This window comes from Microcebus murinus, chromosome 7 (genome assembly GCF_040939455.1).
Source record: "Microcebus murinus isolate Inina chromosome 7, M.murinus_Inina_mat1.0, whole genome shotgun sequence".
Taxonomy (NCBI): domain Eukaryota; kingdom Metazoa; phylum Chordata; class Mammalia; order Primates; family Cheirogaleidae; genus Microcebus; species Microcebus murinus.
The window spans coordinates 73,944,923-74,017,011 of NC_134110.1; the positions used below are offsets into that span (position 1 = coordinate 73,944,923).

Sequence of the window (72,089 nt, forward strand, 5' to 3'; positions counted from 1 at the left end):
CCATGATGAAAATTAATGGGCATATTAAGAGGAAAAAAGCAAATGAGAGATATAAAAAAGGAGAGGGATAGAAATGTTTCTAACAGCTGCAAATGGTATTTAAGGTTAGTTCCCAAGTCCGTGACATCACTGAACCTGGTGTCTGTGTACCAGGCACCAAGCCACAGACCCTTCATCCTACCAACAGCATAAAGGTACTCAGACAGGCTATTGTTAAGCTAGAGGAATATCTAATATTTTCTGCAATAATTGTTTTAGGGGTTTCACACTTATCACATACTCATGGTGTGCTCTCCTGAGTACTAGGTAGCATTTGGGCATCTGTTCAAAACAACTTACTTCAATGTGGAGCCCTTGGGGAGGTAGAGAAGGACATTGCATCATGGACTCCTTCAGACACAGGTTAAGGTTAAGAGGCAAACCACATGCAAACACGGAGCAAAAGCCACATCAATGCAGTTTCATGAAAACTCTGTCATTGTGCAATTCTCTTTCAAGGTGAAGAACGCCGAGAATGTGCTCACTGTGGACTAGCATCACACTTCCTCGGAGACACCCTCTCCTCCTAGGCACCTAAACAACAAATCTAATCCCATCAAATGATTCTTGAATGCATAAAAGAGCTTCAAGGAGACACTCCCTAACTAAACCAGTTTAATAGTCCTAATATATATAAATTTAGGAAGACCTGTGAAGTATGGGCCTAGATTAGGAAAAGTCAGAAAAGATGGAAATATCTTGGATATTTAGTTACTATCTAGTTACTATCTATCTACATGCTAGTTACTATCTGTTGCTCTTTTGACCATTTGCACTTAAATCCTTTCACCAGAAGCTATTTCACAGTCACGGAGAAATATTTTAAAACAGGGATACCACAAAGACTATTATTTGCTATTAATATGTAGGGATGAGTTTAAAATATCAAAGTGGTAAATAATTTCAAAAATGACCTGTGTTCTCCATAGTCATCCACTGGGATAAGGGGAAGGTGTCCAACCTCCATGGAAGTCCCCCCTCTTCATCTGTCATCTCTCTCTGTAGAAATCCTCTACAGCGGATTTCTGTACTTTGGCAGGCAGAGCCCAGCCGAGGAGGGTCTTGTAAATAAATGCTCTGAATCTTCTTGGGCATGAAACAGACAAAACCGATTCCAAGAAATTAACTGATCAGAGCAAAAAAGGAAACAAGTCTGAGAGACAAATTTACATCTGTGTGTTCTAATTTCCAGAAATTTCTGGCCATAGGCGAGTTACTGAACCTTTAGCATTCAGTTTCCCCATCTGTGAAAATGAGATAATTACACCCGCTTCTTGAAATTTCTGTAGGATTTAAATTACATAATGTGTTTAAATCCTTAGTACGAGCCTTGTGCAAAGCATGTTCTCAATGAATGTTCTATTCATCTCCCTCTTGGACAGACTTGCACCAGAATGACTTGCTCGTGTGACTGCCCCAGGCACTAGCGTGAACCACCTGGAGAGTGAACACCACCTTTTATCTCTGTGTGTCTGTTGGTTCCCAGCACACTGCTCACACATGCTACATCACACATGCTTTTTAAATAAATTCAAACATTTGCAATTGGATATGATATGCCTGTGTCTAGACTCTATATAGATATATGACTAAAATGACTTTATTCCCAAATTACAGCTGGCTGCAGATTCATTCTAATCAATGAGACTCCTCACCCTCCCTATCAACCTGTGCTACAGCGTGTGGTCTCTTCTGCACAGTGATCTCTCCCGTTACCCACCCAAGGCCTCCCTTCCCCACCCCCTAGAGCCGATCATGTGCTTGTCGTGCAATTCCAGTTACTCCTCCCAACCCTCCTTTTCCTTTCCTCCCTGAAGTGCTTCATGGAACTGTCTGCTGCGAGAAAACTAACACCTTAGTCACATCTGTTTTGTTTCCTAGGATCCATCACTTCTTCTCTGCTTCCAGTATCCGCCCCTTCCCTGTGCCTCAACTCAGTCCTCCAACAATTCTAATAAGAATTTAAATAAATATGCCCCTGCCTTTTTAAACAGAGGCCTCCACGCAGGATATACTAAACTCTTCTTAGCTGGATGCAGCAGCATTTGCCTGTAATCTCAGCTACTTGGAAGGCCGAGGCGTGAGCGTTGTTTGAGGCTAGGAGTTCGACACCAGCCTGGGCAACATAGTGAGACCCTATCTCTACAAAAAATAGAAACATTAGCCTGGTATGGTGGTTCATACCTGTAGTCCCAGCTTCTTGGAAGGCTGAGGCCTGAGGTTTTCTGGAGCCTAGAAATTTGAGGTTGCAGTGAACTATCATGATGCCACTGTACTCTAGCCCAGTTAACACAGCAAAACCCTGTCTCAAAAAATAAAAACAAAATAAAATAACATTACAGTGAATAGAGATCAGATAAGCCTTACCACCTGGATTTTGTTATGCCCCTTTTAATTCTCAGTAAGCTCTGTAACTTGATGGATTATTTTCTATTTCCTGAGAGCTGAGATTACTTTGTTAAACAACTGCTGGGCATGTGACAGGTTTTTATAATTTTATATTGTTATTGACAGGAAGTGATAGAGCTGAATCAGCAGGCTGATTTGCCCTCAAAATCAGCATTAAATAATATCTTGTGATAACATGTAGAGACCTTAGGCACTGGAGATGCCAGTTGTCAAACTGCAATACAAAACCAAGCCTTAAATTCCTTGTGATTATTAAGTATTCCATTGAGCGTGTGCATGATAACAAAACAGTAAAGGATATTTTCTTCCCAGTGTTCTGCCAGATCTCAGCTTGAATTAACACTTTGGCTGAGCACATTTCCCCTTTCTGTTTCATCTGGATAAATTTTGCTTTTTTGGCTTCCTGTCATACAAGGTCATGTTCACAACAAAGCCATGTCTTATGACCTCTCATCTTTGGGTGGAAGGAGTTTCACAGTGGACTGTCGGGCTAATTAGGAATCGAGGCTGCTTACTGCCAACTGCTATGGAAACATCAGGTACACACACTTCACACTGTGTCACTTTAATTGGCATTGAGGGGAAGTAGACCTAATATCTAGGAGCAATTTATGCCAAAACCTTTTACTAACTTAATGTGGCATTTCAAATTTGAAGTGAAAAACTGTTTCTTGAAGGGGAAAATATATTCTTTTATGAAAAACATGAAAAAAGGATACCTGAAAAGAAAAAAATTGTTTAAATTGTATTCGTGTGGTTTGTGGAAGACCTACCTTTGTTTTGCTCAATCTAATCTCTGAGACGGCTATAAAGTCTGTCTGCTCAAAGAGCTTCACCGTGTGGGTTTGTGAGAACCTAATCATTAACCCACAGGACAGAGAATCAGCCAATAGTGTGTGCAATCTGTTAGTGCTTTTATAATTGGTGCTTTGATGCAGATTCTTTTATTTCCAAGCAAAAGAAGCTGACGGTAGCTCATCCCAGTGAAATAGGGGAGCGTGTGCAAAAGGCTGTGTACAAAATCAAAGGAAGAGCTGGGTACATTGTTCTTAAACAGGACAGAAGTGGGAGCAGATCCAGGGAAGTCACCAGGGCTGGCTGCTCATGCACCTTCTCTGTAGGACACTCATATCCAATGACTCAGCTCTGAGAACCTTCCATTTTTACGTATCTCAATTCATTTTCAAATGCCTGGGGAAGGAGTATCCTATTGGCCCTGCCAGACTTAGCATTTCTTCCCTCGGATTAATAGTCAATGCCAATGCTATGGTATAAGCACAAAAAGGAAGGTAATACTAACAGGGACACTCATAGGATGGTGTGCTGGGTAGCGACCCAGTTTGGGTTTACTATTATTGCTGATAATCAGGCTCCAGATTCACGTAGCTATAAACAGAACTTTGGTTTTCCTATATTTTTACCTTTATAAGTGAATAATTTCAACACTTTATTAGATATCTACAGTGTGCTAGGAGGAAGATGACACTCCAGGTATAAAAGACAAGCTCTCACTCAAGTCGGAGATGCAGACGTATAACTAAAGCGATTAGCATCGTAGCAGAGATACTATAGGCTTAACATATTTAGGGAATTATTAGAAGCTTTGAAGAAAAGTATCAATCCACAGACTCCTCAATATGTTGGGGAAAACTTTCTAGAGGAAAGAACGTTTGGGTTGAGTTTCAAAGGAGAAGTGGGAGTTATGAAATGGAAAGAGAGGCATGTCCTATCGAAAACTGCATTTCAAAGCATAGCATATCTACCAAGAGCAGGGCTCATTTGGAATCTGCAAATGGTTCAGTATTGTTGGGGCATTGGAATCTGAAGAAATTACTGAGAATAAGTCTGGAGAGAGAGGCAATATCTGAAATTTCCATTATATAACAATAATGTGAATGGACATGATGCTTTAGACACTGGAAAGTCATTAAAGGATTTATGATTTGGGTAAGTAACATGATCAAGGTTGAGTATACAAAGACCATTTTGGGCCTGACACAGTGGCTCACACCTATAATCCTAGTACTTTGGGAGGCTGAGGAGGGAAGCTTTCTTGAGGCCAGGAGTTTGAGAATACTCTGAGCAAGAGCCAGACCTCCTCTATACAAAAAATATAAAAATTAGCCAGGCGCCGTGGTGTGTGCCTGTAGTCTCAGCTACTCAGAAGGCTGAGGCAGGAGGATTGCTTGAGCCCCGGGGTTTGAGGTTGCAGTGAACTATGATGATGCCACTGCACTATAGCCCAGGAGATAGAGCAAGACCTGCCTCAAAAATAAGTAAATAAATAAATAAATAAAAATAAAAAGACCATTTTGGCATCAATGTGGAGGAGAGTTTGAATAAGAGAAGAAGACCAACGATAAGACAGCTGCAGTAGAGCATTAAGAGAGATTCAGGAAAATTCAGTCTTCTTTTTCAGGCAGTAAGAAGAGAATGTTAAAAACCATTCAGAGGCCAAGTGCAAAGGTGAGTCCACAATCAGGAGAAGAGGGACAGATTTGAGAGTTGTATTTCTGAGTCAACAACACAACATAGCAGTTCAAAGTGTGGGTATTAATGAGGTCCTCACATGTAGAATAGTTAGAATAAGCACAGAATGCCAGATAGAACCCTGGAGACAACAATTTAGGGATGAAAAATCAAAGAAAAGAAGACTGAGTTGGAAAATCTAGAATAACAGGAGGAAGACCTGTAAAGAGCAGAGTAGCAGAAAGTAAACAGTAAAAGGAAAGGAGTTTCCAGGAAGAGCATCTATGAGTTAGGATTAGATTTAGCTGCAGGTTACAGTTCTTTCTCTTACCGACTAGATGTGGAGTTAGGCAGCTGGTAATAGTGTGCGAGCTCCACTCTCATCCAGTTCTTTCCACAATCTACTCTGCATTTTGATGGTCCAACATGGTTGCTCAAGAGTCATCCAAGGAAGGAGGACATGCCAAAGAAGGGAGCACCACTCCCTTTAAAGACACTTACTCTGCTTTTACACAACACTTCTACTTCCAATCTATTGGCAGAATTTAGCCACATGGCCACATCTGACTTCAAACGAGGCTGGGAAATATAGATCATAAGGGGCGCACAACCTAGATCCCTCAGATGCACAGTTTACGGTAGGGTTCTTGCTCCCATGAGAATCTAATGCTGCTGCTGATCTGACAGGAGGTGGAGTTCAGGCGGTGATGTGAGGGATGGGGAGTGGCTGTAAATACAGATGAATCTTTAGTCGCCTGCCACTCACCTCCTGTTGTGCAGTCCGGCTCCTAACAGGCTACAGACCAGTACTATTCCATCGCCTTGGGATTGGGGGACCTGAGTCTTAGAAGATAAAGACTGAAAAATTATTCATTGAGTTAATCAGTGATGAACATGGCAAAAGTAGTTTCCCGGAGTAGTGAGAATGTAAGTCAAATTACAGTAGATGATGAAGGACTGATCTTAAGATAAAGAAAATGAAGATGAGTGTAGATTCCACGTTCAACAAGCTGGGCTGTGAAAGGAAGGTGAGAGGTAAGACCATTGTTAGCTCAGCACCTTCATCAGAATGGAGCCCTGGAAGTCTAGTTGACAGTTCCTTTTGAAACACTGACCCTGTCATTTTAGGAGACATTGCTAATATGGAGGCTCACAGTACTACATCCTGGGATGAAGTTTGAGATCCTTCCAGATTTCATATTTTAGTTCAAACTACAATATACAGATGAGTTTCTACCTACAGAGAGAAGCAAATACAGGGTGGCCTTCATGAATGAACCTCTGTGGCTGGAAAAGACTACCACACAAACTGGGAATTGAATTTGATAACTAGGAAGACCTGGCTTAGTGGGTTGGACAGTGGCCCTTCTAAAGACATATCTCTCTGGAACATCAGAATGTGACCTTATTTGCAGATGTAATTTTAGTAGATGTAATTAAGATAAAAATCTTGAGATGAGAACATCCTGAATTGTGGGTGGGCCCTAAATCCAATGACTGGTGTTACTATAAGAGAAAGGAGAGGAAGATTGGAAACACAGAGACACAGAGAGAAAACCATGTGAAGACAGAAGCAGAGATCAGAGTTATGCAGCTACAAACCAAGGAACACCAAGGATTGCCAGCCACCACTACAAGTTAGGAGAGTGGCATGGAACATACTGTCTCTCAGAACCTCCATTAAGAACCAACACTGACAACTCTTGCTTTTGGACTTCTGATCTTCTCTGAGAGAATAAATATCTGTTATTTTAAGCCATCAAATTTATGAAAATTTGTTATGGCAGCTCTAGGAAACTGCTACAACCTCACAGAGCTACTGAAACCTGCTCTGGTTAGAGAGGAGGTAGAAGCTTCTCGGTGGTGTCTGCTTTGCTAATTTCATGATGCAAACAAGAGGCAATACCTCTGAGGCCCTGTGTATACAGCAAGAAGGTGATTACTTTTAAACTTGAAAGTATGGTAATACACAACTGATTATTCTTCACAATACACATATGTCAAATTGGCAAATGTCGCTAATCCCTGTTCACTTCAGAGAGTATGGCAAATAAGCCCTCGCCTGATGTCATTAGAGGAATTCCTGATAGATGGCTTCAAAACAAAATCCTCTTAAGGAAAACAGGAAAGTGAATTACTGGTGGACAGGAGTAGTACGAAAGGAATTGCAAAGTAGAAGATTTGCTATGCAAATATTTTAGACTTATTGCCCAAAATAATAAAAAATATAAAAACTATATGAAATTCACTTTGCAATTTCTCTTCAAGTCTTTAAATGCTACAATCCTTCTTTTGCTACCATTAGCCAATTTCTTCTTATCATGATGTAGAACAAAAGTTTCCCTGAGAAGTTGTATTGACCTATCAGACTTGCCTAGGTGGTATCTCACCCAGTTATACAAGAGGCATGTTTCAGCCATAATTTACAGGAAAGACTTAGGAGGTATAAGTTTATATTGGTGCAAAAACAGTGAAAAAAAACCTGTGATGTTTAAAATAAGCAGAATGATAGCTCTGCTGTACCCTATCATAGTCAGACCAAGTCTGGAAAAACTGAATCATTTACAGCATAAAAATTTAGAACATCTTTACATAAAAAGGGGCCTGGCAAGAGGTGGAGAGATCAAGATTTTCAAAAGTAACAACTCTTGAATACTGGGGAGTTCTAATCTGAAGAAGAGAAGACACAAAGTCATGAGATGCCTGTCACCAAATATCTGAAAAGATGTGATACGAAAGAGGATTAGACTTACCGAATAAGTAGAAATTACATTGCAGCTTCATATTATTAGGAAAAGCTTTTGGAAAGCCAGAGCTGCCCAAAGGTAGGACCAGTATCTTTAGCAAGTGGTGTTTCCCCCATGCCTGGAAGCATATGAACATAGGTGGGCAAGTTGCTTTGTAGGGGGGTACTTCTAATTCTGTATCAGTTAAGTCTGTGGTTATTCTCACTTGTAATTTAAATATCTTCCAGGTCTCTAGACTCTGAAGCTCTCATCCTGAATCTACAAAATGAGAATGACTTCTATGGAACTAAGCTCAGGAATTACTTTGCCACATACTGGGTGTTAAAATCTCCTAGGAAGAGGAAAGTTGGGTAATTGTCTAAATGTAGTGGAGGTTTATGGGAAAGGAATGTTCAGTCATGAGATCCACATAAGATAACTGTCATAGGAAATAAGTAATATAAGTAGATTATCTATCCTGATAACTTGAATATGTTATTGTTTCAGTTTTAATAGTCTAACCATATGCCCCAAAGGGCTGGGATGTAAATAATTGGGAGGGGTGGTCCTTAGCAAGCAAGAACAGGGCATCTAAGTTGGGTGAGAAAGCCAGGTGTATTCGGGTTCTCCAGAGAAACACATCAATGGATGTGTATATGGAGAGAGAGAGATTTACTTAAAGGAATTATCTCACATGCTTATGGAGGCTGGGAGTCCAAAATCTGCAGTGTGGGCAGTCAGGCTGGAGACCCATGAAGGAGCTGATGTTGCAGTTCAAGTCCATCTGCTGACAGAATTCTCTCTTGCTTGTGGGAGGTCAGTCTTTGTGTTTTTAGAGTCTTCAACTGATTGGATGAGGCCCGCCCACATTAGGTAGGACAATCTGCTTTACTTAAAGTCTAATACTTTAAACATTAATCTCATCCAAAAAACACCCTCACAGAAACAATGTTTGAGGGCTCAAAACTCTGGGCCCCGTGACCCAGCCAAGTTGACACATAAAATTGACCATCAACCCAGGGGATGGCTCCTCAAACATGACCCGTCCTTTGACATGTGGGGGTCCCACTTCTGAGGGGTAGAGTCGGCTAACAAAGGTTGCTAACACCTTCCCACATTGCCTGTCTGCTTTCTGAAAGGACATCTCCAAACCCAGATCCTTTAAAACTCTAAGCTAAGTAGATGAATTTAATTTTTTTTATTTTCTGAGAGTCTTACTTTGTTGCTCTGAGTAGAGTGCTGTGGCATCAGCCTAGCTCACAACAACCTCAAACTCTTGAGCTCAAGAGATCCTCCTGCCTAAGCCTCCCGAGTAGCTGGGATTACAGGCACACACCACAATACCCGGTTAATATTTCTATTTTTAGTAGAGATGGGGTCTCACTCTTGGTCAGGCTGGTCTCGAACTCCTGAGCTCAAGCTATCCTCATGCCTCACCCTCCCAGAGTGCTAGGATTACAGGCGTGAGCCACCGTGCCTGGCCCATGTAGATGAACTTTTAAAACTGAGTGATACTGGCTGAGTATGACTACTGGGATGCTATCCACTCAGCCATCTATTCCACACATTTTATACTCACAACCACATTGTTGCCAATAGTTCACATTTTAATTAAATGAAGATATGGTAATGTTGTTCTTCTAAGGCACTTCAGAATTTAAAGAAAAGCACTCAAAGGAAAATAACATAAAAACTCAAGCTTCTAAAACAGCTATTCACTTGAAAAAATTCTTTGTACTACAAGAGAAAAGCTAACCAGACAAATGGAATTGCTCTCTTTATCTTCAAATCAGTACTCAGGAAAGATGAAGTGAATACTTTTTTATTTTTAATCATTAACTTTTACTATAAGATCCCTACAAATTCTGTATAAAAGGGGTGAGATACAGAAAAACTGAAGAATGGGAGCGATATCATCAATATATCAAGTGATGCAAAGTGAGACTTCAGTTTTTCACCAAACAAAACAGAGCTTTAGTTATACATAACAATTTTTGTGATTTGGGAGGGACTGTCCTAGGCACTTTTATATACATTATTTCATTTGAAAAGAGAGTTACCATAGGAATTTCACCATGAATGTTTTCTCATGTGTTTAATTTTTATCAGAAATTTGATATGTTTATTTGAAGGCTATTTTTTCTTAACAGTTTGTACTTCTGACATCTGTTCATGAGACACATCAGGGATGCAAACATTAAATAGCAAGACATCTTCTCAAACCAAACCACCTCAATTTAAAATGTATCAAAGGTATGTAAAACAATAGTCCACTGAAAACAAAGAGAAGCACATAGACATAACGCAAACTTGGAGACTTCACCAGTGGGATCAAAACCAGGCACAGGCTGATGGCCATTGCTATCAATGGAAATGGCAAAGAGACCTGAAAAGAGCGAAATTAAAAAAAAAAGATATTAAAATTCACATATGGTACCTGCATATTGATATAATAAAAATTAAAAGATACAAGCTAATGATAGAAAACAAGCTAAGCTAGCTATGAAGTTAGATAAACCTGGCTTAGAACTCAGGTAAATGCCTGAGTGAAAGGAGACGTTGAAGACTGTCATTGTCAGTTTGGACACAATGAGTGACTAGCATTTGACTGTTCGTGAGTGGAAACAACAGTCACCACTTGCTGATAAGACAACAACCTGGCAGTAATAAGTCCATGACAAGAACACAAAGACTATCCTAAGACCCTCTGTTACTCAGGTAAATATTGACAGGAAATTTTATGACTCTCTAGGCTTAATGTGTCAAAACCCAAAACAAATCAAGACAAAAACTTTAGCCAAAATATTCTTCCTATTTTTGGTTTTGATTTTGTTTTCGTTTTGCCAAAACCTTAAAGACTCATCCTTGGTACTTGCTTGGTGTTAGGATTGTAAGGATCCTACACAACATTACCCAATCTAGGGAGAACATTCAGTAGGTAGTCACTTTTGAGATGTGAATCCATGCCCCAAACATATAACACAGATAGGCACAATTTATGAAACCCTTTAATTAGAGGGTCATTTGCTTGGTACTTAAATTATTAAGAATCTCCTCTTAGTTTGTAAAGCACCCCTGAGAAACATAACTTGGCTCAGTATCAATTAGCAAATAATTGAGAGACGAGAAAAAAGCTCTTGGAAACACAAGCCACTTATATTCAACACTGCCCTTGCCTTTCTTTTTGATGCAAATATATGTTGAATAATATAATAAACACCAATAGTCATCAATGTCAGACCCTGGATTCTTTGCATGCCTTAGCTTATTTAATATCTTCAACATTAATAGGAGGTAGGTATTACTCATTACCCTTTTACATATGAAGAAATTGAGGATCAGAGGTTAAATAACAAGACCAAGTTCAAGTATTAAGCCAAGCAATTGGACTTGAGCTCAAGCTCTTAATGATTATCTTGTACTATGTTTTAGTGTTCTAACAAAGCCATCATCGTTCATAAGTTCTTTATAATTGTGTCTAATTAGGGTCAGTGATCTAACAAAAGTGGGGGACAGAAAACAGCAAAGAAGGAATGCATTAAATTCAGCGTGTAAAACGACAAAGACAGCAGATGTTGGGGGAGGTACCTCCAGGGGGTGCCACGGCTGTCACCTCTGCTCTAGATCGGATCCCCTCCCCCACGTGTTCTCTGAGCATCCTCTGGAGCTCACTATGTAGCGATCATCATACCCTGGTGTTTGGTTCGCCTGACTGTCCAGATGGATTATAAACTGCCTAAGGGCAGGAGCTGAGTCTTAACTCTTTCTGTGCCCAGAGTACCTAGCAAGGTTGCTTCTCAATGACTAACACTCAAATACACAACAGTTAAGGAATGGCTGGATGAAAGAAGTAAAAGGGAAGAGTGAAAAGGAAGGATGGTCCTAAGTCAACCAAAGTCGGTGATGAGGACATTGCTTTCTTTCTCCCAGAGATTGTTCTTATATTTTGTACTTAGTGAGAGTCAAACACTCCACAGAGAGTGCCTGGATTTCAGCCTTGGCTCCACTCCCTGCTGTGTGAGCTTGGGCAAGTGACTTAACTGTTCTAAATCTGTTTCCTCATCTATAAGAGGGAATAACAGTAGAATTCACCTTTTTTATTTCTGAGAGGACTAAAGGTGATCATCCAAGCAAAGCTTTGAACGTGCTACCTAGCCAACCAAGACTATTCTTTTTTCTGATAATCAGAGCTTCAGGGCCTCTTTTCTCTAATAACATGCTTATGCTACCAAGTTTTTGTTTGTTTCTTTTTCTGTGATTAAGAGGCTGTCTCCTCTCCTGTGAAATTTTTTTCTCATTCAGACTGAAAGTAAGTTTAAAAGTAAATAAAGTTGAAAAGACAGGATTTGCCAATGATGAGCTGATGTTTCAGGACATTATAGGTTATCACTTGAGACCTCACCTTGCCTCTTCTGTTTCCCATCTGCTACATCTGACCCTGACTGAGGAAGACACTGTGTGCATAAGTAGCTACATACGTAGACAAAGTAACCTCTGGTCAAAAGACTCATAATGATCTGTCCAACCAGCCAGGGAACTCTCTTTCTCTCTAATAAACCATTAAATGGAACCTAAGAGATTTTATATTGAGCAAAAGCAATCCAATAAAAATGAAAATGAAAACCAAGACCAGATTATTTGTATGTGTTTTACAACTGTTGAGTAGTAAAAAAAATAAAAATAAAAAAAATCAACTTATACATGTTCTAATTCTGAATATACTCTTACATATGGGTACACTCAGTTTTTCTTTCATAAATTAGTTAGAAAGCCCACTTTTACTTTATAAGGTGAAGGTAGATCAGGTTCCTGGAATCTCCGTTTTAGTATTCCTATCGCTGAAAGTATATACCAGAAAGAAACCATAAAATAAAAATAGTTTATCAAGTTAGTGAGGTTTGTTAAGACAATTGCAAGGGATCCCATACTGACAAGTAGTAGCACAGACACAAATGGAGAGGAGTAGCTATTGAGTGTATGAAACAGCAGAGGCAGATGGCCCTGCTGGCCTGCGATGTACATCACTCTTGATGATTTAAACACATTAATCAGAAGGTTGCTAAATAGTGAGGCAGAAATAGCAAAAGGAATAACCCATGCTAATGAGGGGAAAACTTGATCAGTCTAAGCGATGGCCAGGGCATCTACAGAAAGACAAAAATACACAAAAGAAATTGTGTTAAAAGAGAGATACTAATGACATACCTGTTAATATTATTTAAAATGAAAGCAGAAAATTTAAAAAGTAATTAATCATTTATTAATAATTTTGGTTAATTTCATTTATGTTCTTATTTACACTTAAACAACACCTTATGCATGTGTCTATTTTAGCCCTATTACCCTGTATCATAAGTGGTTATTATTTCATATGTCTTCCCCAATTGACCAGGAACTTATTAAGGGCAAGGATCATTCATTTCTTTTCTGTAAAGCTAGTATTTCATTCAGTGACAGTCTTATAGTGAGTTTTTAATAAATACTTGTGAAGTGAATTGATTTTCTTTAATTTTTTGCTATCATACATAATGGTATGATGTTGTCTCTATATATACATTTTTTAAGTGAGATGTGCTGGGGTATTTTAAATTTTAATTTCTTTTTTAGAGAGAAGCTCTATCTATAATTCCTAGAGCTTTCCTATTTCCTGTTGCTCCTAAGATTAGTTGCTCAGATCTTCCTTGAAACACAGCATTATTCTTCCAGTAAGTTCTACTTTTGTCAGTTAGACTAATGTGTGTTAGTTTATGTTACTTAAAACAAAATCCTCCTGACTAATAAATATCTTTCCTTTGACATATATCAAATTACTCTATTGCCCAGCCTAGAGTGCCGTGGCATCAACCTAGCTCACTGTGATCTCCAATGCCTGGGCTCAAGCAATCCTTCTGCCTCAGCCTCCTGAGTAGCTGGGACTACAGGCACGGGCCAACTCACCGGGCTAATTTTTCTATTTTTAGTAGAGATGGGTCTCGCGCTTGCTCAAGCTGGTCTCAAACTCCTGACCTCAAGCAGTACCCCCACCTAAGCCTCCCAGAGTGCTAGGATTATAGGAGTGAGCCACCGCGCCCAGCCTATCATATTCCTTCTATCTGCATCTGCCCAGAGGTTGAATGTAATGGACACACTAATATGAGCTGATTAAGTACTTGAAGAGTAAAGGATTACAAAGCTCTCATTTTAACCCTGTCTTCACCACTTATTAGTTGAGGGACTTCTGGACAGTGCATTGGCTGTGAAAGTTTTAATTTTCTTACCTGAAATAGAAACTATTGAGACAAAAAAATTCCAGTCTCAGGGCCTAGCATATAATAAATGTTTTAGAAATGTTTGTTGTTAATGAGTATAGTTATTAGTAAAAGCTTTGGAACAAAGAAAAGGCCAATTTTTTAGATTAACTATACTTTCCTCTGGGCCTTTTACTCATTCTCATTATGTATTTGATTAATAGAGAGGAGGTAGAGATTAGAATTTAATTTACAATAAAGGGTCATAATAGCCAAGGAGGTAGTGAATATCCTTGGGTTTTGAACATAAAAAATGGGTATTCCTACACCATGCAATGTCAGCTGCCTACAAATCACCATTTGACAGGTAAAAGTGTTAGTAGAACTGGTGTTACTTAAAATGTTTTTAGTAAATTAACAACTCCAGCATACAGAAATTCCTCCAGCTTTGGTTTACTGCCAGCTGCTTGTGAGGAATTTCATCATTGCTTGTAAGTTAGTAAATCCTGTAAATCTATGTGCAGCTGAGAATAATTATCTCACAATGGACCATCTCTGGCAATGGAACAAGTTGAAATTGGCCTAAATAAAAGCCAGAGAGATCTCTTCTATCCTTAAAGGAGAGAGATTATGGAAAAGAGAGAGAAAATTTTGCTCAGCTAGTCCCTCAAATTATAGCGACCCATTTAATCACAATCCATGTAAAAGACTAATTTCCTCACAGCTTTCTTTTCTTAATACCTTATTCTCCAACTCGGTGCACACTGACTTCCTCTCGTGCTCAGAGTTCACCAAGGACCTCTCACTTTATCAAAGAAAGTGTTCTGATCAGTCCTCACACTCCTCAACTTCTGAAGAATTTACCCAAGTTGATTACCCTTTCGTCTTGGAACCTCTGGGGATTTTCCTTCATGATTCTCTGAGCCTCCTCTGGCTTCTTCACTGGGTCTTCTTCCTCCATTACTGCCTAAAAGTTGGCATTGTCCAGTCCTGGTCTCCAATCCTATGCCATTTTGTTCTTCTTCTGTGTAATTGCCTTAGTAAATGTATCATTATCAAGACCCTCAGAAGGAATCATTTTGCAGTCACCCAAGACTGCATGCCGTGTCTTATGTCCGCCCTGCATACTTCTGGCCACAGCTTCACTCCTATTTTTCTACTGCTGGAATTTTGGGGATTCTATTCAAATTGCCACCTTTTCTACTCAGTAAGAGTAAAAATTGACCTTTCTTTCTACTGAATTTTTATAGTAGTTATATTATTCCTTATGGCTATTTATTAAACACCATATGCCATTATTTGTTTATAAAGAAGAATTACAGTGATTTTTAAGCCATTATGTACATTTTTCAGATAAAAAAAAATAGTGCAGAAAGGGGAAGATACTTTCCACAGTGGGTAAGTGGCAGAGGTCAAGATATCTACAAAATCTAGGACTTCTCTCTTCTACTACACTGTAAACCTCATTAGGGCAAAAACTACATCTTACTCATCCTGAGGCCCTTCCCTGGCTAGCAAAATTCCCATAGTATCTACTGAAAGGAATTAAGAGTCTGTCGTAACTTCTCTCTCCCTGTAGGCTCTTACCATTCCTTTCTGCAGAGGTAAGTGGCAGAGGTCAAGATATCTATAAAATCTAGGACTTCTCTCTTCTACTACACTATAAACCTCATTAGGGCAAAGACTACATCTTACTCATCCTGAGGCCCTTCTCTGGCTAGCAAAATTCCCGTAGCTAAGAATAGTCAGTGTTTAAAAAGATAGCTGGAACAACTGGGTCTGACTGACATCTACAGGTCATTCTACCCACAATCCACTGAATATACGTTCTTCTCATCAGCTCACGGGACATTCTCTAAGATTGACCATATCCTAGGACACAAAGTAAATCTCAAGAAATTTAAAAAAATAGAAATCATACCATGTACCTTCTCAGATCACAGTGGAATAAAAGTAGAAATCAACCCTAACAGAAACACACATTTCTACACAAAAACGTGGAAATCAAACAACCTCCTACTAAATGATTACTTCATAAATGAAGAAATCAAGATGGAAATAAAAAAATTCTATACTCCTACACTGCTTGTGGGACTGCAAATTAGTTCAACCTCTGCGGAAAGCAATATGGAGATACCTTAAAGCAATACAAGTGAATCTACCATTTGATCCAGCAATCCCATTGCTGGGCATCTACCCAAATGATCCAATGACACTCTACAAAAAAGACACCTGCACTCGAATGTTTATAGCAGCACAATTCATAATTGCAAGGCTGTGGAAACAGCCCAAGTGCCCATCAATCCAAGAATGGATTAATAAAATGTGGTATATGTATACCATGGAGTACTATTCAGCTCTAAGAAACAATGGTGATATAGCACATCTTATATTTTCCTGGTTAGAGCTGGAACCCGTAATATTAAGTGAAGTTTCCCAAGAATGGAAAAACAAGCACCACATATACTCACCAGCAAATTGGTATTAACTGAACAGCACGTAAGTGGTCACATAGGTACTACAGTAATAGGGTATTGGGCAGGGGGGAGGGGGGGTGGGTATATACATATATAATGAGTGAGATGTGCACCATCTGGGGGATGGTCATGCTGGAGACTCAGACTTGTGGGGGGAGGGGGGAAATGGGCATTTATTGAAACCTTAAAATCTGTACCCCCATAATATGCTGAAATAAAAAAAATAATAATAAAAAAATAAGAAGTAAATTGAAAAGTAAAAAAAAAAAATAAATAAAAAACAAAAAGATAGCTGCTGCTCAAATGATTTAATGAATGATAAACACATCAGTGGAGGGGCCTAAGATTAAAGAAAAATTTTGTTCCAGAGTCAATAGTTGGCTTCATGTTTACACTTGATCTTAGCCAAAAGGCCAAGAAGCAACAGCTTCATTTTTAAATGTTAAGAAAAAGAACTAGTAAAGAGGTTGAAGTTGTGAAAAAATGAAATAAAAGAATGTGAACAGTTCTAAAGGAGATGAAAGGGAAAGGATAAAGAGTTCAAGGGAAGAGACTGACTTTGGAAACAAAAAGAGAAACACTTTTGTCCTGACTTTTGAAGAGAAGGGTTTTAAATCCAGCCTCAGAGCAATCTAGAATATTTATGATTCTCTTCTCTTTAAAAATACTTAAGAGCCTAGTCCAAGTGCAAGGCAAAAATTAGCATTTGTTGCCCTGCCCTGAGGTTCTGAGTGAGCCAGTGCAGTGCTGTTCCACCTGGACAATCACGTCAGCCACCTGCTGCCCAGGGCTGCCATTGCGGACAAGGGGTCCTGCTGTTTCAGGAGTGCGGGGAATTCTCGACTGGAGGATGGGGACAGGCAGGGAGCCTCTTTCACAATTCTGCCATCATGGTTACATGTTGTGGGCCTAAGTATTTATCTTTGCATTTTGGCTAATTTACCATTTAAAGCATCCAAGATTGCTGTAGGGTGACTGCTCTTATAATGTATACATGAAAACTTTAGCTTTCTCATTAATTTATCATTTGGATCCAATTGGCCTTTTGATGTGCAAAAGGCCAATTGGATCCAAAATCAGTAATTGCTTTGGCAGGATATATATACAAAAACTGGAATGATACAGAGATTAGCATGGCCCCTGTGCAAAGGTGTCATGAAAATTCGTGAAGCACTCCATAAAAGTAAAAAGAAAAACAAAAAAACCTCCTCAAAAACAAACATCAATTTGTTTTATTACATGAACCTTTAACATTACATTCACAATGAAAGAAAAATAAGTTATAATAAAATATAAAATATAATCCTCAAAATAAATAAATAAGTGTGTCACACCCACCCACCACGCAAACACAGTCTGGCACTAGATCATTCCTGCATTTACAGCTTCCTGGGTAAGGAATAGTTTCCCAACCCCAGCATCCATCCATTAACAGAAAGGAACCTAGATTAACACAGAGGTCCCCTATCTGTTGTCCCAGAAAAGAAAGCTGGAAAAGAGAAGTTGTCCAATCAAATAAGTATTTTGGAATAAACAGGAAAAAAATTGAGAGTAGATGACAAGTGCAAGGCTGATATGACGTGATTTACAAAGTCATAAGGAAGAAAAAAACATTAAATCATTTAGTTAAGATAAAACTCAAAATACAATAAATGCTATGCATTTCATGTTGCATACAATGTCATGGCTTGAGATTTTTTTTCCTCAATGGGTTGTTCATTACCTGCTATCAATGTGAAGCATCCCCCGCCTGAATATGCAAAATATCCTTGGAAGACAGCTTCTATAAGCCGGGAGGCATCTGGAAATTCACCATCAAAAGCATTCTGAAACCGTGCTACATTCTGCTTTCTCCCTCTCACCAGCAACACCACTCCACTGAGGGAAATGAGGCCAAGAATGGACATTTTCAGCACTACGCTAGCTCTCTGAAGCCAAGTCACCCCTTTCACACCACGAGAAGTCAGAATTCCCACAATCCACAGCATGGCTAGAGCCAGGCATTTCTTTGACAGCTTTGGGGCAGAGCAGCTGGGATAAAAAGGCTGGATGCCATACTCAGCCAGGAGCAGGGCTTGGCTAGCGATTAGCCCTATCACCACAAACACAAATATCCAGAGATACAGGAAAGCGATCAAGGAGCCGAAGCATCTCTTGATAAAATAGTAATTAGAGCCGCTGCATGGGAAGTTTATACCTATCTCCGCGTAGCAGAGCGCTGTCATCATGGACAATACGGCACAGCCGGCCCAGACACACAGAGAGAGCCCCACGTTCATGCTACAGTACTGCAACACCCCTTTGGGGGCCACAAAAATTCCTGTGCCAATTATATTAGTGATTAAAAAACTTGTGCCCTAATAATATCGAAACACTCTCCTGAGCTGTATTTTCTTCTCTTTATCCATTGTAATTGAAGAGTTTTAAAGTTCTATATAAATTACAATTTCTGAATTTTCCTGCCTATATTACTCAAAAAAGATGTTCATGGATTCTCTGGAAAAAAACGGTTCTCTCCTTTCTGTTCCACCTTCCTTAAATGTAGCCTGGTTTCAATAATTAACAGAATATATGTGACATATTCAATAGACTAAGATTATTTGGAAGGGTTTAGTTTGACTTGTCTTTTTTAATTATTACCAAAATAATGTATTCAGATGGAAAAAAGGAAATCCAAGAGGCCAGGTATTATAGTGCAAAGCTGGAACTTCCTGCTCTACTCCACTGCCTCCCAAATGCATCTCTGTTCTTATGTCTGGAAACAAACATTTTAAACTGCACATGGCTTTAACCTTTTTGGTGGTTGCCTGCATAACTCTAAATAATACGAAAAGACTTTTATTTCTAAGTATCTCAATTGAAGAAAGCAAATACTGACCTCCCATGAACACAGAGGAATTAGCTCACTGACTATCCTCTTATTACCTCATCTCCTTCTTCATATTTTTTGTCGCTAAGCTTTCAGGAAACAAAGTATTTACCTTTTATCAGGCTCTGGACACCAAGCAGCAAGGTGAGAGAGTTAAATGCCCTGCAACATGAGCCGTCTCTTAACCACCCACTCATCATTCTGGCAGCCGTAGTCACAGAAAGTTGTGAGCAGGGGTACGAGAGAAGGCCTGATATCACGGACAGAGGGAAGGAGGGTCCTAGCCATCTGAACAAGCTTTGAGCCTTAGTAGCTCTCACATTTGTTGCCTTTATAATGCAAAGCACCGTCCTGAGCATCTCCAAAGGCTCATAAGCCTGGAGCACACATAAACCTCAGAAATAAAGTATTTCTAAATTGTCCCCTAAGAGTAAGTGACAATGAAATTGGTTTTGCTTTGGTTGTAGAAATATTAGCTATATTTTGGCTGATTGCATCTGAGAAAGTCCTCTAATAATACTGCATAGATCTCAGGAAACACGACCGGGACCATGCCCCACATGGAACCGTGCTTCCGCTGTGGTCCCAGGGGCAAGGACCTTGGAGAGGGGAAAGCATTGGGAAGCTCATCGTAAGACTGAAACAGAGTAGAACTAAGGGGAAAAGCTGGCCTCGTCCTGCCAAAAAATCCCCCACCTGCCTGTCTACTTTAGGGGAGACGGTGAGGGAGTCCACGACCCACGCTCTGGATCTCACAGCAGGAAAGTAAGCCCAGGGTAAGAAGCTCGGCCACTAAAGACCGTGGTGGTTGGGTCGTTGTTACCTTGGCTAGGCTGAACCACATTTCCCAAATTTCTCAGCTGGACTGGACCGTAAGAAAGACTCTTGTGTGAAATCTGGAGCACAGAAGGGAAACAGCTGTTGTTTAGGTAGTTCACACTGACAAGGAATCCCTCCACGACCAAACTTTAGTCAGCTCCTTTGAGCTTCCTTCTTGCCTTGGCCTCATCTTTGGCCGGCTGAGCTCAGTTTAGCAATAATCTCCCCTCCATATCTATTCAAGTTCATTTTGGTAATTTTCCAGCCACTGACCCCCTCATTCTGCTCATTGACTAAAAATCCCCAGCTGTCTTTGCTGTATTCAGAGTTAAGCTCAATTCTACATGGAAGTTTCTCTTCTCCACTGTAGTAGCTCAACTGAAATATATCTGCCATTTTTAAGAAGTGTTCAGAGCAATTTTTCTTTTACAACATACATTGTTTTATATATGATGGCCCATATGGTTGCTGTCACTGTCACAAATCTACTGGTTTGCCTCATTAGCGTGCGGCAGTGACTGAGCCTGAAACTGCTCCACCTTCCCCAAGATCTTCCCTCAGCTTCTCTGAACCCTGGGTCAGGTATGTGTGTTGAGCTTGCTGATGATGGACCCCCCCTTCTTTAAGATACCCACACCATCGGGTCAAAGGTAGTAAGAACTGACTCGGATTTCATTCGTCTTTGTGGTCTTGAACTCTTGTCTGTGGGTTCCAGCTTGCTCTTGCTGTCTCTCACTTTTACATATATTGCCCTGCCTAGAGTGGACCTGAACTTCAAATGCCCAGCCTCAGACTTAGGACAACAGCCTTATGGAGACTGCTTACCTACCTCCCACAATTGCAGAAGTTCAAATCTCTGTAGCAAAGCAAATATTTTTAATTTTCATAAATATGTACATAGATGATAGACATAGAGATTCAGATATAGATATAGATGATATAGATATAGGTCTAGATATAGAGGTTCTGCTACTCTGGCCTAGCCCTGATTGATACAAGGAGCCAAAGGCAATGCCATCTTAAGCGTCCCTGGGGTACTGCAGCATTCAGGTAGGTCCATGACTCTGAAAATGCAGAATGTGAGACAAGAGGCTTGGGCTGGAATATTGTGCACGTTTCTCTTCACTTTCAGGACAAGCAGATTCTCCAGACTCAGGGGAGACACTCCTTGAAACAGCACCCTCCAGTTTGAGGGGGGATAATCTTAAAGATTCTACATGGGGCTGCTACACCAAAGGGGAAGAAGTGTAAGTGATTCAAGGTTAGGCTCAGCTGCGCAGCTCCTCCAGTGCCCAGAGGAGCATCTTTTACACAGCATGCAGGTATGCTGAGGTTTTGCACAGGAACTCTGGAAAGCTAAACGAAAAACTGTCCTGCCATGCCTGCTTATAAATGACTTTTGAAACAGGGGACTGAAAACAACAGGAAGGAGACATTTTGGAGGATATTAAATTTTGAAGGACATTAAATTTTGCCACCTGAAGGGTTTAAAATGTTATTCAGTTTTATCTTCACTTTTCTTTTTCTATAATTACTCTACTAAGAGAAGAATTGTCATGATGGCAGACCTGAAAGTGTGAATATTGCAGAGTACGTATTGCTAACTGAAGGTACAGATATGCAAAAATAGGTTTATAGATGTCGAGATAATTATTGTCCATTTATCTACCTTGGAAGCAGAAGAGCCAGGATATACATGTAGTTCTGTGTTATCCAAAGCCATGCTTTTAATATCTAGGCACAACTCAAAGGTATTGCAGGTTCGGTTCCAGACCACCACAATAAAGCAAATATCACAATAAGGAGAGTTACATGAATTTTTTTATGTCCCAGTGCATATAAAAGTTATATTTATAGTATACTATACTCTACTAAGTGTGCAATAGTATAATGTCTAAATATCAATGTATGTACCTGAGTTTAAAAATACTTTATTGTGAAAAAAATGCTAACAATCATCCTAGTCTTCAGTGAGTCCTAATCTTTTTGCTGGTGGAAGGTGTTGATGGCTGCTGACAGATCAGGGTGGTGGTTGCTGAAGGTCGGTGTGACTGTGACAATTTCTTAAAATAGGACAATGAAGTTTGCTATATCCATTGACTCCTTTTTTTTTTTTTTTTTTGAGACAGAGTCTCACTCTATTGCCCGGGCTAGAGTGCCATGGCATCAGCCTAGCTCACAGCAACCTCAAACTCCTGGGCTCAGGCAATCCTTCTGTCTGAGCCTCCGGAGTGGCTGGGACTACAGGCATGTGCCACCATGCCCGGCTAATTCTTTCTATATATTTTTAGTTGGCCAATTAATTTCTTTCTATTTTTTAGTAGAGACGGGGTCTCACTCTTGGTCAGACTGGTTTTGAACTCCTGACCTTGAGTGATCCACCCGCCTCGGCCTCCCATAGTGCTAGGATTATAGGCATGAGCCACCGCTCCCAGCCTCCATTGACTCTTCATTTCACGACAGACGTCTCTGTAGCATGCAATGCTGCCTGACAACATTTTACCCACGATAGAACTTCTTTCAAAATTGGACTCAGTCCCCTCAAAACTTGCCACTGCTTTATCAACTAAGTTTATGTAATATTCTAATATTTTTGTTGTCATTTCAGCAATGTTCACAGTAACTTCACCAGTAGATTCCATCTTAAGAAACTGCCCCTTTCCCCACAATATTCATTAAGGGAAGAAAAAATAAAGAAAGTACTTTCTTTGCTCATCCATAAGAAGGAACTCCTTAAGCATTTGGGTTTTATCATGAGCTTGCAGTAATTCAATCACATTTTCAGGCTTTACTTTTAATTCTAGTTCTCTTGCTATTTCTACCTTATCTGCAGCTGCTTCCTCCACTGAACTCTTGAATCCCTCAAAATTATCCATGATAATTGGAATCTTTTTCCAAACTCCAGTTAATGTTGATATTTTTACTTCCTTCCATAAATCGAGAATGTTCTTAAGGCATGTGGAAGGGTGGATCCTTACCAGAAAGCTTTCAATTTACTTTGCCGAGATCCAGCAGAGAAATCACTGTTTGGCAGCTATAGACTTATGAAATGTATTTCTTAAATAAGAAGGCTTGAAAATAAAAATTATTCCTTGGTCCATGGGCCTGGGAATGAATGTTGTGTTCATGGGCATGAAAACAACATTAATCTCTTGTATATCTCCATCAGAGTTCTTGCATGACCATGTGCATTGTCAATGAACAGTAGTATTTTGAAAGGAATTCAATGAGCAATCTACTACTGTCAATGAGCAGTAGTATTTGAAAGGAATCTTTTTTTTCTCAGCAGTATGTCTCAACAGTGAATTTAAAATATTCAGGAAGCCATTCTGTAAACAGATATTCTGTCACCCAGGCTTTGTATTCCATTGATAGAGCACAAGCAGAGCAGATGTAGCATTATTCTTAAGAGCCCTGGGATTGTGGGAGTGAGAAATGAGCATTGCTTCAGCTTAAGTCACCAGCTGCATTAGTTCCTAGCACAGGAGTCAGCCTGTCCTCTGAAGCATTGAAGCCAATGCTATGAAAGCCCTAGATGGCATATTCTTCCAACATAAGGCTGTTTTGCTTCCATTGAAAATCTGTTGTTTAGTGTGGCTGCCTTCATCAGTGATCTTGGCTAGATCTTCTGGATGACCGGCTGCACCTTCTCCATCAACACTTGCCTTTCCCCTTGCACCTTTATGTTATGGAGAGGGCGTCTCTCCTTAAACCTCATGAGCCATCCTCTGCCAGCTCCCAACCTTCCTTCTGCAGCTTCCTCACCTCTCTCAGCCTTCACAGAACTTGAAGAAAGTTAGGACATCTGGATTAGGCTTTGTCTTAAGGGAATGTTGTGGCTGGTTTCATCTTCTATCCAAACCACTAAAACTTTCTCCACATCACCAACAAAGCTGTTTTGCTCTCTTCTCATTCATGTATTTACTGGAGTAGCACTTTTCATTTCCTTCAAGAACTTTTCCTTTGCATTCACAACTTTGCTAACTGTTAGGCCTGGCTGTTGGCCTATCTCAGCTTTCAAAATGCCTTCCTCACTAAGCTTGATCACGTCTGGCTTTTGATTTAAAGAGGCCATTGTAGGGCTATTAATTGGCCTAATTTCAATATTATTGTGTCTCAGGGTACAAATGGGCCCAAAGAGAGGGAGAGAGATGGGCAAATAGCTGGTCAGTGGAGCAGTCAGAATACATACATTTATTGATTAAGTTCACTATCTTATATGGGCACTGATTGTGGCAATTATAATACAATAGTAACAATTATACAATTATAATACAATAGTAACATCAAAGATCACTGATCAGAAATCAGCATAACAGATATAATAATAATAATGAAAAAGTTTAAAATATTGCAAGAATTACCAAAATGTGGTGCAGAGACACGAAGAGAGCATTACTATTGGAAAAACAGTATTAATAGATTGTTCATGCAGGGTTGCTACAAACCTTGAATTTGCAAAATATACAATATTTGTGAAGTGCCATAAAGCAAAGTGTGTCTGTATAAACTCTACTTTTAATAGCCCTGATGTAGAAACAAGTATGATAGCCACCATGGCAGATTGAGGATCTCCATATATCTATTCCACCTAAAGGCAGAGACATACTAGAAAAAATGTTAAAATAAACTTTTCCTGTACTTAAGAGACAGAAAAACTTGTAACAATCTGAGGAAAATTTATACTGAAAAGAACATCTGAATCTCTACTAGAATTGTGGCATTTGTGGGTTTCTGTTTTTGTTTTTACTACCCTACTCTTATCCTCATTTCTTCAGCTCTGAAGTAGCCTTGAAAACCAGCAGCCCTGAAGTCACGATGGCTGTAAAAAAAAATAGCAGTCCCTCAGCCATTAGACAGGGGCAAAGCAGGTACTTCCCCCAAAATCCCATTTCTAGGTCATTTTTCTTGTTTGACATATCTCTCAGCTTTTTGAAAAAGTCCCATTTGCAGGGCATTGTGGTTATTCGCTATGACTCAGTGATGGCTCTGTGGGGAAATTCCTGTTTTCTGGGCATTTGTCTAAAACAATCAACTGCAATTATTTAGTACAACAATTGCCTAAAGCAACAAGAGCAGTTAGGAAAACAAAATCCCAGCCTGGACTATTTGACGAAAGACATGTGCATAGGGACTCAGAGACTTCAGCGTATTCCTGAAGATCTAGGTCATGTGCATGTTCTGAGCTGTGCAAATACTCAGGAAATATCTAAGAGGGCCCCAATGTCTCACCTCTGGCTGACCTTGAGGCCCTGTGCAAACAGAAAGTGAAGATTAAGGCAGACTGGTAAACTACCTGAGCATCAGAATCCCTCAACATGTGTACACAGAACTCCTTGGCAAGCAATGGAAGAGTTATTCATGCAAAGCAGTTAAGAAATCTCTAATCAGTCATTAGCTGAATACTAGCCCCTCTTAGTAGAGAATTCAGAGGCTGCACATCATGGAGAATTTAGACTGTATTACTTTCCTAGAATTTCGATAACCAAATGTCAAAAACTGGTAGCTTAAAACAACAGAAATATTTTATCTCACTATTCTGGAGACTATACGTCCAAAATCAAGATGTTGGCTTGGCCATTTTCTTGGTTTATAGATGTATCACTATAGTCACATACTCTTTTCTCTCTGTGGGTCTTCATATCATCTTCCCTCTGTACCTACTTCTGTGTGCAGATTTCCTTCTCATAAGGACACCAGTCATATGGATTAGGGCCACCCTAATGATCACAGTTTAACTGATTATCTTTGTAAAGACCTTATTTCAAATGAAGACACATTCTGAAGTACTGGGAGTAAGAACTCACATATATCTTTTTGAGGGGACATAATTCAACCCATAAGATAGACTTTATAGAATTAGTTCAGGAAAGTGATTAAACACACACAGACACACACACACACCACCAGCAGTAGCAATACAACAACAATAACAACAAACTCAGGGATATAGGGACCTCATTTTCAGAGCTGCCATATTACATTACCTAAAATGTCCAATTTTCAACAAAAATACATGTAACTCATAAAGATACAGAAAAGTATGGCACATACACAGGAGAAAATCAGTGAATAGAAACTCTCCCTAAGGAAGCCAAAATGTTGGACATACCAGACATATATTTAAAATCACCTATTACAAATATATTCCTAGAAGTAAAGAAAACATAGTGTAAAATCTTACAGTATGACAATGACATCTCACCAAATTGAGAATATTGATAAAGATTATAAACTATAAAAAAGAACCAAATAGAATATCTGCAGTTGTAAAGTATGATAATTGAAATTAAAAATTCAATAGCAGAGCTCAACAACAGATTAGACCTGGCAGAGAAAAAGAATCAGTGAACTTCGTGTTCTCACTCGTATGAGAGAGCTAAAAACATTGATCTCATGGATGTAGAGAGTAGAATGATGGTCACCAGAGGCTGAGAAGCATTGAGGGTGGGGAGTTTAATGGTTAATGGATACAAACAGAATTAAATAGAAGGAATAAGTACTAGTGTTCAATAGCACAATAAGGTGACTATAGTTAACATCAATATATTGTATATTTCAAAATAGCTAGAAGAGAAGATTTAAAATGTTTCCAACACAAAGAAATGATAAATGTTTGAGGTGATGGATATACTAAATACCCTGATCTTATCATTATACTTGTATACATGTATTAAAATATCACATGTACCCTGCCCCACCAAAAAAGAATCAGTGAACTTGAAAATAGATCAAGTAAAATCATCAACTCTGAGAAACAGAAAGAAGAAAGAATAAAGGAAAATGAAAAGACCCTCCTGAAAAGAGCTTCATGTGTGATACCATCAAACATAGCAACATATTCATGATGGGAGTGCCAAAAGAAATGGAAAGGAGGGATAAAGTATTTGAGAAAATAATGGCTGAAATTGTCTGAAAATTAATAGAAAAAACAAACAAACCTCAAGTAGGATAAACTCAAAGAAGTCCACACCCAAGCACATTATAGTCAGACTATGGAATGACATGGACAAAGAATCTTGAAAGCAGTATGAGAAAACCAACTCATCACGTAGTAGAAATTTTCAATAATATTAATGCTGACTCATCAGAAACTATGAAAATCAGAAAGCAGTGGGATGACATACTAACAGTGTGAGGGGAGAGGAGGCAACCATTGGCCAAGAATTCTATATCTAGCAAAACAATTTTTCAAATTGTGAGAAAAAAATGGTATTCCAAGTTGAACAAAAGTTGAGAGAATTCACAACCAGCAGATCTGACCTAGTGGGCCTCCTTTACCCTAAAATGAAACGACACTAGTATCAGTAAAGGTAACTACACAGTCCCAGGCATGCATGTCACTGCCTCCACTTCCCCACCCTTTTCCTATTTCCTTGGGGGTGTACTAGGCTTCTGGCTTTCAGAAACCCCAGGTAAAAATCAGAGCACAAGTTTCTTGTATTCTTGGTTTCTTGCATCAGTCCCTCAGGACTGATGCAAGAAACCCTTGCATCAGTCCCTTGCATCAGTCCCTCAGGACTAGGCTCAGAAGATATGGAGTAGGGTGATCAACTATTCCAATTTGCCTGAGAAGGAAAGGATTCCCAGGATGTAGGACTTTCAATTTCAAACACACAAAATTCTAGAGTTGGTGACCCTAGAGGAGGCATGCTCTCTAGTGTGCCTAACTCTCTTTTTCCACTCTAAAGTCTCCTACTTCTTGCACAGAAGATTCCTTATCTAGTGATGGCTCCTTCAGATTATTTTTTCTCCTTTAAAGTATTTTCTGTCTGGACATTGCCTTTACAGCTTAGAAGTGCAGAATTTCGCAGCTGTTTTCCTTTCTTTTCATCTTGAAAATCACTAAAGAAAATATTTACCCTCTTCTCCTGTGTAGTTAAATTTAGGAGGATACATAGGAAACCAGGAGGGATAAAAGAAAATACTAATTAGTACTTTATATGTCATGTTATCATACTTTTTGAAAATAAATAAAATTTTATTGAGATATATTTTACATATTATGAAATTTACCCATTTCTTTCAAGTGTATAAAGTCAATAATTTTTCATAATTTCAACAAATAGTTAACCATCCTCATAAAACAGCTTTAGAATATTTTCATCCTCCCCAATAAGGTCCCTCATGCCTATTTACAGTTAATTCTTGTTTCTGTCTCTAGCTCCAGGCAACCACTAATCTACTAGTCTACTCTCTATCTCTGTAAATTTGCCTTTTCAGAACATTTTATATAACTAAATCCTACAATATGTGATCCCTTTTTGTTTGCCATCTTTCACTTAGTGTAATGTTTTTAAGATTCATGTGTCAGTAGTTTGTTATTTTTATTGCTAAATAGTATTTCATTGTTTGTATGCATCACATTATTTTATTCATTCGTTAGTTGACAGACGTCTAAGTTGTTTCCAATTTTCAGATGTTATAAATAATCCTGCTATAAACATTTTTTTGCAAGTTTTTGTGTGAACATATGATTTTCTTTCTCTTGGGCTTAGGAATGGAATTTCTGGGTCATATGATAGTTTAATGTTTAATATTTTGAGAGACCATCAAACTGTTTTTCAAAATGGGTGTACCATTTTACATGATTGCCATCAATGTAGGAGGGTACTTATTTCTCCACATCATCACCAACACTTGTTATTATCTGTCTTATTTATTACAACCATTCTGGTGGGTGTGAAATGGTATCTCCCTGTGGCCCCCTCATGACCCTAATACCTTCCATTAGGCCCACCTCCCAACACTGTTGCACTAGGGATTAAGTTTCCAACACACACTTTTTGGAGAACTCATTTAGACCAAAGCATGGTTCTATACTTGGGATGAGCAGATAATACATATCTGACAGGTCCTGTGTGGGCCGTTCTCCAAAGAGAAGGAGAAAGAATTGGGCTCAGGGCATCACCAGTGTCACAAGACAGAGTAGATTCCAAAATATTGCCACATTCTATCCAGGTTCTCATTGGCTAAAGTATAATACTTAGCTTTCACCAAGAATCTGATAGGATAAATTAAATAGAAAGTAAGAATCCAGTTTAGGACCAAACAAATGAAGACCCGGATAAGATCAGGCCTTTCCCACAACATGACAGTGGCAGTGACATAACCAACTAAAATTTAGATGATATTGGGCGCGTTTAGGGTGGTATGGCCATAGACGTCCAGCTAAAATTTAAATCTCCAATCCAGGAAAAAGGAGGGCAAGGAAAGACTGAAAGGGAGAGGAGAAACATCCTGAATATGATTAAATTTCAAAATTAAATGGCTGAAAAGTAACTGAATTTATTTTTACTTAAAAATGGCCAAACTAAGTTTTCTGCCTCGGGCAAAATAAGAAGCTCGAGACAAAAAACCAAAGTGAATTATATAGAAAATAAAGGAAAAGACACTCATGAAGCATCTAGAGCAAGAACTCTACCCTCCACTGAGGTTCTCAAACTTTCACTCTAAGAGAATGTGGCAAGAATAGCTAACCTGAAATTTATCTGAGGATATGCTGGTAGTCATAGCACCCACATGTCCTTTGCCAATTTACAGAGAATGAGTCAGGTACATGAACAAACCATTGCATATGTAAGACCTAATGAGGAAACCTGATGACTCATTATTTATTTTGATAATTTACCAATTGGGCACAAAGGTTTACTTCTACAGTGATTTTAAAATTGGAGATCTTTCAACTGTCTTGCCCCTGAACTTTGGAATCTGGTTAAATAATGTCCATTTTGATTTTCAAACCAATATGGGCAAAGAAACATTGTTTCAATACATTCTTTTAAGCTTCCTTGACTTTAGTAAAAACTAGAGACATGATGTTCTGTTTTGTTTCTGTTATTTACATGTCATCTCAGTGGCCCTTTTGTGTAAGGAAATGATATAGGCTTGCTTTTAATATGTTTTAGTCAACATTAAGCATTTTATTTCTGGTCCTGTTCAGTTTGAATCAGTTATAACACACCAACCAGTGTTGTTTAGCCCTGCCTTATTTGTCAAACACATTATGACATTTAGCTGATAGGTATAACATTAAAATATGCAGTATTTTTATACATGTGAATAGAAAAATATTATAAATAATCAAATGTTAACTATAATTTGTAATCTTATACTTTCACTTGGATCAAAAATTCACAGTTGTGATATAATGGCATGTACTTCAGACAAGGATTATATTTCTACAAAAAAATGAGGGGAAATTATTTGAAATTGAAAATATGGAAAACTTTTCCATTACTAGTTCTGTTGGACAACAGGTTGTATAACATATAGGCAAACAAACAAACAAACAAAAAATCACAAAATCATAAGGAAAAGTGCCTCTCACATATTTCCTTATAACTTAGTATTTAGTTATAATATAAATACTAAGAAAAATCTCTAGATCCTTTATGAAAATATATGAAATTACACTGATTAAAAAAACCAACTATGAGAAAGACAAAAAAAATAGACAATGAGAAGACTAAAGAAAAATGTTCAGAAAAGAAAGAGTTGAGAGAAACAGAGATAAAGAAGAAAGAAAAAAAAGGTAACTAATTTATCCTGTTGCTATTAATTAAATTATAAATCTTAGGAGTTCTTCCAAAGCAAAAGGTTTTATATTGGCATATAAATGGCATAAAATTTATATTGGCATATAAATTTATATATTGGCGTATAAATTGGCATAATGTTTTAGGGGAAATGGCCAATTTATATAAACCTCTGCTTGTAAAATGATACAGTATGTTCAGTTCATATGAGGTGGTACTTACAGACTTATAAATAGAAAAAAATAGAATGGGGAAAAAGCAAATTAATAAATGCGCTTTTCAATTTTGAAATTGCTCTTGAAATTTTTTGTTGCATTGGAAAATGGAACAGCAGTTTGGCTTCGATATCATCAGTCCTCTAAGTATTTGATACAAGTATACTTTGGTGTAGACATATTTGATGTAACCATACTTCATTGTATCAGTTAGGACTTCATGCAAACCAAGTTATAGGAAATGTGAGGGATTTTTTTTTAAAAACGGGGTCATCTTTTTTTCTTGCATGAGAGAAAGCCTGAGGTAGACTTCAGATCAGTGGCTCACCTTTGTCAAAGTCCCTTATGGTCACAGAGGGCTGCTAGAGGCTCAGCCACAGCACCAGCGACCAGGGCAAGAGGCAGAGAGGAGGAGGGTTATGCTGTCTCACCTGTTTCTTTTACTGTAAAATCAAGTAAATTCACAGAAATTCTCCAGCTTGAGGGGTAGTAAGAACTGCTGGGTCTGCCAACCAACAGCTTCAGCAAGTTTTCAAGAGCTGTTTTCAGTTGTTTATCCTGAGATCCTTATTATGAAATAAATCAAGTTCAAGAGCGCCATAACAGACTATAGGGAACTTATTTCAAAAGAACTAAATATTCAAGAAACTAGAGTAACCTTTAGGTTATTCCCTTTTATTGTCCCCAATAGTAATATGCCAAAAGTGCTTGGCATTGCACACCTTTTCTATGAGAACTTGATAACCCTTAGCACCTGTGTCTACCAGGAGCAGGTGCATGACCCAAGGGCATACATTGTCCAGTGACTTGTGAATGCTCTGTGTCACTTGATCAAGGAGATAAGTTGGGCCAGCAGATTCCTTTCTATAGGAATTAAAATTTAAAAGCAGAAGCAGAAATGGTTATGGTCGTGAATGTGAAAGGGTTCCACACAGTTGAAACAAAATGTGGTAAATAATATTCCTATGCAAGAAAAGTTATGAAGAAGTAGAACCTTAGAGAGTAAATTATGAGTATCTAGAAAGCATCATTTAAAACTTTCCCTATAGGGTTCAAGAATCAGCAAGTTAAAAAAAACAACAACCCTAGGGAGTTTTTTACATTAAAAAAACGGTGGGAAAACTCTAGTGCAAAATGTCCTGAAATAGCTATTAATTTATTTAGACAGCTTTATTTTTTGATTATTTTTTTCTTTTGTTTTTCAGAATATGATGGGGTACAAACGCTTTGGTTACGTAAATTGCCTTTGCACTACATGAGTAGGAGCTACGAGCCTACCCATCCCCCAGACAGGGCACACCACACCCATTAAATGTGAAGTTACCCATCCCCTTCTCCCCTCTTCTAGTTGCCTGACACCCGATGAATGCTACTTCCACATGTGCACATAAGTTTTGATCAATTAGTATCAATTTAATGGTGAGTACACATCAGTTTGTTTTTCCATTCTTGTGATACTTCACTTCAAAGAATGGGCTCCAACTCCATCCAGGTTAACATAAGAGGTAGTTCACCACTTTTTTTTTTACGTCTGAGTAGTACTCCGTGGTATACATCTACCACATTTTATTAATCCACTCATATAGTGATGGGCATTTGGGTTGCTTCCACATCTTTGCAATTGTGAATTGTGCTGCTATAAACATTCCAGTGCAGGTGTCTTTTTTTCCTTTGGGTATTTGCGCAGTACTGGGATTGCTGGATCAAATGGTAGTTCCACTTGTAGCTCTTTGAGGTACTAGTTTGCAGTCCCACCAGCAGTGTAGTAGTGTTCCTATCTCTCTGCATCCATGCCAACATTTGTTGTTTTGGGACTTTTGATGAAAGCCAATCTCACTGGAGTTGAGTGATATCTCATTGTGGTTTTGATTTACATTTCCCTGATGATTAGAGATGCTGAGCATTTTTTTCATGTTTACTGGCCATTAATCTAACTTCTTTTGAAGAGTTTCTGTTCATGTCCTTTGCCCACATTTAATGGGGTTGTTTAATTTTTTTTCTTGCTGATTTTCCCGAGTTCTATATAGATTCTAGTATCAGCCCTTTATGGGATGTATAACATGCAAATATTTTCTCCCATTCTGTAGGTTGTGTATTCACTCTAACCATTGTTTCCTTGACTGTATATAAGCTTTTTAATTTGATTAGGTCCCATTTATTTATTTTTGTTGCTGTGATTGCTTCGGGGGTCTTCTTCATAAATTCCTTGCCTAACCTGATGTCTGTAAGAGTCTTAACATTTTTTTCTAGAATTCTTATGGTTTCATGCCTTAGTTTTAAGTCTGTTAGGTGCAGATCCTGTTTCAGTCTTTACATGTGGCTATCCATAAAAAAGATCCTTGCTACAAACTTCACATCACTCAACACAAGCATGGCTCCTAGAATAAATATGGATGTTCAATATCTGTACAGTAAGAATTGGAAAACAACAAATTTCCTAGACAAATTTTCTTTAAGTCCTTATCTTCAAATATAATAGACAATTTGTGTTATAAATTTATTTTACTTTCCTTAAAGACTAATTTTATATTTATCCTTTCTAACACTGCTATCTAATTTCTTTTTATGTTTTCTAGAAGAATATGTTCTCTGGAAAGCCTTATTTACTATCTTTGGTAAATGTAATTCTTAGCCTCTAGTTTTCATTAAAGATTTATAACATTTGGGATTCAAAACACGTAATATTTAGAATTATCTTGCTCTATACAACCTTTATAATGTTATTATCTAAAAGGATTGCATTCATTCTTGGGCATTACATATTTCAAAAATATATAGAGAAGATAAAATTGGTCAGGTTGCTAAATCAAATGATAACCAGATATTTTGCAGAGAAATTTGGAATGTTCAGCCTAGAGAAATGTGAACTAGAGGGCATAATGATGGTTGTCTTCAGATATTTGAATGAGAGTTATTACATCTCCCAATTTATCACCTATTAGGAAAAGCTAAATTTTATTTAAATCTCAAGGGGTGGGCCTATGTATGTAAACACACAGCAAATCACATAAAGACACTTAATAATCAAATTGCTCAATTGCTCAACCAATGATATATAATTATGGATATATATATATAGACTACATGACTTAGTCCTTTTTGTGCTGATAGAACAGCATATCTGAGACTGGGTAATTTATCTTCAAATTTCAATTTCTTGGCTTATGATTTTGGAGGCCGGGAAGTCCAAGATCAAGGTGCTTGCATCTGGGGAAGGTACTCTTGCTGTGTCATCACATGGCAGAAGATAGAAAGGCAAAGTGAGGGCCAGAGGGGCCTGAACTCACCATTTTATAATAGCATCAATCCCACCCATGAGGATAGAGCCCTCGGGGGCATAAGCACCTCTTAAAGGTCCCACCTCTTAATATTGTTACTAGGGCAAGTAAATTTGTAAAAATAAAAAAGAAAATCAACTCAATAGATGATAAAATTTAGCATTTATTCATAATAAAAGAGTTCTCAGCAAACTAAGAAAAGAAGGGAATTTCCTGAACCTGGTAAACAGCATATACAAAAGACCTATGGACAGCATCGTACTTAATGGTAAAACAATGAATGCTTTTCTTAAAAATCAGGAATAAGTTAAAGATATCCTTGACTTTTTGTCAACATACTGGATATTCTAGTCAGTGCAATAATGTAAGAAAAGCAAAGCAAAGCATGCAGAATAGAGAGAAAAAAATAAAAGTCTTTGTTTGCAGAAACATAATTGTATACATAGAAAATCCAAAGACAACTATAAAACATTATTAGAACTAATAAGTTTATTTAAAAAATCTCAGTGTACAGAACAAACATTTAAAAATCAATTATATTTAAATACACTAGCATATGAAATATTATAACATGAAATTAAAATATAATTTACAATATAAGAGAACTTCAAAAAGCTCATGAAAAAATGAAATCAAAAGATAAAAATAAAAATAAAATAAATTTTATTTCTCAATATAAGCTCCATCAAGGCCAAAAGACTTTAGTAAGCAATGATCCTAGCCATTTAGTCCATCTCTAAAGAACTGAGTCCTGGGAATTTAATCATGTCAACAGAGTCTTTTTTGTGTTATTAACTAAAGAAAAATGGGGTTTCTTACAGATTTTTTTAAGATTAGGAAACAACAAAAAGTCAGAAGTAGCCAAAGCAGGACTGTAAGGCGCCTAATGATTTCTCATCAAAATATTTGTAAAATTCCCCTTGTTTGATGGGAGGAATGAGCAAGGGCATCGTTGTGGTGGAGAAGCACTCTCTAATGAAGCTTTCCCAGGCATTTTTCTACTAAAATTTTGGCTAACTTTCTCAACACACTCTCATTATAAGCAGATATTATTGTTCTTTGGCCCTTCAGAAAGTCAACAAAGCAAAATGCCTTGATCAGCCTAAGAAACTGTTGCTATGATTTTTGCTCTTGAGCAGCCCTCTTTTACTTTGAATAGACCACTGGTACTTCTTGGTAGCCATAGCTTTGATTGTGCTTTGTCTTCAGGATCATACTGGTAAAGCCATGTTTCATCTCCTGTTACAATTCTTAGAAGAAATGCTTCAGGATCTTGATCCCACTTATTTAAAATGTTCATTGAAAGCTCTTCCCTTGTCTGTAGCTCATCTGGGTGCAATGGTTTCAGTATTCACAGAGTGGAAAGTTTACTCAACTATAATTTTCATTTTTTTTTTAAACTATAATTTTCAATCAGAATTGTGTAAGCTGAGCTAATTGAGATGTCTATGGTATTGGCTATCATTTCTGCTATTAATTCATCCTCTTCATTCAGGGTATGAAGAAGATGAATTTTTTTTTTTTTTTTTTTGAGACAGAGTCTCACTCTATTGCCCCAGCTAGAGTGCTGTGGTGTCAGTCTAGCTCACAGCAACCTCAAACTGCTGGACTCAAGTGATCCTTCTGCCTGAGCCTCCTGAGTAGCTGGGACTACAGGCATGCACCACCATGCCCAGCTAATTTTTTCTATACATTTTTAGTTGTCCAGTTAATTTCTTTCTATTTTTAGTAGAGACAATGTCTTGCTCTTGCTCAAGCTGGTCTCAAACTCCTGACCTCAAGCCATCCTCCTGCCTCAGCCTCCCAGAGTGCTAGAATTACAGGTGTGAGCCACCGCACCTGGCCAGGAAGATAAATTTTTTTCTTGCAAATTGATGTGGATGATCTGCCACTGAAGGCTTCATGTTCGACAAGGTTTTATCCCTTCTTAAAATATGTTATCCATTTGTAAACTGTTGATTTCTTTGGAGAATTGTCCCTATAAACTTTTTGTAAAGAATTAGTGATTTCACCATTTTTCATCCAAGCTTCCCCATAAATTTGATGTTTGTTCTTGCTTCAATTTTAGAAGACTTCATGTTGCTCTGATAGGGCTATTTTCAAATTGATGTCTTATTCTTCTTAGTGCCTCTAACTAGATCAGACATGTTATAGCAAGTTAGCATAAGTTTATTTTGATGCAAAGAAATTTTGATATCCATGCATAATTTTTTCATCATTTTCCATGAACTTGTTGAGGACTCCTTGTAGCATCAAATATCAGGAAATACTTAAGGATAAGTATGTGTAATACCAGTAATATAAAAAATATAAAATATTGCTAAGAAAAATTAGAGGAGACCTAAATAAACTGAGACCTATACTATATTCATGTATCATAAGACTAAATATTATTAAGATGTCAATTTCTCTTAAATTTACCTATATATTCACAATTCCAATCAAACTCCTGGTGGTTTATATTTTTAATAAAAGTTAACTAGGTAATTCTAAAATTCATGTAGAAATGTAAAGAACCTGTAAGATTCAAAATCATTTTGAAAAAGAACACATTTGGAAAATTTGAAAACTTCCCAATTTCAAAACTTTCTACAGTGATAGTAATCAAGACAGTGTAATATTTGTGTAAGGATAGACATATGATTCAATGGAATGAATAGAGTCCAAAAATAGACATTGAGTTTTCACCAAAGTTCCAAAGTGAATCAATGGGGAAAGGATTGGTATTGAATAACTGTATGTCCATTTAGACAAAAATCAACATTGATTCTTTTTTTTTACCATATACAAAAATTAATTTGAAATGGATTATAGAATCAAATGTAAAAGCTGAAACTAAACTTTAAGGAGAAAAAGTATAAACAATCTTCACTGTCTTGGAGTAGGTAAAATTTCTTAAATATGTCACAAAAACCATGAGTAACAAAACAAGGCCAGGTGTAGTGGCTCATACCTATAATCTTATCACTTTGGAAGGCTGAGGTATGAGGATTGCTTGGGGCCAGAAGTTTGAGACCAGCCTGAGCAAGAGTGAGACCCCATCTCAACAAAAAATAGAAAAATTAGCCAGAGATGGAGGCACGTGGCTGTAGTCCCAGCAATGTGGGAAGCTGAGGCAGGAGGATCACTTGAGCCCAGGAGTTTGGGGTTTCAGTGAGCTATGATGATGCCATTGCACTCTAGGCCTGGCAACAGAGAAAGACCACCTCAAAGAAAAAAAATTTGAAAAAGATGACTTGAACTTCATCAAAATAAAAATTTCTACTCTTCAAAACACATTGCTAAAAAAAATGGAAACATAAGTCAACCTGTTGCTGTGTAAGAAATTTATCCAACACCTAGCGGCCCAAAACAACAATAAACATTTATTACTTCTCACAGGTTTTGTGGATCAGGAATATATGAATTATATTCCTAGCCAGTCTGGCATAGAGTGTTGAATGAGACTGTAGTAACCTGAAGGCTGGACAGGGGCTGGATGGTCCACTTCCAAGGTGCCACACATGGCTGGTAAGTTATTGCTGCTGGCTATTTATCAATAGGCCTCAGTTCCTCTCCGCATGAGCCTTGCCAAAGGATTGGCTTTCTCTAGAGGAAGCAACCCAAGAGGACAAAGTAGAAGCTGAAATGTCTTTTATGATCTAGCCTCAGAAGCCAATAGTAACCCTTCTATAATTTCCTCTTTGTCACATAGGCCAGCTCCATAGGGGAAGGGATTGTACAAGAGTGTGTAGATAGCAGGGGGCCAGAATCAATGGGGTCCATCTGGGAGGCTGACTGACCACAGCAAGTCACGATCTGGGAGAAAATGTTCACAACATATATATGTGACAAAGGACAGGCATAAAAGATAGAATGTATACAGAATATCCACACCTCGGTAATAAGAGGACAAAACCAATTAGAAATAGACAAAAGCTTTGAACAGACACTTCACACACACAAAAATATACAAATGACCCATAAGTACAGGGAATGATACTCAACATGATTAGTCATCAGGGAAATGCAAATTAAAACACATTGAGTTGCCACTACACACCCACCAGAATGGCTAACATTAGAAAGGATTGACAACTACCAAGTGTTGGAGAGGAAATGGGACAAGTGGGACTCTCACACATTACTGGGGAGAATGGAAGTGGCCCAACCACTTTGGAACACAGTTTGGCAATTTCATATGAGGTTAAATATATGACTATATGACCCTGCTATTTCACTCCTACATATTATATACCCAAGAAAAATGAACACATGGGTCCACACAAGGACTTTTAACCAAATGTTCATAGAATCTTTAGTCATAGTAGCCCCAAACTGAAAACAAAGCAAATATCCATCAATAGGACAAAAATAAGCAAACTGTACCAAATCCACACAAGGGAATACTACTCAGCAATAAAAAAGAAGAAATGACCACTACACACAAGAATATGAATGAATCTCTAAAATATGCTGAGCTGAAATCACACACAAAAGAGTACATACTGCATGATTCCATTTTCTTGAGAAAGTACAATTATTCTATAATGGCAGAAAGCAGACCAGTGGTTGCCTAGGACTAGGAATAGCTGGGTTGAGGAAGGGCTTGAGGGTACTTTCTACAGTGTTGGAAACATTGTGGTGTCATGAGGTTGTGGTGGTAATTACACTGGTGTATTCATTTGTCAAAACTCATTGAACTGTACCATTTAAATGAGGTTATTTTAGTATATGTAGGCAATACTTCAATCAGGCAAACTTTTAAAAAGTATCACCAAAAATGATTTCCTTCATAAAATATTTATTTACTTATTTATTTATTTTGACACAGGGTTTCACTCTGTTTCCCTGGGTAAAGTGCAGTGGTGTCATCATAGCTCACTGCAACCTCAAACTCCTGGGCTCATGTGATCCTCCTGCCTCAGCCGTTCGAGTAGCTGGGGCTACACACACATGTTACCATGCCCATGCCACCACAACTGGCTAATTTTTCCTATTTTTGGTAGAGATGGGGGTTTCACCCTTGCTCAGGCTGGTCTTGAACTCTTGACCTCAAGTGATCCTCCCACTTTGGCCACTCAGAGTGCTAGGATTATAGGTGTGAACCACCACTCCCGGCCTTCTTTCATGAAATATAATTGCTTTAAGTTATGTTCAACCCTGAAGTTTGACATGCATGATTATTCTGTGAGGTACTTGCAGAAAGGTAAATAGGAGAGAGGCCCATGGAAAGAGGCCAGGATACTTCACTGCTGTCAAGGGAGTCCTCAAGGAAGTGGCAGACTGTCCAAGAGGCACGGCTGTCTATGCCATCCATCTGTGAGTTTCAGGAGGGGAGCATGAAGAGAATACTAAAGAGGGTTAAGAAACAAGTGAAACAGCATCCAAATGAGTAACGGAAATGAAACAAACCCCACCTCTTTGATAAGTACAAGTGAAAAAAGAAACTTTTAAGGTGCAAGAGTAAACAGGTTGGGGCAGGGTTTCTCATCTTTAGCACTAATGCCATTTGGACCTGATCATTCTGTGTTGCTTGAGTGGGGTGAGGGTACTATCTTGAGCACTGTGGGATGTTTAGTACCGATCCAAGATTATATGTACCGAGTACCGAGATTATATGATCTCAGAGTGGGAAAGATTTGTGAAGTAAAAAATACTGGAAGAAAACAAAAATGGAAAAGACCAATAGCTTTACATAGGATCAATATCTACATTGCATAAGGTGCTCTTTTGTAAATACTCCAGTAAGAAAATGGACAATGGACACACAATAAGCTACCATATTTACCCAGGTGAAAATATACCATGATGACTTGGGCACATTGAAGAAGCACAGCCACATACTCTCATATGGAGCTGTAGGAAAATTGATAACAATTACAACAGTAAGTTATTGATTATGTGCCATGCTTATGTGTTAAGTAGCTTTATGCATTTTACTTAGAGCCACTTATTTACTTTTTAGTACATCAAGTGGAAACACTGTACCAATTTTGTAGCTGAGGTACAATCAGATCAAGTTATTTGGCCATATCTCATGGGTTGTAAGTGGCAGCGGGGTTGGGTTGCCCATTAGGCACAGTGGGCACAGTGCCTCAGGGTAGCAACACTTTTAGGAACCCACAAAAATGTTTTGATTGCTTTATAAAATCAGAAGGCAAAAAAAAAATGAATGTTTAGGTTAAAGAAAATGCTTTGATGTATAAAGTTAATATATTTGTCTTTATACCAATACCATTATAAAATATCATTTGTAATATTATTTTATGGAGGAAGAAGCCCACAACGGTAAAAGTGCCTAGGGCCTGTGAAAGTCAGAATGTGGCCCTGGGTGGCAGAGCTGTGTTTTAATCCCAAGCAATGCGACACCTGAGACTATGTTCTTTCTGGAAGGCAACTTGCCAATGTGTTTTAAAAGGGCCAGAGTTGTTCATACCCTTTGATTCCTTTTAGGTATTTAACCTAAATAAGGACATGGACAATGATTCATGAAAAGGTATTTATTTGTAATAGTGTTCACTTGAACCCAAAGAAATAGTCAAAACAAAAGGCTGGCTCAATACTGGGTGTCAAGGGAGGGACTAGGTGAGTACTAGCAGCTTCTCTGCAGAGCTGAGCTGAGGGGGAAACTGAGCAATCTGGGAGCTGAAAGTGAGACACAAGAATAGATCAGGAAGGGGAAGGAGGCAGCATACAGGGTGGAGAAGGACAGGAGTGCTGGCCCCTGCTGAGGATATTGTGACATTACTGGGGGGGGGTGTTTGTAAGCACGTTGTTGCATTTATTTAAAGGGACCGAACAGCAAAAAGGTGAAGAAAAATTGAAACTGTGCATGTTGAAAGCACAGAGATGAGTGAGCACACACAGGAAGCTGTGAAGAGTTTTTCAAAACAGGAGAGACAGAGCGTGTGAGCATGAAAGGAACCTTGAACTTCATGTTAATCTTTGTCACAAAAGCTCTGAAGAGCCACTAAAGGATTTTAAGTAGTGGAGTGACATGCTCAGATGTATATTTTAGAATGATCTTTGTGCATATAATGTGCACCAAATTCAGGTGTGAAGTCAGAAGGGAAGAACCAATGTACCAGAGTGGAAGGGAAGGTGCATTTGTTCAGTTAAGACAGAATTACTGAATCCTACAAAATACTCATGGAGTGTCAGTGCTGTTTTGGTACACAATTCTCTCAGATAGCTTAGTTATGATGGAAAGAGAGTGAGAAGTAGGAAAGAACTTTAAAATCAAGGGAAAATTTAGGACAGAAAAATCTTAAAATGTGATTATGCTGAGGAGTTGTAGCCATTAGAGAGAGTGAAGTTGAAAATATGCCAAGGAGGGGTCTTAGGGAACTGACAGTGCAGAGGGTCGCTTTGGAGGGAGCAGGGACATCTAGCCACTGAAACAGCAGCAAAACTAGTAACTTTGGGTGTGCATGTAGGTATAATTTGTGGGGGTTGGTGAGGTGGTTGGGCAAAACTTGTAGAAATGCACGCCTTTATCTCTTTGAAGTAGAAGACTGGGTTGTCTGGCAGGTAACGTGGTCACCACTGACTCTATTTGAAGGGTGATCTTTCTTCTGAGAGCAAAACGCATAACCAGCAGCGCTTTTCCAGACCAGTTAATTCTTGTAACATGGAGATAATAGACACAATCCTATGGGGCTATTGTGTGTGGGTTAATTGCGCTGACGTGTACTTGCTCACTACGTATTAGCTTTAATATTGGGCTGATGTAGAGGCTGGGGGAGTGAATGTTTTGCAAATAACTATTAATAATAAAAATGACTAAAGTCTTTATGTATGACCATCAGCTAAATGCAATTATTTACTCTCGCAGTGGGTCCTAAGTCAAACACTCAGGTCAAGGAGTATGTATCAACAGCCTACTTTTGCTGCAAAGCTTTCTAGAGAATGCCAGTGCCCCGAGCACCCGAGGAGCGAGTGCAGGGGGTTTGGCCACCGACCGGAAAGTCAAGTCAGCAGCCCCCAGCGCGAGTTTAGAGTAGCCCCTCCCACATCTGCTCGGCGGCCCCGCCCCTTCCACGGGTTCGGGCCCCGCCCCCGTCTCCTATTGGCCGGCCCTCCCCCTCCACTCGAACGCCCCGAAGACCCGGCGGAGCGGAGTTTTCCGCACGCAGCACCGGAGTGCCCTCGCTGCGCATGCTCGCAGGGAGCCGGATTCGGGTCCGAGGTTGGGGACTTTGGGCGGCCGCGGCGCAGCGCGCGGGGCCGGGGCCGGAGGGGAGGCGCGCGCTGAGGGCGCGGCGCCGGGGAGACGAGCACGCGGCGCGCACCCGCGGAAGGGAGGCGTGGGGTCGGCTGGGGGAGGCGCGAGGCCGGGAGGGGCGGGGGGAGAGCCGGTGTCGGCGAGCGCGGCGTGCGGGCTCCGAGCGGCTGCGGGCGGCCTGGGCTTCCGGGGCCAGCGCCTGGGTGGCTGCGCTGCCGCGCCCGCTGCGAGATGGCGATCTTGGGCGCGGACGGGTGAGGGCGCCCGCCGCAGGAGGAGGTGCCGCTGCCGTGGCCGCCCGGCTGCCGGGAGCCGACCGGTCGCGCGGGTAAGGACGCCGCGGCGCGGGGCAGGGCGCGGGCGGGGCGCGGGCCGGAGCCTCCGCCGGGCGCGGGAGCCGGCGCCGTCCCGGGCGAGGTCCTCGCAGGGGCCGTCGGGGCCGGTCCGCGCAGCGCAGGCCGCCGCCTCCAGCCCGAAGGCCGGGAGTTTTCTGGGGTGGGGTCACGGGTCTTGCCCCGCGGGGCCCCGGCACAGGCCCGTGCAGACGACGCTGGAGGGGAGCGAAGTGTCTCCGTGACTCTGCAGACGCGGCTCTCAGCTCCCCGGTCCTCTGCGCCGCCTTTCTACCTCTCCGCCCTCCCAGCGCCTCCCTCGAACACGGAGACGGGTCTCCTCTGCCCTGACTCTCACCCCGTCGCCCGTCCCGGTCCGAGGACGCCAGCCTTCGGATGTCTTTTTCCGACGCGTTTTTGTCACTCCCGGTTCTTCACTGACTCTGCAGCTCCCCCAACACAACCCCCACCTCCACCTTTGTGACCTGGTAGGTCCCAGTGACCTTGCAGATTTTACCAGTCCTCGGATCTAACTTGTGACTCGCACCCTCTCCTGCCATCTTTTTTCTGTTTCTTTTGTATTTAGATTTTGTAGTTGTCCCTGCCTGTTACAGCCTTTACGTGATCAGTTTTGCTCACAGTCCGTTCTCTGGTCTATGGACCTGGAATACTTTTTGCTCTGGTAATTATATGAAACCTCCATTAACCAACGAAGAGGCGTGTCTGTTGTAATGTTGACATTTTCACTCTTCGACAATAACATATTTCCCAGAGGCTTGATTTAGTTTCCTTTTTCTATTTCATAACTTTTTATCATTTTGTGTAGGTAATGTGCAACAAGAGTTGAGTTTCTGCTTTAAAATGTTACTGGTAATGTCCGGTTTCAGTCTGAAACGTTGGTTCTTAGCGTGCTCTTGGCGGAAGAATGACCGGACACCTGAAAGTTAGGCAAACATGAAAATGAAGTTTATTGGGGAAAGTTAGGATTATCCGGCAAGAGCAAGATACAGGTTTACAGATAATAATACATATGCCACAGATGACAGCCAAACCCACTGTTGCAGCAAAGTGAGAGCCAACGGAAAGGTACAAAAAGAGAGCTTGCTTATGTTCTGTATCTTGTTTTATAGAGCCCAGATTGGGACCTCTCTCATAGTTCAAAGGTCACTGTAGCACCACTTTCATTGGACAGTTAGGAGTCACATGACCTCAGCCTTAAGTAGATATGCAGGTTGTTCTAGGTCAATTTCTGGACTCTGTGGTACCTCTCTTCCTTGGCCCCATGAGCTAGAGAGTCCTCTGCATTGTTTTGCAGCTGGTTGCCAAGTTCTGATTGGCAGAATGGTAGGGGGGTATTCCCTCCTCCCCCAAGTGTGGAGAATTAGGATGGGGCAGGACCAAGATGGGGGCAACAGCAGCTACTTTCATCCCTAGGAGATCTGGGATCCCTCACTATCTGCGTAAGAGTAGTGGAGAAAATAATGTTCGTGGTAATCTTTGTTTCCCCTGTTTGGTGATTTTTAACTGAAATACGTGGTTTACAGTTGTCTGCAGTTTTCTACAAGAGTGCATGCTTATGTATAAGCCCACTTTACCTGTCTCACCAAAACTGGGCTTTGGGAAAACTATTTTGGAAGGTAAAGCTTGGACAGCTTACTAGTTTCCCCAAATGTAGATTCTGAGTTTGAGCCTGCTAGAGGGAAAGCTGAGTCTAAAGTGCAAATGACAGCACATTTGGCTTATTACACAGATGGGAGTAGCCAGCACTATTCTTGGTTAGAAAAGAGAAAATTTGGGGTCTCTGCAGTTTGACTTAGTATGCTACCACATGGGGCAGAAATGACTTACTCTACTTGAGGGCAGTGGGGACTAAGAAAGTGCAGGACCCAAGAGCCACATTACTCGGAAGCAGTGATTTACCCAGTCTCATGAATTGGATCAGACAGCACCCCCTGCAGATAATGGGCCCCAGGTGAGTAGTGATCTACCTCCCCAGCACTAGGGGATTGGATATGAGACCTGGGGGGGTGGGAGGAGGGCAGAGCTTCTTGGCTAGTCACTCTGTCCTTGACCAGCCTTGAGCAGCCTGTGCCTCACAAATAATTTGTTTGCAGTGTCTTGGAAAAGGTTGGAATAAGCCACTTTTCCTTGCCAGTTACCATGAAATGAATAATTACCTTGTAAAGATGATAATTTCCCTATATATTTTATTCTGTCCTTATTTTCTTTTCTGCTTACCAGAGCAATCCATACTTTTTGAAAAATGTCACTTCAAAATTTTTTTTTTTTTTTTTTGAGACAGAGTCTCACTTTTGTTGCCCTGGCTAGAGTGAGTGCCGTGGCGTCAGCCTAGCTCACAGCAACCTCAAACTCCTGGGCTCAAGTGATCCTCCTGCCTCAGCCTCCCGAGTAGCTGGGACTACAGGCATGCGCCACCACGCCCGGCTAATTTTTTGTATATATATATTTTTAGTTGGTCAATTAATTTCTTTCTATTTTTTTAGTAGAGACGGGGTCTCGCTCAGGATGGTTTCGAACTCCCAACCTCGAGCAATCCGCCCGCCTCGGCCTCCCAGAGTGCTAGGATTACAGGCGTGAGCCACCACGCCCGGCCCAAAATTTTAACAAGTGGCTTCCAGTTGTCTGTGTTAAGAGATTCTTTAGACATGTCATCATGTGTCAAGGAGTTCTGTCACTCCCATCTCTTACTCCATTTCCCAAATGACCATTAGTCTTCATCACAAAAGCCACGCTCTTCTTCCCTTCCTCCTAAACAGTAAGTGACTTTTTGCATTTTAGTGTGTTATTACACACTCTGTTTTCATTTACCCTGTATGTTTACAACTAATTTATCTTGTTTGAAGGATCCTTGAAAGGTGGGGAAAAGAGAGCTCTGTGAATACATAGGCTTGGGAAATGCAATAGATAATGTATCCCATTGTAGACAATGTGCATGGTCAAGTCTCTGAGAAGTCCTTTGGTAATTAAAGCTGCTTAACTTTAATCCAGCATTTAACTAACAATTGATTGGACAATGGCTTCCTTTATTAAGGTGATTAATACCTTTAACAACCTAAAAAACTAGTATTCTTTGGAACATTATTTGGGAAATTCTGATTTATAACATTAATTATTTGAAAAGTATTATAAAACTTATTGCACTATTTTATAAATATTCAATATATATTTTTAACTGGAAGAAATTATAGTTTTTGAATTTACATGTTATTTTAAAACTTAATAGCTTGACAGTATTTTCTCTCTCCTTAATATATTTCCCATTTTAAATTTTTTTCTATTTTGATGGCAGTGATCCCAGGAACTGTCTTGCTACAGCTGTAACTTGTATGGTAAGTACATAAACTACTGACAGAAAATTCACCAGTGAGAATAATAAATGGCATTATTATGTCAAGAAAAGTATTTCGATGAGAAAATATGAACTAAGAAAAGTGAATTATTATAGGTAGAAAGGTCATTGTTTTCCATTATTATAAGGCTAGAAAAATATCACAGAAGAAAGATTTGTAATCAGAAAAGGATTTATACTAACAAAGTAAAAGGGACCTCAAAGGCCATTTGATAAAATGTCACACCAACTGCAAAAATAAGGAAGAACTCATGACTTTGAGGCTGATTAAATTTTCATCTATCTCCAAGTATTAGAAATAACTTTTCCTAGCATAGTAAAACATGTTCTCATAGAATTCCAATCTACTGGTTCTATTTCTGCAAGATATAAGTTATTTTTTTAAAATGAATAGTTGGCAACGTGTTTTTTTTTAATTACTATAAAGTATCTTTTCAAAATATTGGAAGTAATTTTTCTATTTTCCATAAAGGAAATTTCTTGGTGTAAGAGTGCTCCAAAGGCCACATGGAGTGGAATTACAGAACATATTGGAAATGACAAGAAAATTTAGGACATCAAAAACAGCCTTTTTGATCAGAAGTGGTGGCTGACACCTATAATCCTAGCACTCTGGGAGGCCAAGGTGGGAGGATTGCTTGAGATCAGGGGGTCAAGACCAGCAAAACCCTGTCTTTACTAAAAATATAAAAAAAATTAGCTGGGCATGGTGGCACATGCCCATAGTCCCAGCTACTCTGAAGGCTGAGGCAGAAGGATCGCTTGAGCCCAGGAGTTTGAGGTTGCTGTGAGCTAGGCTGATGCCAAGGCACTCTAGCTTGAGTGACAGAGGGAGACTTTTGAAGTAAAACAATCCCTGACATACAGTGTTTTCAGTGGTTTAAAAGTATATGCATTCAACGTAAACCCTACTTCAAATTTTGAATTTTGAACTTTTCTGGGCTGGCTATCTGGTATGATACCCTTTTGTGATGTGATGCCGGGCAGGAGCAGTGAGCTGCAGCTCCCGGTCAGCTACTCCATGATGAGGGTAAACAACTAGTGCTCTACAGCTCACTCTGTTGCCAGTATTTTTGGATAGTTTATTTTGTGTTTTTTATATCCCATCATGTCTACAAAATGCTCTTCCATGTATAGTATTCAACACTTTATTATAAAATAGGCTTTGTGTTAGGTGATTTTGCACAACTGTGGGCTAATGTAAGTGTTCTGAGCCCGTGTAACGTAGTTTAGGCTAAGCTATGATGTTTGGTAGGTTAAGTCTATTAAAGACATTTTCAACTTAAGCTATTTTCAGCTTACAAAGAGTCTGTTGGAATGTAGCCCCATTTTAAGTTGAGAAGCATCTGTATAATGGAAATTTATGTTGGATTTTTTTGGTAAAGGTTTTTAGTAGAAAGCAAAGAGTTCATGACTAACATGTCAAAAGCACAGGCAACAAAAATAGACAAATGGTACATAATTAAACTAAAAAGCTTCTGCACAGTGAACAAAATAATCAACAAAGTGAATAGACAACCTGCAGAATTTTAGAGAAATATTTGCAACGTATGTATCCAACAGGTGAGTAATTTATACGAATTACTATTACAGAATTTATAAGGAACTCAAACAACAAGAACAGCAAATTCCATTAAAAAATGGGCTAAGGGGCCGGGTGCAGTAGTTCACGCCTATAATCCTAGCACTCTGGGAGGCTGAGGCGGGCAGATCGTTCGAGGTCAGGAGTTTGAAACCAGCCTGAGCAAGAGTGAGACCCCGTCTCTACTATAAATAGAAAGAAATTAATTGGACAACTAAAAATATATAGAAAAAAAAATTTAGCCGGGCATGGTGGTGCATGCCTGTAGTCCCAGCTACTTGGGAAGCTGAGGCAGGAGGATCGCCTGAGCCCAGGAGTTTGAAGTTGTTGTGAGCTAGGCTGACACCACTGCGCTCTAGCCTGGGCAACAGAGCGAGACTCTGTCTCAAAAAACAAACAAACAAACAAACATAACCTGCATCTCTATATTTATTGCTACACTATTCACAAAGGCAGAGATATAAAATCAACCTAAATGCCTACCAATGAATGATTGGATAAGTAAAATGTCTGTGTATGTGTGTGTGTGTGTGTGTACACAAATACACAGTGGAATACTATTCAGTTATAAAAAAGAATGAAATTGACTTTTGCAGCAACATGGATGGATCTGGAGGTCATTATCTTAGGTGAAACAACTCAGACATAGTGCATGTTCTCACGTATAAGTGGGAGCCAAGTAATGTGTACATATGGACATAGAGTGTGAAATGATAGATAATGGAGAGTTGGAAGGTTGGAGTTTGGTGGAATGATGAGAAATTACTTAATGGGTACAATGTATGTTATTTGTGATGGATACCCTAATAGACCTAACTTCATCAGTATGCAATGTATGCATGTAACAAATTTATGCTTGTATCCCATAAATTTACACAAATTTAACAAAAGATATTTAGTGGAAATTTTTGACAAATGAGATATTTAAAAGCTAGTAGAAATAATATGGGCAACATTTTAATTTCTGGAGTTTATTGCAAATTGAAATTTTTATTAATCTCTGCCAACTTTACATTTCAGATTCTTTGTGACTATCTATTGCTTCACATGGAAGCAGCTTTTCAAAATTGAAGATTAATAGAAATTGTTTTGTCAACTATGAGTAGAGATTGACAAATCTGGCTATTTAGACAATTGACATTAATATGAGAAGATTGATTTCGATGAAGTTGTTAACAAATTTGCAGAAGTTAAGCTCAAAACCAGAAACTATAATGTTATTATTTAATACGACAACAGACCCATATACAGGACTAATTTCCCCTTCTCCCCCTAAAATACATGCATATAATTGAAAAGTATTAATCTATTACTCTTTTCTTTTTTATAGTGTATTACTTAATTTGTTAATATCGACAAAATTCAATAAAAAAAATTATGCTACCTGTGTTTCTTTTCTGGTTATTATTATTTGTGTTTTATTTCACAAATAAATATTTGAAGAGGGAAAGGATTTTAGAACAATGGGTCAAATACCCCAAATACAACCTTGCCAAAGGCTATATGCTCCAGGGGTCAAATACCCCAAGCACAACCTTGCCACAGGCTATATGTAGGCCGTCCTCTGACAGCATTTCCAGAAGCTTAGAAAAAGTCCTTCGTTCCTGAAGCAGATAATAGTGGTATATCCCAGTGTCTCCTACACAGCGGCACTAGGTATTCAATAGTGAATGAATGCTTAATCAAAGTACAGAATATCTACATGGTAGGATGCTGGTCAGCCATTTAAAATCATCTTTTAGATAAATAATTTTGTCATGGGAAAAGAATGCTATACTGCCCAATATACACCGTGATACCTTCAGTGAATAATATACATACAGAAAAGAATGATATTCACATATATTTATAAATTAGTTATTTTTTAATGATTAGCTTTTTGTGTTTTCAAAAATTTTGCACTAGGCATGTATTACCTGTAAAATTGGGGAAAAACACAAAACTAAACACAACAAAAGGTGTGGTAAAGCAACTCCTCTGCAATAATAAATTCATAATGTTTTGCCTGATCAAGCCTTTCAAAGGCTGCCAATCTCAAAAAGATCTCTCTCTCTCTCTCTCTCTCTCTCTCTCTCTCTCTCTCTCTCTCTCTCTCTCTCAAGTAATAGCAGTGAATATGAATCTTTGGGTACATCTTTGGTTTAAATTTTAATGACTTATAAATTTGAATGTCTAAAAGCCATATTTTCAAATTGTGGTTTGTAGTTCGTTTATTTGCATTGGGTGCTTATTCAAATGCAGACTCTTGGCCCTTGCCAGGCTTAATGAATCTGAAATTTTGGGAATGGTGTTCCAAAATTTGCATTTTTAACTAGCTCTCTGGGTTATTTTTATGCACATTAAAGTTTGAGAACTATTGACATTGGCTGGGCTCAAGGGTGAGAAAAATGAAAATATGCATATCAAACTAAAATCTGGATTTTATTTATTTGACTCCATGTCTGAGCTGTTTTTGTGGCAGGTGGTTATATACTCAATATTTATTAAGGCACAAGCAGGGATAAATCAGTGATGCAATTTTAATAACCTGAGACCCTTTTTCTTTTTAACCCCAGAAATTTACTACTTCATTAAAGCACCCAGCCTGTATTTGGAAATTATTAACCAAGAAGCAAAAAAAGAAAATAACAACAAAAACCCACAACAAAATAGTATTTCAGAAATAACACTTCATATAATGGAGGAATAAAATCTGGATTTAAATATTCTCTGGGATTCCTGAAGCCAAATGACACCTGACAAATCTGGACACCAGAAGAGTTGATATTAGGTCTCCAAAGCTTTCACAGGTAGCTACAGCTTGGCCACTCTATTCTCTTGGGCAATAGGACTGTGTCTTACATTCTGAGACTTAACATTTGGAAGGAAATGGTGACCTCAATTTCAATCTATAGCAGTTTTCTCCAAAATGTGGGAAAGAAAAAATTGATGATGGACCAATAGTTGGAGAGAAAAGTATTGTGAAGGGTGCAGCTGATGGTGTTCTACGAAGAGAAAGCTACTTCCCTGGAGAGAAAGGGGGAATTATAGATACGTGAGTACGCTCTTGTATAGATTGTGGAAATGCATAGAAACCACAAGTCAAACTCTAACCAAGGTTCCTTTCCCTGTTAATTTTTTAAAGTCTTATTTGTCTTAAACATTGCAGCAGGGATATCCAGAGGATGTTTCAGTAAATAGTTAAAAGTTGATTCCTTTAAGTTAGAAGTCAGTTTTGAAAGTTTTACAAAAACTGCAAAAATTCTTCAAATGAAAGTGAAGAGTTGATTTTTTTATTAAAATGCTTGTTTGAAAATAGTTTGTCTAGATATTCAAGTGTTGCTTTTTATAATAATTGTATTGAACATTTGATTTCTATGACAGCCATGAGAATTGTGTCTTGCAAACCCTTATTACAGGGAGCACAGTTGATTGGGGTCCCCACCCCTGAGCTTTGAAATCCATCCTTGAGTTTGCACAGAGGCCACACTACCTGTGACCATCTCCTCACCAGATGACTGAATGTTCCTGAGAGACAGAGGACTCCATTCTCAGCTGACTGGCTCAAGGACTCCCCAATGGCTTTCTGCATGGCACCCCAGGACACTTTGTTCCAGTGCTCTTCATTGGCTCTCCTAGCCTTTCCTATTCTTATTTTCTTTCACACGGGCATTTCATCTAATAAAAGTCCATGTATATTCAGTCTTATCTTGGCAACTATGTCTTGGAGGGCACAGAGTAACACTACCTCTTTGGTAGCATCTTCTCTCAGAATTGTATTCTGATTGGAGATTACAGTAGTTGAATTTGAGATGCAGGAATAGAAATGCATTTTTTTTTTCCAGAGAAGAATAGAGAAGTGGAATCTCCACTGTAGAAATGGAAAGTTTAACAGTGTCCAACTGTGCTGAGATGCCACTGGTATTTATTTAGTTTCTTTGTATTTCCACTCTCCTCTCAAACATCTTGGATGATGTGATCCTATTTTTCATTTTTATTTCTCTATCACCTAGCAACTGCACATTTCCTTGCAAGATGTTTTATTTGAAATTACATGGGTTTATAGTTACTTTAGACCTTTAAAAAGTTTATAAAGTGAGGGGGAAGTCCCTAAGGAAATGCAATGGGAATCTAAAAGACTTATGGCAAAATCAAGGAAGTTGATCACAAGGTATAGATACACATATATTTTAAAGCTATATAAACACAGAGATGAATATGTCAATTCTTAGTCAGATAATAGTCTTAATGTCATCTGGGCTACAGACCTAATTCAATTAAAAACTGTATAGAGATCTTCCTTTGTTTTCAATACTCGGTTGGACAGAAAGATTTATCAGTACTCGGTTGGACAGAAAGATTTATCAGTACTCGGTTGGACAGAAAGATTTAGGTCCTGAAGAGGCCAAGAGGCTTCCTATCTAGTTACGATTGTAGTTGACCACATGAAAGAAAAAGTCACAGAAGACCAGGCTTGGAAGGATCTGAACATTCAAGTCCAGTCACCTTGTGCTTTAATACCCTTTTCCTCAGCAAGGCCAAGTGATACCAAGGCTCCACTTGAACAGGTCCAGTGACAGAGAGCCTGCAACCTCCTAAACATAATGTCCCTCTCTTGATCTGTCTTTGACTTTCAGAATTCCTCTTTATACTGAAATTTCATTTTTCAGTCCTCATTCTATTCTGGTGGAAGCCAGCCCCCAAGCTGGCTCCCCCAGTCCCCACCTCCTGATAGTCACACCATTGTGTACTTTGCTTCCACTTTATACCAGAGGTGAGCAAAAGTGATGGAAGTTGCCACTTCTGAGATTAAACAAGGAGAGACTGAAGCTTCTGTTTTGGTCACTCTCCTGCTCACCCATTCCTGCACGCTTACACTCCTTTCTAGCTGCGGGGGAAGCCAGCTGTCATGCCTTGAGGACACTCAGGCAGCCTGTGGAGAAGCCCACGTGGTGGGGAGTGCAGGCCTTCTGCCAACAGCCAGCAGGGAACTGGGGCCTGCTAACAGTCCCATGCGTGAGCCTGCAAGGGGATTCAGTTTCAGTCAAGCCTCATGAGGACTGTAGCCTCATCACATAGCTTGGCTCCAACATCCTGAGACCCTGAGCCAGATCTACCCTCCTGGATCCTTACGCTTCAGATGATGTGAGAAAATAAATCCTTGTTGTTCTAAAACTGCTAAATTTGAGGGAACTTTGTTCTGCAGCAATAGGTAGCTAATACAACCCATTAAAATCATTCACTTATTAAAGCTTTTATTGAGCATTTACAATATTTCAGCTACTGATCTGCACATGAATTGAGTCTTCACAATAACCCAATGGCATTTGTGTTATTATTATTTTGTCTTCACTAATAAGAAAACTGGGGGGGTGGGCAGGAAGGTTAAGTAACTTCCCTAAGGCCACAGAGCTTGTAGGTGGTGTTGCCAGGACTCGAATCTGGGAAGTCTGCTTTTACAGCCAAGTTCTCAGGAGGTTGCCACCAAGCAGAAGGCCAGCGCTGCAGTTTGGGGTGGAAAGTCTGTTCCCAAGCTCATCCCACAGTTGTCAGCCAGCCTCAGTTCTTTGCTTTCTGTCAGCTAGAGGGAACTATTCCTCACCATAGGAACTTATTTCAGTAGTGATTTTAAAAATGAGATCACACTAAATAGGTTTTTTCCCTTTCAGCAACATATTGTGACTATTTTTCCATGTAACTGAATGTATTTCTAGCTATCATTCTTTTTTAAGGCTTTGGGTGCAAATTTCCAACTTGAAAAGGCAGAAATTCTTTAGGTAAATCTGCTAAAATGTAACAAAATATTCTGCTACTTTATCTTTTTTAATGGATACACTAAAATAAGGAAAATTCATTCACTGCCATGGCTGGTGACTTCTTTGAGTCACTACTATGAACAGGGAAATTTGTGTTTTTACTTGACAGCAAAAGTTTCATCTATTACTTATTACTATATACTAATATTTATTTTCTTTTTTTGTAGTTATAAGACAAATAACTGTATAACTTATAATTCTACAAAAGCTGAATGCTCTTTGGTGCTAAATGTAAACATATGCAAGGTAATGTGAATTATTCACTGGTGTAGTGATGGAAAAATTTTCAGTAATTGACAAATTATTACTGACTTGTATGAATTATTACAGTCCTATATTTGTAAGGGGTTGTGATAGTGAGAAATAGCCTGGCAAAGGTGGCTGGAAAGTTCCTTCCCTCTCTGAGTTTCACACAAAGACATCCTACTTCCAGACTCACTGTTATTTGTTTATAGGAAGACAGCTTGAGGGTAGCGTTGCACTGTTGGTTCCACACATCACAGTGTATGTGAAATCGGCTTAAAAGGGCCCCATGCTAGTTGTCATTACAAACACAAATCCTACACCTTGGGGAAAAGCAAGTGAATAAGATGAACACCTTCAAATTGATGTTTAAGGCAGGAGACCTCTGTAGAGAAAATTACTCCCAATAGGGGGGCTTTAAAGAGAACTAAAACTTGAAAAACAACAAGAGTGCAGCTATTCCAAGAGGAACTAATTCTAAATGAAGCACATTCTTCATTTTACCTGTTAAAGTGTCCTTTGTATCTTTTTAGTTTTAAGATATAGAATGATATAGTATTATAGGGATTCCAACATATCACTCCTTAAGTAACCCCTAATTACTTGTTTGGCCTTATTTTACTGATGTATACTAAAAACTGACAATAGACTAGAATATAAAATGTTTATATATATTTTTTCCTGTTTCCCACCAATATTGTTCATGTAAAAGAGAAATGAGTTTTCCCTAAGTGATAGTTTAAGTCTTTAATGAGTTTTTGATTTGGCATAATTCCTTAAGTCTTTTCAGTAAAATACTCTTTAGGGATTGGATTATAACTTGTGAAGTGTATCTTTCACTAATCAAGTTACTTAACTAAATCAATTTATGAAATATAAACAGGGAGTTATTCTAGGAAGTTTTTCTATGGGTTCAGAATGTCTATTGCACAGGACACATTCCAGGATTTAAGTCTATGTGCCTTCCTAACTCTGCTTTTTAAAAACTGGGTGTAAGATGGAATCTGGCACTGATTGGAGCAATGTATTACATATTGTCATGAATATTACTTCTGACAATCTAGTAAGAATTTGTGACTTGGAGAATAATGGCAGTTGGGGTAAAATTTTTTGTTTAGGAGCTGGACGTCTAATCTCATTACTCTTCATAATACACTATATCACAGAAAACCAAGTGCTAGACACCTATTTCCATTTTTTCAGTTGATTTAAGTGTTACCAAAAGCTATTTACAGGCACTAAACATATTGATATAAAAATAAAAGTTCATTTAAAACTGGTCTTAAGTCTAGAGCTCATTTTAAAATTTTTTATCGCTTTAATTAGATTACAACATATAATTTAAATAACTATAAATAGTTAATTAATGTAGGAATAGCATGTGGTCCCTAACAATGCTTGAGCAGTCTCCCATATAATGAAGCAATTGTGTACAATAAAAGAGAAATACACACAGGAGACTTTATGTGATAGCATATTATTCTACACACTAGGAATTATTTTTTCTCAGAGATTAGTTAGGTTAAGAGAATATACTTGGGATCATTTTAACAGTTCAAAGCTTGGTAAAAATCCTTGAAAGTAAAAATTTCAAATGCATAAGTAGTTAAATTTTATTTCCAGACACAGAATTTATATTTACCAACAACACTTCCTGTTAATAGTTGGTGTTTTCCAAAAGGGAACGAATCAGTAGTTTTAGTAAGGTTTTCATTATTAAAGGGCTTTAAAATCAGTGACTGTATTAGGCAATGTTCAAGAAACATGGTTAGGCTGAGGGGAAGACTGGTGACAAAGCTTTGTCTGCTGTGCAGCTAGTTGTAGCCAGAACAGGAGAGGTTTCTCCATCCTACTCTGAAGTAGCTTGCTGCTGGGAGAAGCCAGACATGCAGAGGGACTGCCTGCCTGGTGGAAGTACCTGATGCTTCCACTGCTGCTTGGGTTTAGCATTTATAATAGATGCTTCCTGTTTGCTGGGTGACGCTTATTCAAACAACACTTATACTCGGGCTTTCTGAGGAGCAGACACGATATTTTGAGCAGCACCTTAACCTTTGACCTCTGTTTCCATTTTTTCCTCTTCCATTCTGCTTCTACTGGCCTAATCACATCGCTACTTCCTCCCTATTTGGCAAGTTGGTTCAGAAGGTTGGGACATAAAAGCACAAATTGTTCATCTGCTTAAAACCAACCTCCTCTCTTTGTTTCCTGGTAGTTGGAGAATTCCAAGGGTTCTTTACTAAGGAAAGTCTTATATTTGGTAGTTACGCTCCCTTTGCAGGGTAGGCTAATTTTCTCTTAGCTCTACCCAAGCCATATCTGAAATTTTCTTTCATAATATAGTTGTGGTAAAATCCATGACTAATTTACTCACCACAGACGTTTCCTGTTAAACTAAACTACTAGTTAGATAAAATTGAAGGGAAATGACACACATTGAAGGAGGATTGATCTGGAAATTAGGAGATTTGGCTTTCAGTTCTGATTTTAAAATATGCTAGGTATGTGATCTGGACTTGCTTGGCCTTAATTGGATTTCATTTCCCTCATATCATTTATATATATATGTATATTTGTATATGTGTGTAGTTGATCAGTATCAATGATAGCTAATATAAGTATATAATCAATATATAAAATAGCCATCAAAATATTTATATTAATAAAATATTGTATTATACATATATGTATATATACATACATATATATGTATGAATACAAGAGCAAAATATATAGGAAATATAAGATTATTATATATACTTTTAAAAACACATTTTATCCTTGATTTGCTTAGGGTGTTCTGCTGGGTTCTAGACATTTGTTACTGGCCTGAGCTTTTCATCTCAGATGAATTACCCAGAGGGTGAGAGCCAAGAATGCCAGACACAGACTAGTGTCGACTTTTTAGTTAATGCAATAGGGTGAAGTGGTGTTATACTTTAAATAATATACACTCTTAGAATATATATTAATATAAATGTGTATGTGGGGGGGTGTTGTGTGTATATATAGAGAGAGGGGGGAAGAGAGAGACCTTATGCTATCCTGATATGAACTCAGCCATGGAGCCATAAAAGTCTTTTAGCGGGACAATATCCTTCACCGAATCGTATAAGTTTACATATTCACTGCCTCAGTTTAAAGATGACAAAAGTGAAGCCCAGGCTCTTGCCTTCTAGTTCAGTCTGCTTTCGCCATGTCAAGTTGCACCTGAAGATGAGCAGTCCCTGAGGATGAAGGGTTCCCACCCTGGCGGCATTCAGCAGGTTTTCTACCCAACAAAGACCCCGCCGCGGGGGGGGGGGGGGGGGGGTTGTTTCGGAGTGTCCCGCCCCTCCCCGCTGTGCTGCTGGGGATAAAGGGGCGCCAGGCGGGGCGCGGGTTGCCACCTGCAGGCTGCGCGCATGGGGTGCAGCGCCAGCAGGAAGGTGGTCCCGGAGCCGCCCGCGAGGGCCGGGCTCCAACACCAGGGCCAAAGCCCAGGCAGCGCCCGAGGCTCGGGGCCCGGGCCGGAGGCGGCGGCCCAGGTGGCGCGGAGCATGCAGGTGGTGGCTCCGTTCCGAGCCAAGTTCGACCCCCGGGTCCTGGCCAGGTAAAGCGCCGCGCTTGGGCGGGCGTGGGGAGGGTTGAGAAAGACAAACCGCGGACCCAGACAGCTTTAACGCTCCCTCCAGCGGGACTGAACTTTGACAGGTTTCTTTTGGGGTTACAGGCCACTGATCTCCCTAATTCTTTCCCTGCCCCTTTGAGATGTAAAACTTCTCTAGCTCAAGAATGTGTTTTTTCTGGGATCTGGAGCTATCCCTTTGAAATGTGATGAAGAGCTTTAGAGCAGCTATTCCCCAGTCCCTGTGGGAGGGGGCAGCCTGACTTCCACTTCTATAAGGCCAGTTGGCAAAGGCAGGTGGCCTAATCCCAGAGCTCTTCTCTCTCCCCTATTGCAGCAGTCTTGACCTCTATTGTCATATTGCCATTGAGTCTGGGGTAAAGTCTGCCTTGTGCTGTTTTTTGTTGTTGTTATTGTTTGTTTTTTGTTTGTTTTTGTCGGGTCTCCTTCTGTCGCTCAGGCTGGTGTGCAGTGACATGGTCTCAGCTCAGTGCGGCCTCAAACTCCTGGGCCCAAGTGACCCTCCAGCCTCAGCATCCAGAGTAGTTGGGACTGCAGGCAGTCTCTAGCCACCCTACCCAGCTAATTTTAAAACATTTTTGTATAGACCATGTCTCGCTCACTATTGCCCAAGCTGGTCTTGAACTCCCTTTGTTCAAGTGATCCTCCTGCCTCAGCCTCCCAAAGTGTTGGGATCACAGGCGTGAGCCATAACAACTGGGTTTCCTTGCTGTTTTTCAAGTGCCCAGTACGTTTTCTCTTTGACATCTCTGAGTAGAGAGTGCAGAGGACAGGGGAAGGAGAGCAAGAGGAGCAACAAAAAGGAAGGGTGGTCCCATCCTTGGGCCGTGGGGCAGCACTGCCTCACAACCTCTGGGCAGACTCTGGAGGAAGGGGGCCTTGCTACCCATATACTGGGGCTGGGTCCCACCAGACCTGTTGTGTGAAAGATCCTCTACTAAATTCTAGAAACTGGGATTACAGTTAGTGGAATAGAACGAGCCTTTGAGTCAGCCAGACTTGCCATCCACTCCCATCTCTTCTATCGTGTGCTGTTTAGAATGTTCCTTAACTTTTCTTCTTCCTAAGTTTCTGCCCCTTTGAAATGGAATTAATAATATCTATCGCAAAAGACTGTTATGAGGATACTTAGGGTAAATTATGCTGCACAGTGCATGGCACAAGTCCTCATTTAGAGGAAACTTATTGCAAAACTTATTGCCTTCGTGAAGTACAAGTAAGACCTGGCTGACCCTATGTAGAAAATGAGCAAAGATTGCAGGTTGGTTGAGAAAATATTTCCTCAGAGTGTGCCATGTTGGACATGTTGTGTGAGGAAATCCCAGAGATCTCCTTCCCTTCAGCAGTGTTGGGTGGGACACATGGTGGATGGCTCAGCCGGCTTCCAAGGGCACTTCTGGTTCTAGAATCAGATGCTCACTTCTTCACAGTGCTCTGCCCAGAGTCTATGCAAAGCCATTTGCTGGCCTCCTTGAAAACTTTTAGTACAATGACTCCTACAGATTCAGTCCAGTAGCTGCTAAGTTGAGAGAAGGACAAGGATGGCTGATGTGACTGAATTTGAATCTGAGTAGATATGGGGTCTTGGCCAGACTGAATGGGTTAAGCAGCATCTCTGGTCATCTGTAGTCAGGGACATGATAATTCTCTGGTCTGATCTTTATCCACCCTCCTAATCCCTGCCCCCCAGGGTAGTCCCAGCCCCTTAGAGAATAAAGGAATCGTAGAAGCACCTTATAATGTTACTTATAAGGACTTCAGAGCCTTTAACTTAAGGGTCATCCTTAACAGGTGAGGAATCGATCCCCAGAAGGGTAAGAAGTGACTTGTCCAAGTTAATGGCAGAATTGGGCCTAGCACACAGTTGTCCTTCCCCTCCATTGTGATTCCATCTATAACTCTTGCAGAATAGAGATGATACAATTTAAATCTGACTGTATTTACTTTTTTCCTTGGGAGTTCATTACAATTACATTTAACAAACAGGTTATGATATAATTATTTCCATGTTTCATTTTTTACCCATGTTAAAAAAATTCCCAGTTTGTATCAGCTGAGGTTAAAGCTGTTATTGGGTAAATATTTCCAATTTAAACAATCTCTGGAATAATGTTAAATTGCACCATCTACAAAACTGACCTTGAGGCTACTCTGTTTGGCGGGGGTGGAGTGGAAGTGGAGGAAATGAAAAGAGCTTGCAAATGCATTCTTAATGTTTTCAAAATATATGTGATGATGCAGGAAAAAATATTCAGTAAAAATATATTCAGTAAATGTTTCTTTCATTCAGCATCCATTGCTGCCCCCTCTGTGCTAGGCACTTTAGAAGGTATAGCCACTCAAGTCATAAAGATGGTCACTATCCATGGCCATTGGCTACTCATGAGCAAGGCTGCAGCTGTAAGAATTTGTTATGGGACAAGTTGAATAACAGTCTGAGGCATTTATTCCCACTACTCAATACCTTGTCTTAAAACCCACTATTTCCTCCAATGCCAAATTACCAACATTTTTTCAAATATTTGAAATATGAAACTCCCTTAACAATATTGAAAAAAGCTTCTTTTATTCAAGCAAAACAGTGTAGTTCCTCAGAAGTGGTAGCTTGTCTGATATCTGATGATTAATTCAGTGAACAAATGAGTTTGCCAGCAGTTTTGAAAGCATAGTGATAAATTAGTATTTGCAAAGTGCTTTCATCCACATCGAAGTAATGTAAAACTTGGTTGGTCTGCAAAGCAATAGAATTTGAAATGCATGTGAATACAAAAAGCAAAGTTGCAAAGGGAAGAGGAGAATCTATTCAAGTTTACTAAATTGCTATCTGTTTTGATAAGGTAATTGGCCAGAAAATTAAATGCACTGTGGAGAACAAAGCTTTTTTTCCATAGTCTGGTACAGCCAAATGTCATTTTCATCCAGTATGCACAGGGATATAAGGAACAAATAAGTAGGCAAAAAAAAAAAAAAAAAAAAAATTACAGGAAGAATAAGCTCAACAAAAAGTAATAGGGCTATTTAAAGCACAGATTGATGTTTACATTTGAATCTTTGGTATTGAGCATGTGATATAAAACATTGCCTTCTCCTTGGGTGCTTTCTGGGAACATTTCATTCTCTGGAATCCAGGTTTTTAATAAAGTGAGAAGAATTCTATATTATGGTATATATAAAGAGATCTGGGTTCTCATCTCGATTCTACAACACAGACAACCAACTGGCTAACCTGTTCTTCAAATTTCCTCATCGGTAAAATGAAGGGTAGAGTACATCATTCTTTAATAATTCCAGCTGTAAAATCAGAGTGTTAAATCTCACATTTTCTCAGCATGTCTGAAATAAAGGGAGAGGGTTAAGTTTGATAGGATTCTTAAACTTTAGTAGAAGTTTACATGGATCCCTGTTTTGAGAAGTCATAAACAGGAGTAAGCTTCTTCCTTATTCTCCCCAGCTTATTTGGTTGTTTTTGAAGCATGATAAAAACAAGGGTTGGAGGAAAGAAAGAAAATGGTAAAAGGAGCGCCTAAAATTCTTTAAATAAATTTTGGTGAAACACATTTGAAGGGGTTGCATTTGAATCCCATCCACTCTGGCCACAATCTGTGTGAACTTAAGAAATCACTTAATATTTTTTCAGTCTTAATTTCCCTATCTGAAGAAGGGGGACATTATTATATCACCTAGTAGGGTTTTATAAGTATAAAATTTTTGATAATAAAATGCTTGGCATATAATAAATGGCAGCTATTGTTATTAACACTGTCTTTCTAGTAACTAATTACCTTTATATGATTTGCCTCCATTTCAGAAGAAGATTTGGGGCAGCTTTCAAAAACAATAAACACAAAATGCGACGTGCACCAACTGGGGATAGACACGCTTGAAGCTCTGACACGAGGGAGAAGAGGAGGCAAGGGGAATATATGTGACCTTAACATTTGTACCCCCACAATATGCTGGAAAATAATAATAATAATAAAAAACAATAAACACAATTAAGTAATAATAAGCAAGGAAATCTGGTGGAGGGAATATAAGGATAGCAAAGATGGTATAAAGCAAGGATTTAACTAATTTTGAGAATTGTCACTTCAGAGGATGACAGGTTTGGTTTTTCTTCTTAACAGATATGACATCAAGGCTCTTATTGGGACAGGCAGTTTCAGCTGGGTTGTCAGAGTAGAGCAGAAGACCACCAAGAAGCCTTTTGCAATAAAAGTGATGGAAACCAGAGTGAAGGAAGGCAGAGAAGTGTGTGAATCTGAGCTCAACGTCCTGAGGCGGGTTCGCCACTGTTACATTGTCCAGCTCCTGGAGATCTTTGAGGCCCAGGATCGAGTTTACGTGGTGATGGAGCTGGCGACAGGAGGGGAGCTCTTCGACCGACTCATTGCTCAGGGATCCTTTACGGAGGGAGACGCCGTCAGAATCCTCCGGATGGTTGCTGACGGCGTTAGGTATTTGCACACGTTGCAAATCACTCACAGGGACCTAAAGCCTGAAAATCTCTTATACTATCATCCAGGTGCTGAGTCAAAAATTTTAATCACAGACTTTGGTTTGGCACACTCTGGGAACAAAAGAGGTGACTGGATGATGAGGACACTCTGTGGGACCCCAGAGTACATAGCCCCTGAGGTTTTGCTGAGGAAACCTTATACCAGTGCAGTGGACATGTGGGCTCTTGGCGTGATCACGTATGTTTTACTGAGCGGATTCCTGCCTTTTGATGATGAAAGCCATGCAAGACTTTACAGGAAGATTCTGAAAGGCAAATATCATTACACAGGAGAGGTAAGAGATCGTTATGTTGTTCCTGTTGTGTTGGCCTAAAGTTGGATTTGTCACCTTGCCACTGTTGACATGTGAGGCTAGATGGTTCTTTACTGGGGAGGGGGGCTGTCCTGTGCACTGTAGGATGTTTAGCAGCATCCTTCACCTCTACCCACTGGGTACCAGTAACACACCTCCCCCAGTCGTGACACCCACAAACGTCTCCAGGCATTGTTAAACGCCCTCTGTAGGGCAGAATTGCCCCGAGAGCCATTGGTCTAAAGGTAGCAAGGGCCTTGGTGACTCAGCTGCCTGTAGTTAGCACATGACATTGATGATCAAGTAGATGTGTGGGTTTGTCTACAGTGTGTTCTGTAATCAGTATGCAGAGCCTGAGCTGGTCGCCTAAAACCCATGTGTACCGAGAAGCTCAGCATGATGGTTGGGTGTTTGGCGAGAGATTTGCTCCCTAAAATCTAGATGATCCAAGCCCTCTTTGTGATGTAATGTTTTCACAGTGGAATGTTTAATCTCACAGCTTGTGTGAAATATTTACCCATTATTTAAACTTGCAACTCCCAGTGTTCATGAATGTGTTGACTTTTTGTTGTTTTGGGTAGGGAGGGAAAGTTGCCAATGCTTGTGTGTGGGAAGCCTGACAAGATAGGAAATTTGTTTCATGTAGAGCAAATGAGCTCATTTATTTTACTTTTAATTTCTCATAAAAATATTGATGGTTTGATTATAGCTACTTAAAATGCTACTTAGCTACTTAATCTGTAGGTACAGCAACAACATAAGCGAAATTAATTAAATAACAAATTTAAATATAATATTTTCTATATCTGGCAGACCTTTAGTACCTTTATTGTACATGTATATGTTTTTAAACATGGCAGGTTAGGGCTCCCAAAAGGGAATATTCCAAGAGGGAGATATGGAGGCTGCCAGTCCTCTTTATGGCTGGACTTGGAAATAGCACAGTCTCCCTTCTGCCTCATTCTACTGGTTATTAGGAGTCCTGGGTCAACCATAAGTCAATTCCGGAGGGAGCCACACAGAGTGTGGCTATTGGGGGTGTGGTCCATTGGGGCTATATTTATACTAGATATTACAATTAGTTTTTTCTTGTGAAATAATAATAATATATTCTGTTAAAAACTCCTTTTGTTAGGTTTACTTCAGAGGGTTCCTTAGAAACAACCCTGAGAAGATTCTGGTGCAAGTGATTTATTATGAAGAGATTCCCAGGGTTTTACAGGTTTGGGGTGGCCGTTCCCCTTTCTAGCTGCTTCCTGCAATGCTCGAGGAGCAACCAAGGTAGAAAGGCATAGCAGATGGTGGAGAAGGGATGGAAGAGAACAAAAATTTCCTTCCCACTGTGCAAGGGAGGCCCTCACTTGTCTGCTTGATTAGCAATGCCATCTCCACGGCTTTCTGCAGGGTGGCAGAGCTCTGCTGGAGACAGTGGGTAAAGGACTCATCCTGAAGACTGTTTGAATGCCTCTTTCTGTGGTCCCCACCCCTTTCTTCTAACCAGGCCAGGAATTTTGCTCAGCTCTAGGGATACTCACATGAAAAAATGCTCAGGGTCCCCACTCTAGGGTTCTAGTGGTTTTGGCTGAGAAACCAAGTATTATTACATATTTCTTCAAATATAAGTGCTTTAATACAAGTAGGAACAAAGTCTCAAAGTCCACAAGAGAAATGGAAGAGAACCTATCATTGCTTAGGAAAGTTGGGGCAGATTCCATGAAGAAGGCCACAGTTGTGCTGTCTTGGAGGAAGGATAGGAGTTTCTAGAAGAGGAGATTAACATATTCTAAATAGAACAAGATATGCAAAAGCACGTAAAAGGGAATAAATTGACTAGTGAAACATAAGAGTTTTAGAGCTCATGGGCATGCACATGTGTGCACATGTGTGTATACATGCATGTGTGTTGATAATGAGGATTTTGAAAAGCAGTGTAAGATAATGGTTAAGAACACAATTGGGACCAATACTGGCTGGATTCCATTAACAGCTCTGCCATTTACTAAATAACTTTGGGCATGTTTTCAAATTTCTCTGTATCTCAGTTTCTGCATTTGTAAAGTGGTAATCATGATGGTGTGTACCTAACAGGGTTGTTGCAAAGATCAAATGAGCTAATAGATATAAGTGCCAAGAAGAGTTTCATCTATTAATACATATAGAATCAGTGTTATATAGAAATGCTATTGTCACTATTAACATGGGAGACTGGGACTGAAAGTTTGAATTTTGCTTAAGCAAATTATTAGTTTTATGGGTTTATTTTTGCAGTACAAACTTCATTTATCAAGTGTACCTTTTTCATCTTTTAAATGGAATAGTGAGAAAAGCATGGTGTTAGAATTTTAACACTAATGACAAATTATAAGAATTCTAACCCATGAGATGGGAATCATTTATTCTTGTCTAATTATATTCTGCTGTATCACAGTAGTCTCTCTTTTTTGGGGGTATGAAATAAATTGATAATAAAATGGTTCTTATAACCATATCAGCCAGCTGACAAGGATAGATAGTGATATTAAAAACATATTTTTAAGCCAGCCTGGTGGCTCATGCCTGTAATCCCAGTACTTTGGGAGGCTGAGGTGGGAGGATTGCTTGAGGCCAGAAGCTTGAGGATGCTGTGAGCTGTGATCATGCCCTCCTTAAATATATTTAAGATTAACATTTTCATTTTCTTCTTTTTATGAACACCAATTAATGGGGCTAATGTAGACACTGCCCCAGGCCAGCCTCATAACCGATCATAAAATAAACTTTAAGAAGTTAAAAATAAAATAGAAGTTCATTTTCTTCCTTTTCTAATATGTAATGTGAAATCGATTCCTAGATATTCTCCAGTTGTTCTTTATGGCTCAGGAATTCTGTAATTTATAACTTGTGTTTGAATAACAAACTTTGGCTGAAGAGCTTTTTTTCCAGTACACCATTTATTTCTTTCAACTGCATTTTAAGCATATATTCATTTGGGGTCATCTTAATGAGCCCTCCATAAACCTCACTGCACATATTTTATATTCTTTTCAGAAAGATTCAGTGGCTTATCTTAAAAATGTTCTAGGGAGCCATCTAATTTAACCTTCATTTAAATAGTCTTGAGCTTAGTTAGATAAATGTGTCTGGATTCAGGGCCAAGTAGATGTCTAGCCAGAACTAGAAGGCGTGCCGCTGTGAGTGTTAGCCCCTGATGTACTTTGTCTAGACTTGCAGAGTTTACATTTTATTTTTCCCATGTTTGAATATTTAGCAAGTTTGCTCATTTATTTCATGACTTTATTTCTGGAATAAAAAGTTCTCTTTTGCCAAAATAAACTGAAGGAAAAAAAAGAAGTGTAGTTCTTTTGCTGGTTTCTTTTTATGCAAATTCTGGGTTAATGTGGGTGTGGTCCCAGCTACTTGGGAGGCTGAGGCAGGAGGATTGATTGAGCCCAGGAGTTCAAATTCACCCTGGGCACCATAGGTAGCAAGACCCCATCTCTACAAAAAAAAAAAAAATATATATTCTGGTATGAGATTGGAGAATGTGATGTCTATGTACGAACTCGGATTTTTTCCTTATACAATGGCAAAGACACTAGGTGGTAAGGATTCCCTTATCTTTCCTGGGAGATAACATTAAAAAAATGCAACAACACATCAACCAGAAATTGTATTTAAAATATAGCAAATGGATGGGCAATTTTTTCAATAATTCTCTTTTGTAGAGGACAAGAGTTAACAAAACTAATTTTTTCTAGGTATGTGCTATATGTTGGTAGTGTTGACCTAAAGAAAGAAGCTGAGGCACAAAATATAATTTTAAAGAGTTTTCTTGAGCCAGAGTGAGAGCTGGCAGGGAAACACTTCCCGGTTGCGTTGGGAAGTGTTCCATTTGGCCTTTGTTACACGGCAGGGTTTTAAAGGCAAAAGGGAACAAGGAACGGGCTGATATAAAATTGTTTGACAGGAATTCTTACTGGTTTACAAAAATAACATGCATTAGTGATGGGCTGTATCTTTTTGAACCATAGGGTATGAGTTATGGCGTCCAGGGCATGGCATTTTATGGCTGTTGGGTGTCTGTTAGTCTAGAGCCCACATAGCGAGCTAATTATTTAACTGAAGGAGGGAGCTGATGTGACTGCTATTGCATTTCTATGCCGCTCTGCTGGATAATTTAAAGGGGCTAGAATTCCTCAGATAAGAAGTCTTTTTTCTTTCTCAGTGGGTAATGCAGAAAACAAGTTTGAGTATAAAGCAACAGCCCTCATGCTCACAAATGCCACTATGAATTACAGCTATTGTGCTTAAAGGATGTGCAACTGCTGTCAATAGTGCCAGAATAAGTTCCTGAAGCATCAAATACTTAGCTGTGCATACCGCGCTGTGTCAGAGCTCCCTAACATGCTGAACCCCATCTGCAGTCACCTGGTGGGCAGCGGCTGGGCCCTGTGTGTTTGAGGAAGGGCGCTGGGGAGCATCTCTGGCTCACGGGCCCTCGCTGTCCTTCCTCTTCTCTCCCCAGAATGTGGAGATGGAGGCATCCTAAGTCCACAGGAAGTTTTCAAAGGGAGAGGAAAGATGATTTCTGAATCTATTCCGCTTTCAACTTCCACTCTATCTCACTCTCAAAGTCACAGGGACTCAGCGAGATGACCACAGAGTGGTGAACGCTAACCTGATATTATTGATGTGGTTCATCGAAAACTGCTGCTTTGCCTTGTCTAGCTCCTGTAAATGTGATGTGGGGACGACAGCAGGCTGGACGGATTTCTGGAAAGGAATTCTCGTTCATTGGGCAGAGAGTCTGGAAGAAAATTTCTGTGTTTGTGTTTGCCTTTTCTTTTGCTAAAGAGTTTTTTTTGTTTGTTTTTTCTTTGCTTCCCTCAAAAGTGAATTTTTAGGTTTTCTATGTATTTCATGATACAGCATTCAAATTGCTTATTCAAAAACATTTTTTTTATTTGATAGGAATTCATCTATTTAATTAAGAATATACTTCTTTGTGTGTTTGTTTTTATTTTATTCAAATTTATTCGTTTGTTTTTCTTCTCAGCCTTGGCCAAGTATTTCCCACTTGGCGAAGGACTTCATAGACAAACTACTAATTTTGGAGGCTAGTCATCGCATGTCAGCCGACCAGGCCCTGGAGCATCCCTGGGTGGTCACCAGGGCTGCGGGGTCTTCCATGAAGAATCTTCAGAGAGCCATTTCCCAAAACCTCTTGCGCAGGGCGTCTCCTCTCTCTCAGAGTCCCGGATCTGCACAGTCTTCTAAGTCATGTTATTCTCACAAATCAAGGCATATATGGAGCAAGAGAAACTTAAGGATAACAGAATCACCACCATCTCTACCTTTGTAAACAGATGGCCTCTAAAACCATTTTACCCAATTTTAAGGCAGATCCATTAACTTCATTAGTAGCATTAGTTTGTAGGGGCCATTTCATCATGATTAGGACACTCTAAATCTCCAAGGACAGGTAGTATTGTCCAATAATGCTGACTTTCACTTTTAACATTTTTTGATCTATAATTTTTCCTGTACCTATATTCATTTTCCCAGAAAATGTGGCTACAGAAGATTAATAGTATCGTATTAGTTACATTTAGATAACTGGAAACAGTAGATAAAGAAAATTTCTTAAGTATTGAATGAATTAAATAAAACACGATACTGTAGGAATAAGGGATATGTATTGAAAGAATGATGGGCAGGGCACAGTGGCTCACGCCTGTAATCCTAGCACTCCGGGAAGCCGAGGCAGGCGGATCGCTCAAGGTCAGAAGTTGGAAACCAGCCTAAGCAAGAGCAAGACCCCGTCTCTACTAAAAATAGAAAGAAATTTATTGGCCAACTATATATATAAAAATATATAGAAAAAAATTAGCAGGGCATGGTGGCACATGCCTGTAGTCCCAGCTACTCTGGAGGCTGAGGCAGAAGGATCACTTGAGCCCAGGAGTTTGAGGTTGCTGTGAGCTAGGCTGACACCATGGCACTCACTCTAGCCTGGGCAACAAAGTAAGACTCTGTCTCATAAAAAAAAAATAAATAAAAAAAAATAAAAAAGAAAGAAAGAATGATGAATCACAGACATAGGAAACATAGTTAGATATGGGAAATAAATGTATTTATCCTGAAATTACTGATTTATATTTTAGGTACAGTATACAGTGTTAACTAGTAACACTCAACATAGTTACAAGTGTCTGTTAATTTCACATTTAGTCTGTAAATATTTATGGAAAACTGTTAATTATAGGATATACAAAGAACCATAAGATACAGTTTCTTTTCATGGGAAAAGTATAGTCTAATAGGGGCACTATTCACTGGAAAATGAGGATTTTGCAGAATCGGATAATAGTAATTTTTTTTTTAGTGTTAGCATTCACCACCTACCTGTGTTTACAAAAGAGTGTGTGATCATGTTTTTGTTTTGCTACTGTCAACTCTTTCTGGTAAGCACTCGTTTTTTATAGAATTATTTAATCAAATATCTTGACTATAAATACTCAGTATGAAATTTTTATAGAGAGTGTCTTAAAAAGAAGTAAGTTCCAAAACTCGGTTCTCCAGGCAAAGCACATATAGCCTGATCCCGGTACAGTAAATTTTTGTAAAATGACATAAAGACTAAAATATTATTAATTATATCTGTGGGTCACTCATATGAATGGATAAATATAATAAATAAATGATTCATTAGTTGATAATGCTTAATTTATTTCATTAAGTACAATAATAAAATTCTAGAGTGACATTTACTGTAACTATAAAATCAGTCATAATTTTTTCATTTTATTTTTCTCTTTTAGGCTATGTATACGTGAAACAGTTATAAATGTGGTACATAAATGTGAATGTGTAGTTAGTGACACAAAAATTTTTTGTGTGTCACTATATCACCCATGCTGGAGTGCAGAGGCCCAAACAAAGCTCACTGCAGTCTTCATCTCCTGGACTCAAACAATCTTCCCACTTTATCTTCCTGAGTAGTTGGGACTACAGACCCATGCAACCATGCCTTGCTGATTTTCTTTTTTCATTTTTTGTAGAGATGGGGTCTTGCTATGTTGCCCAGGCTGTCTTGATCTATTGGCCTCAAGCAAGCCTCCCATCTTGGCCTCTCAAAGTGCTGGGATTACAGGAGTGAGCCACTACACTCCCCCTTCTGCACTTCTATTTGGATTTTCTTTTTATTACAGTCTTGAAGTAAAAATACATCAGTTTCCAAATTTTTGAGGTAGAAATAGGTGTAAAATGAAAAGTAAACCTTTCCCTCCCACTCCAGACTTCTTATTCTTTTTTCCCCCAGAAATAAGCACTATCTTTATCAAATTCTTACCAACCTTTGGAGCTTTTGAACATATTTTTTTCACACGAAGATCATACTATAAAACTCCTCTGCACCTTGCTTTTCTATTTAACATAGTATCGTGCAACATAACATATGGATTTACCGCATCATTTTTAATGCCTGCATAGCAGATCTTTGCTTAGATATAATACACTTTTAGCGATTCCCCTACTGATAGACATTTATTTGTGATTTCTATTTATATAAATAATAATTTATTTTATTTTTTTAAATAACAATATTTTTGCACCTTTGCACATATGTATTTGCACACTTTGGCAAGAATATGTGTAGGACAAATTTCTGGAAATGACACTATTAGGTCAAAGGTCAATACATTTTTGAGTAGATATTGCTGCTAAACTGTCCCCCCACCAGATGGCACCAGATCGCACTCTCCTCTAAACAGTACATGAGAGTGTCTGCAACCTTCTACTGTATGTATTATCCAAATTTTAAATTGTTTCAATCTGATAGGTAAAAAGATATTGTTTTTCAAATTTTTCATTTTCTTTGTCATTTTAATTTTAATTTTGTAAATTATGAATGAGACTGAGCATTTTTTTCACATACTTATTAGCCATCTGTATTTTTATGAACTACCTGTCAAAATAGTTGCTCATTTTTCTATATTTTTCCTATGAATTTTAAGTGTTCTTTCTATATTAAAGGAAATAGCCTGTGATCTGACATGTACCATATGATGTAGCAGTATCCCATGTATCTGTCATGTATCACGTGAGGCAGGAAGAGCTCTTTTATTTTTTAATAATTTTTCCTTTTATTTCCTCATATTATGGGAGTACAAATATTGTTAGGGTTACATATATTGCCCCTGCCACCCCTCCCCCACCCCGCCATGCCAGAGCTTCAAGCATGTCCAACCCCCACGTGGTACACACTGCACCCATTATGTAAGTAGACACCCTTCTCCCTCCTCTCCCCTGCCACCTGCCCACCTCCGGATAACAGGGTTTTTTTTAGACATTTTGGTCACATTGTATATTTTTGTCTCTCCCTAAAAGGGTTAGAGGTAATCCCTTCCTCCCCTACAATGCTCATCACATCCCTAAGATGTGGGTCTCTCCCTCCCCCCCCAATCCCTGGCATACACCATATTTGAGCACCATAGTTTTAATCAGTCAGTACCAATTTGATGGCGAGTAGATGTGTAGCCCATTTTCCAGATCTTGTGTTGCCTCGCTTTGTATAACGGGCTTAAGCTTAATCCAGGATAGCATAAACAGTGCTAGTTCACTGTCATTTCTTAGAATTGAGTAATATTCCATTGTGAGCATATACCACATTTTAGTTATCCACTCATGAATTGACGTACACTTGGGTTGTTTCCATGACCGTGAATAGTGAATTGTGCTGCCATAAACATTCAGATGCAGATGTCTTTATAATAGAATGTCTTATGCTCTTTTGGGTAGATGCCCAACAATGCTATTGCTGGGTCTAATGGTATTTCTATTTCTAGCTGTTTGAGGTATCTCCAAATTCTTTTCCACAAAAGTTGCACTAATTTGCAGTCCCACCAGCAGTGTACGAGTGTTCCTGTCTCTCCACATCTTCACCAGCATTTGTTGTTTTGGTATTTCTTGATACAGGCCATTCTCACTGGGGTTAGGTGGTATCTCATTGTGGTTTTGATTTGCATTTCTTTAATGATTAGAGATGTTGAGCATTCTTTTTATATGTTTGCAGGCCATTATTCTGTCTTCTTTGGAGAAGTTTCTGTTCATTTCCATTGCCCATTTTTTGATGGGGTTGTTTGATTTTTTTCTTGTTTATTCTTTTAAGTTCTAGATAGATTCTTGTTATTAGACCTTTATCAGAAGTGTAGAGAGCGAATATTTTCTCCCACTCTGTGGGTTGTCTATTTGCTCTAATGATAGTTTCCTTGGCTGTGCTGAAACTTTTTAATTTGATCAGATCCCATTTGTTTATTTTTGATGTGGCAGTAATGCCTTGGGGGTCTTCCTCAAAAGTTCTATAAATGCAATACACTTCATAAATAAAATCAAGAACAAAGACCAAATGATTCTGTCAATAGATGCAGAAAAAGCATTTGACAAAGTCCAGCATACCTTTATGATAAAGATTCTTAACAAAATAGGCATAGATGGCCCATATCTTAAATTTATCAAATATATTTATGACAAACCCACTGCTAATATCATCCTAAATGGGGAAGAATTGAAATCATTCCCTCTTCGAACAAGGACTAGACAAAGATGCCCACTATCTCCTCTCCTATTCAACATAGTGCTCGAAGTCCTAGCTATAGCAATCAGACAAGAGAGGAGTATTAAGGGCATCCAAATGGGGGCATATGAGATCAAACTCTCACTCTTCACTGATGATATGATATTATACCTAGAAAACCCCATGGATTCATCCAAGAGACTCCTAGATTTGATAAATGAATTCAGTAAAGTTTCAGGTTATAAAATCAATATACACAAATCAGAAGTATTCATATATGCCAAGAACCATCAAGCAGAAACCATCAAGCAAAAATGCAATACCCTTTACTATAGCCCCAAAGAAAATTAAATATCTAGGAGTCTACTTAATGAGAGATATGAAAGATTTATACAAGGAGAACTACGAAACACTAAGAAAAGAAATTGCAGATGATTTAAACAGATGGAAAAATGTACTTTGTTCATGGATTGGTAGAATCAATATGGTTTAAAATGTCAAT

General features: G+C 39.1%; 1 protein-coding gene, 1 long non-coding RNA gene, 1 other non-coding gene and 2 pseudogenes across 10 annotated transcripts; 3 read left to right on the forward strand and 2 right to left on the reverse strand.

The window, feature by feature from the left end:
- Window positions 1-9,776: 9,776 nt before the first annotated feature.
- Window positions 9,777-14,831, reverse strand: LOC105876566 (solute carrier family 7 member 13-like; annotated as a pseudogene).
- Window positions 14,832-17,429: 2,598 nt separating this feature from the next.
- On the forward strand, window positions 17,430-17,532 carry LOC142872040 (U6 spliceosomal RNA). The gene has a single exon (XR_012920286.1). It is a non-coding gene; the product is annotated as a U6 spliceosomal RNA (small nuclear RNA).
- A 479-nt stretch (window positions 17,533-18,011) lies between these two features.
- Window positions 18,012-18,755, reverse strand: LOC142860984 (solute carrier family 7 member 13 pseudogene; annotated as a pseudogene).
- A 23,391-nt stretch (window positions 18,756-42,146) lies between these two features.
- Window positions 42,147-51,237, forward strand: LOC105876550 (uncharacterized). 8 transcript variants are annotated; one of them, XR_012920188.1, is made up of 6 exons: window positions 42,147-42,236; window positions 42,916-43,092; window positions 44,846-45,380; window positions 45,915-45,954; window positions 50,112-50,590; window positions 50,955-51,237. It is a non-coding gene; the product is annotated as an uncharacterized LOC105876550 (long non-coding RNA). The 8 variants fall into 8 exon arrangements; XR_012920190.1 differs by lacking the exon at window positions 42,147-42,236 and adding an exon at window positions 42,374-42,600; XR_012920187.1 differs by lacking the exon at window positions 42,147-42,236 and adding an exon at window positions 43,191-44,576 and having other exon boundaries at window positions 42,611-43,092; window positions 45,109-45,380.
- Window positions 51,238-60,874: 9,637 nt separating this feature from the next.
- PSKH2 (protein serine kinase H2) lies at window positions 60,875-67,498 on the forward strand. The gene is made up of 2 exons (XM_012774243.3): window positions 60,875-62,016; window positions 67,070-67,498. Exons 1-2 carry the CDS (start codon window positions 61,321-61,323, stop codon window positions 67,373-67,375), a joined length of 1,002 nt encoding a protein of 333 aa, XP_012629697.2. The 5' UTR covers window positions 60,875-61,320; the 3' UTR covers window positions 67,376-67,498.
- The last annotated feature ends 4,591 nt before the right edge of the window (window positions 67,499-72,089 follow it).

What these genes read in the sequence shown, in the direction of transcription:
- PSKH2 (XM_012774243.3), top strand. Translation starts at nt 61,321, where the DNA reads ATGACAGGTTTGGTTTTTCTTCTTAACAGATATGACATCAAGGCTCTT. An exon ending in AATATCATTACACAGGAGAG is followed by an intron (nt 62,017 to 67,069) that starts GTAAGAGATCGT and finishes TTTTCTTCTCAG; the next exon opens with CCTTGGCCAAGTATTTCCCA.